The sequence below is a fragment of the Bidens hawaiensis genome, unplaced genomic scaffold (genome assembly GCF_021521415.1).
Source record: "Bidens hawaiensis isolate Kalapana, Puna unplaced genomic scaffold, B.hawaiensis_p1.1 tig00033893_1, whole genome shotgun sequence".
In the NCBI taxonomy this organism is placed as follows: Eukaryota; Viridiplantae; Streptophyta; class Magnoliopsida; order Asterales; family Asteraceae; genus Bidens; species Bidens hawaiensis.
Genome location: NW_027495847.1, coordinates 47,450 through 119,538, shown reverse-complemented (window position 1 = coordinate 119,538; position 72,089 = coordinate 47,450). Strand labels below are relative to the sequence as shown.

Here is a 72,089-nt window from a genome sequence, read left to right as displayed (position 1 = left end):
CAAATTTTTTGTTATTACAATTCACATACTTATGTTTTTTAAATAAAGCAATTTTTCTCTATTTGTATCAACTAGTCTTTTACTACCTGGCTTGTTGTGTTGGGGCAGCTGGCAAAACTCTAGTGTTGAAACTGGGCGTTGGTAATAATAGCCGAGCGTGACGACGGTAAGTCGACACGAATTTGGTCGGTATTGGTTAAGTTCGATACGGTATAGACACCGTGGTAAAATTTGAGCGTTAAAAACCAAAAATTAATTCATCAAATTAATATACAAAAATGTTAACATATAAAAATAAAATATTTAAAATGATGTTTATTTAGTCAGTAAACCCGAGCGCTGTTAAAATCCAAGCGTTATCATTCCGGGCATTGAGGCGATACCTCGACACGAATTCGGTCAATTCCGATTATGTTCGTTACCGTACTAGACCTAACAAACAAAAAAAAATCTAAAACTTGAGGTGGACCAATGGCCAATGGGGGTGAGGTCGGTCGGTAAACTTGGGTGTTGATAAAACCTGAGAGTTGTCGGTCACCGACGTTGAGGTGGTGAGTATTCACGAAAATTGTAGGCTTTCGTCAGCTTCGTTATGGTACCGACACTAAAACAAAAAATGGTGTCATGTCGGTTTCTATTACGTTTGTTATGGTAAAGCCCAACCGTTGAGGCAGTAAGTTGACGTAAATTTGGTTAGTTTCAATTACGTGCGTTATTGTACCTGAACTAAAACTAAAAATAAATTAAAAAAGATTATAAAAATCGACTTGGACTAATGGGGTGGCGTCTGTCGGTAAAATTCGAGCGTTGGTAAAACTCGACAGTTGTCGATCCTTAGCGTTGAAGCAGCCATTCTACGCAAATTCAGTCGGTTTCTATCACATTCGTTATAGTTACAAAATTAAAACAAATAAAAAATAAAATTGGCTTTCGGATGGTTTCGTTACGGTACTGAAAGTCTGGAACTAAAACAAATCGTTGTGAGTCTATGCGAATTTGGCCGGTTTCTGTCACGTTGTTACGGTACCGGTATTTAAATAAAACAAAATTGACATTTAGTCGGTTTTCATTGCATTCGTTACATACCGAAACTAAAAAAAATAAACGCTTCGCACCAATACGGTGCTGCCAAGTTGCCCAATGGGCTACTTGCGGCACCAAAACTCTTATTTATTACTATTCGAATGACGTGCAGTCAAAATGGCTCACCTTTGGGTATTTTGCATCATGTGGTGTCGAGTCAGCTTTTCCACTTTTTGCAAAAATGGAGTGTAGTAGTAACTTTCCTCGTAACTATGCAACAATCATTACTTAATCATTTTTTTTTTACTTTTTCGCATTTCTATTTTTATTTAATTAAAACTAACCAAATATATTTCGTTACATAAATAAATAATCATTACATGAAAATAATAAAAAAAACTACTCGGCTCCACTGTCCTCGTCTTCGTCTTAATTAGCATCGTCTTCGTCTCCATCTCTGTCTTCATCATCGAACTTGTCTCGTCTTCATCATTGCCCTCGTCCTCGACTTCATTTTCACCCGGACGGCGCCTAGACAACCAAACATGTTGGACCAAATCCGCCATAAGAGATTTATGTATTTCTTTTGAACCCACAAAATACGTGTTTTCTAGTCTCTACTCTAAAGTTGTTGGCGCTGGTGGTGGATCATCAACCAATATATAAGTTGGACATATTGCTCGACCGTCCGATGATCATGTTATGCAATATGATACACATATACATAGTGCTTTTCATTATTTTTCCATGACCATAGACGGCATTGGATTTTTAACAAAATGCAAACGTTGTTGAAGAACCCCAAAATTCCTCTCGGTGTCCTTGTTTAAAATATTCTCTTTTTTCATTGATCGGGTCTCCAAATGTTTTCAAAATAATTGCATACTCAGGATATATCCCATCATCCAAATAGTAACCATGTCGGTAGTAGTTATCGTTATCCCAAAACGAAGTGGCGAGAATGGTATGAGAGATGTAACCCTCCGTTACGGGCGAATGTTCCAAGACGTTTATGTCATTGTTGGAACCGGCGACACCAAAGAACGCCGACCAAATCCAAATGCCATATGTAGCAATCACGCGAAGACTGACTGTTGGTCCTTTTTGGTCAACTCATGTGCATTGAACTCGCCATGCGGTTGGACGGTTAGCCAATTCCCAATGCATATGATCCATACTACCGATCATGCAGGGTAAACCGCGCACCTTTGAATGCAACTCATAAATCTGTTCTAGATCTTGACAACTTGGTGTTCTAATATAGTGTGGAGCATACATTTTTTTATTACTATATAAAATAATTAATTAAAATCAATTTAAAAAAACTACAAGTGATATATGTATATATATTTTAAAAAAATGAAATATACCGTAGCAGAAATACTCCAAGGTTTCTCGAGTTGTTTTATCGACCATCTTTAAGTACTCATCATTGATTTCGGTCGTGTGTTCGTAGGCGAGCACGCATTTAGCCGAAGTAACCTTTAGGATTGTAGTGAATCCTAGTGTCCCTCGACCATCCGGTTTTTAGCTTAAAGTAATCAAACTCATGATCCAAACCTTCGGCAATGCGCAGAAATAAACGTTTAGAGATCCGAAATCGAAGTCTAAAAGTCTTCGGGTTTTTGTACCTCGGCGACTTATCAAAGTAATCTTGCATCAAACGAGCGTTCGCGGTCAAACGGTCTCATTCAATATATTCTCTTTTCATAAACGGGCGTGGAGGATAACCAAGAGAACTCATATAATTGTCATGAGCAAAACCACACTCGTAATCGCCTCTTCCCCGCGTCGTCGTTGGCTTGTTGGTCGGGGAAAAAATGGTTGTATATAGTAGTGGGAGAATCCATAGGTTTGATTTTTTAGAGAGTTGGTTATGTGTAGAGTTTGAGAAGTATGAGTTTTGATTGAAGAGTGGACGAGTTATATAGGAAAAAATAGTCGTTGGTTTCAAAATTCAAGCCATTGCAACGTTACCTACAAAACGCTTGGGTAAAAAACCTCGAACGCGCGGGGGAGGGGGCGGTGTACCCTCGGAATTTTGGCCCAAAACGCCGCGAAATTTATCCGAATGCAGAAGGTCTTAGTAACATGATTTGAGTCCTTGACAACTTAAAAGGTAGTCTTAACCAACATTTTGATATCACCAGGTCAAAGGTTCTTTACTGATTGTTAATAGTATAGTTACCCAATTCATTTTAGGACACGTGAACCCCGTATTGGATCGTGATGTACCTAATCAAAATTCGTTCTTTCCGAATTTGCTCTGGTACCCGCTCCAATCGACCTGTGTTCCAAACAAGTCGTTCTGATCGTTGTTGGTTTGGTGAATTAGGTCGAGTAATTCAAGTAAGTGGTATGGTGTGCCCATCGTTCATCGGCGTTTCGGTTGGCGTTTAAATCTATTATTGTGCCGTTGTTCCAACTAGGTCAAGTAACTCGGTTATAAATTAATAAACTATCTTATCTACAAATGGTATGTTTTAAAGATGAATCCACATTGACGCGTAGTTATCATGCTTATTAAATACCATTTAATACTTGAACTTTTGTTTTGATTTGAAATTTGGCAAGTATTAAATTTTATTTGAACTTATGTTAACCGAGCTACATGGTACACGGTACTTATTCATATAGAAATGAACCCACGCCTCTCAATACTAAATACGTTACTTTTAGCGAATTGTGTGCTCAAACCAAGTACCCATAGCAAAGGGAACTGCAAATTAGGTAACTATTGTTAATGGTTCAACTCGTGAAAACTATACTATTATAACATGTACCTTTTATTTATCATGATAGATAAAGGTTTTTTTTTGTTATCGCCCTACCTCTCACCTAGCCACCCGTTCATTACTTCTTCCATCCTTGCCGGTGTGGATCCTTGCCGTTGAATCCACACCTTCCTAATAGTTTTGTAACATCCCAAAATTTCCCGGAATAATATTAAAATGCTAATTACGTCGGAAGAACTAATTGAATTAATAGAATAACAATAATAATAATATAATAATAAAGATAAAAGGATGGTGGGATAGAATAGATGTAATTAATTATGGACTTAAGATGAAGATTAGCCTAAGGTCCATGGGTTTTGGGTTTAGGGAGTAAAATACTCCCTAAACCCTAAATCCTTTCCATCTCCATCTTTCTACACTTTAGCCTACACCATTAAAAACACAAACGTAAGCCAATCACTCTCTACACTATTCTATTCAACGGTCCAAGACCGACCGAATGTAAGAAATCATTTATCTCAGCTGACCCAACAATTTAGAACTCGACACTGCAGCCCCAGGATGCCGAATGAGCCGTTTGAATCTAGATCTAGCTTTATTCGGGTATTTAATCAACCAAAAACGAGCTTAAGGTCCACCTTAGCTTATATCGGGACACCCCGAAGCTATCTGGATTATAAACAATCAAAATACGGCCAACCATGGTGGTTAACGGCGGCTGACAGCGCCGGAATCGAAGAAAAAACCTTAAAAACGCGAAGTAAAAAGCTAGTCTGCACATATAGGCCGTATATGTATGTATGTATGTATGTATGCTGTGTATGTGTATGACGTATATGTATGAATGTGTGTCATGTATGTCGTATATGTATATAAAGTATATGTATGTATGTCGTGTATGTGCATGTCGTATATGTATGAATGTATGTCGTGTATGTGTATGCCGTATATGTATATATGCGTATGTATGTCGTGTATGTGTATGCATATAACGTATATGTATGTATGTATGTATGCATATCGTGTACGTATGTATGACATGTATGTATGTATAACATATACTTATACAAGCAAAGAATATGGAATTATACGGTATATACGCTCAGAGCAAGAAACTAATTGTCACACCCCGACCAAAGGCGGAACATGCCGGGGCGTAACGTATTGATTGGATAGTGGCTCAAAAGACACTAATTAAAACAACAATAATTATTTAATTTCATTAACATTAAAATAAGTACACAAATTCAATATACATAATACATCATACTTTTTGGGTTTAGATTAAATATCCTAAGTTAAAAAAACTAATATCTTCAATCTTGATCAATGTAAATTACTTGTACCTGTAGCATGAATAAAAATAGAGTTTGTCAACACGAATGCTGGTGAGAATACATAAGTTTTAGATATATATATATATATATCACAATTCATATGTAAATGATGAGTATTACAATTCATATGAAAATGTAAACAAACTAAATAGATGTGAACCCGTTCTTATTAATACGAAATCAAAGTACTTGAGTAAATGTATGATCATATTAGATGAGGATAGATGAGGATGAGATACCAACCACCAAACATAAAATAAACAATTAAGCACATAGAGCATTATCATAGAGCATGCAATAATCACACATAAACATATATTGAATTGTGTTATGAATAGATAAATAAATAAAAATGAGTAATTTAAATAGGGTATACATGCCACCCCCAAAATTTAAAAGATGTAAAATGGGGGATATGTAAACTCACCTTAGAGAATATGCAAATGAATAAATACGTTAAGATTTGTAGGAGAATAAGCGTCGCGCCCGAGAGGTAGCAAAGTCAAATCCTAACAAATGTAATAACAGGAAATACTACAAATTAATAAATGGACTAAGAGAGAAACGAGATATGAACGAGTATTGAGCGTATAGCATATTTTATTTAAAGTTTATGATTAATAAAGATTACTTATAAATTAATATTGCATAAAATTATAATTGTTTATAAAATATTCGTACTTATATTATTAAAGCGGTAACAATATATATTTATAAAAATGCCATTTTTTTATAAATTAAATACCAAATTATTATGTAAAATAATATTATAAACCTTAATTTACGTATTCTAAATAAACAAAATCTTTTTAAATATTCATTACAAAAACCCTTATAAACTTTATTAACTATTATACATATATTTATATATACATAGATATATGTATATATATCTAGTTTTAATGGAGATTCGGAAAACAACGAGTTAATATGTTGGTTTTAATAAGATATAAATTATTCATCATTTATTAAGGTTTTAAATCATTGGAATTGATTAGTTTAACAAAAATACCAAAAAAAAGAAGGCAAAACGGGGTGGCAGGGGGTCAACCCCGCGACCTCCACCCCAGGATTCAAGTGACATAACCAGTTGAACAATCCAACAGCTTGCAACAATACCCAGAACCAAAATAATATAAACATAAGCAAACATCAACAGATTGGCTAAGAACCCTAACAGATTCAATTGACCCAAATCTGTTAATGTTTATCCGATTAGCCTTAGGGCTTTTATTCAACACAGCATCGCGATTATAAACATGTATTCAATTACCTCAAACAAAGATCAGGAGAGGGGAAACGAGATCAAAACATGGCCGGCTATAAGGAGGTGATGAACGAGCCGTTAGCGAGTAAAATGATTCAATTAAATAAGGGGGTTTAGGTCGCGATAGCTTGAGTGAGCTGTGGACGAGTTTAATCGAATTATATGTACGTATTTATAGCATTACGAGTCTAGGTCAGCCATGATTTACAATTGATTGATTTGGCTGTTAATTACGTGATTATGATATGATTTAGACGTGTTTTGACCAATTAACGACTTCGCAATAACATTTCTATGATTCCCGGCGTGGATTTCGGGTCAAGAAAGCAAGGGTGTTGGCCGTCGGTGGGAGGGAAGAAGAGAAAAAAAAATATTTATAATTTGCATATTGATCCTTGATGTTTGAGTGTGGAGACATAAGTGATAATAACAAATGTTAGAGGGTGGTTTTCGGGTTTTAAATTTGACGAATGTTACGCTAATTAAAAATGAAAGGTAGCGTTTAAAATGAGAAAGACCTAGAAAGAAGGACCAAGTACGCAAACGAGCACTAGAGTAGTAGTTAACTTATGTGCCTTATTACAGTCAGTCGTGCACAACTAAGGAAGGGAATTACGATTAGCTCTGAACGTAACAGACTCCAGGTGAGTTTCTAGCCCCATTTCCTTGTTATGTTTCGGGGTTGTGTGCATACTTGATGTGATAGTTAATACACTTACCTTAAGTGGTAAGTGTATGATATGTGATTATGTTATGAATATGTATGAATGACATATGAATGATATGTATGAAAGTATATATATATATATATATATATATATATATATATATATATATATATATATATATATAACGAAGGAAATGTATGGTTGTATGGTTGCATGTTTAAAGGGTTGCAGACCCTAATAATATATGTGAAGGCTATAGGGCGAAATGCTCTTAAAACATAAATAAGTATGTAAGTATGAAAGTATGAAAGAATGTATGTATGTATGAATGAATGTATGCACGAAAGAAAGGTAAGCATGTAAAGTATATAGTTTGTATATTCGGATGCGTATATATAAGTGTGTGAATGGTATGTTGCCTGATTAACTATAACTCACTCAGCGTAGCTGAATTTTAGTATGCACGCAGGTAAATAGGTTAAAAGATCTAGCATAAGGATGGCACATGACATGGATTGAATGGCTGACATCTAAAGATGGAAGACATGATGTATTATTTTATGTTTTATGTTGAGATAATTTATGATGTTTTAAGACAAGTATTCTATGGTTTGTAAGAAACAGTTGACTTTTATTATTCTGCGAAAAGTTCAATTAACTGTGATATTTAGAACTGTGTTTATGAATACATCTAACGCCAAAGTAGGGCACCGAGACCGGGGCCTTACAAGTTTCTATAGAATCCTGTTAAAAGTAGAGCTCGAGTTATATGAAGGTTCCCCAATTCAACCATTTCTTGTTTAAGTTTTAAACAATTCAAAAAAGGATTACAATCTTATCTTAACCATGCAATTTAAACAATCATTGTATCCTAACATATTATCATAAACTTCACATTTTTAAGAGAAATTTGATTACCTTACATGAATTTTCCTTCACATGTAACCTTTAATCTCCTCTTTATAAAAAAATAATTGGCAATTTTTATTTCAAATCTTAATAGGGTTGTTCTAGAAATTCAAATGCAACGATGACTTTTGGAAAGAGACCATTCACCTCAAATGTGATAAATGAAGGAAATATAGTTCCGCTTTTCGATTTTTGGGCTCTTGCTAGCTGCAATGAGTGAAGACTAAAAACCTCGAGCAAATCCCTTTTTTTTTTCATTACTCTATGTGTTATAAATACCATTCACCATTTTGCACACCACTGGCACCTCATCATATCCTCCACCACTCAACTTATGTTATACCCATCATTCTTCATTCCTCTTATTTTAATAAAAATCTAATACTTAAATTATAAATTTAATATTAACAATTTAATTTATAACTAATAACTAAATTTAATGCTAAGAATAGGAAATAAATTTATAACAATTAATATTTCATGCTACTAACAACTAAATTTATAACAATTAATATTTCACGCTACTAACAACTAGATTAATACTATTAATTAAAATAAAGAAAAATTACTAGATTAATACTATTAATTACAACAACAAAAAAACTAGAGAAATTAAAACTAAAAAAACATGGCCCATATCATCATTCTTTTTCCTTTTGCTTTTGCCATTTAATCTAAAATTAGCTACCACTAAGAAACACTATCTTCAACCCCCACCATCGCCAGGGAGAGAGAAAGAGAGAGATTCTTCAACATCATACCCTGTTATTTTGATGTCATATCTGGTATTCACACACACACAGAAAGAGATTACTTTGAGAAAGAATGTGTTTGTTGCCACTTTATTAGTAAGTTTGTCTTAAGAAAGGCAAAATCAGATCTCGATCCTTTTTGGACCGAGTAAAGCAAAGGAACTGAAAGTAGACAGGAGTACTGTCACACCCTAACCTACGAAGAAAATGCCGGGGCGTAAGCTAGTTATCCACAGCTCTCAAGTACTATCACGCAACATTGGAAATTTCAATATCTATTTAATAGATTCAAATAAAACAAATATTCAATACAATATCCAAACAAAAACAAATAGTGCAACAAACAAACATAAATCATAATACAAATGTCTCGTTTATTTATCTATCTTGATTCTTAAGTTTTCTTTCCAATCATGAACTAACTTCACATCAAACGATGACCTGCATATGCATTAAAAATAAAGTAGTTTTGTCAACACAAGGTTGATTGAGCAACCCACCAGATTTGATGTATATATATAATAGATAATAAATGCGCAAAAAGTCAAATGAGTTAAGCAATTCAACCAGTGAGTAAATAAATGAGCTGTCGAAAAGCACAAAGCTATTGCGACTGTCGTATGATTATATTATTATGAGATTATGTTAGACCTCTCCGAATGCAGTTCACATAAAGCAAATAAGCACATAACAAGTAATGTACAAATCGTTAAGCACAAGTGACGATAGTTGCAATTTGTGTATTAAATAGTAGGGAAATAAATATTACGCATATGTCCCCAAAACAGTATAAAATGAATTTTAATTGGGGGAATGTGGTACTCACCTCAATAGATAAACAAAAGTGAAAATGGAATATTAATATTGATGATTGCAGATCACGCGTTAACGATAAAACCTAATAAGGAAAATATAATACAAAGATACTAAGTTAATGAATCGAATATGAGAGTCGATAGTTATAATATTTATTAAGTTACATTATATTATTAGTTCGCAAAAATCCTTTTATATATTATAATATTTTATTATACATAAAAACATCATATAAGTAAGATACAGCTTTTAGAAATGTTATTAGTTTGTCAAATTATATAAACACCTTTATATATAAAGTTTTACTTGATTTTTATATATGTATATATATATATATCAAAACATTAGTTTTTAAGTTATTATACATTTATATATATATATATGCTTTTACATATACAGGGGTGGATACAGCTTGTAACTAGGGTTGGCCGATGCCCACTGTCCGGCCGCCGGAATGCCGCGTTTGTAGGCGCGCATTAATATATTATGACTCAACAATCAGTCTATGCCCACCGTCCTACAGCCGTCTGTGCCCACCGTCGCTTACCGTCATCGTCAAATTTACAAGGAATTTTTGAGTTACGGTGGTCCGGCAGAAGGTACGTAATGGGGAAGATGAAGACTTAAATGTCTTTAATAATATATTATTTAATTAATTAAAGGACCCAACATTATTTTTCCCGTTTAACGTCTTTATGACTTTATTATTGTGAACTTAATTGTTTGCTTTTGTTATTTTATTAATTTTTTAATATAATTTTAATTTGTTAAAAAAATAACATTATTATATATAAAATATTATATGTAAAAAGTTCTTTTTGAAAATATAATTTGTTACCTTCCTATTATCATCAATTACTTTAGTAAGTTCATGAAACACATATAAACAAAAAGTATATTGTGGCCTTTCGATTAAAAGTTTTCGATTTCATCACTGAAGGTCATAAGAGATGGGTCCAAATGGCCACTTAATTCTTATATGTTTATATTATATAAAATATAGAATGTGTTTTAATTTTTAAAAATGGTGTATAAAAAGTCCAAATTTATCCTCACGTGCTGCAAAAGTTCATTCCACTTTTTGCCTCCAAAATGGTTGACCGACCTTGTCCTCATCGAGCCGACCCACTTTTAACACAATCAGTCTTGTGCCCCTCGTAGCAAAAAATCCTGGATCCGCCACTGTACATATACATACTTACACGAACGAAAATGTGAGAAAAACAAGTATTATAAAGTGGGTTTTCGCTAAAATAGTTTTTAATTAGTTATTATAGTAATAATATATTTATTAAATGTTTTTAAAAAGAAAATAAACAAAAAACCTAAAAATACGGGGTGGCAAGGGTCGAACCCGCGACCTCCTCTCGTGATTCATGATGTTTAACCAACTGGGCTACCAGTGACGTTCATTCATAAACATTGTCCATTATTTATAAACAATAGCAGTATCAAATCAGTTTTATAATATAAACCCTAACAATTGATTTGATCAAATCCGATACGTTTGATCAAATCAACCATGAGGTTATTGATAAGCATGAACTTGCGATCCTAACCATGTATTAAATTACCTCGATCGATGTCCAGACAAGTTCTAATTGAACAGAACAGAGACGGCCAGAAACGTTTATGAATGAGCAATTAAACGAAGATCAAAACACAATTATTTATAGGGATTTGAAAGGTTAGGGTTAGGGGATCGTATCAGTATAATTTATTGGTTTATTACTGAGGATTTCGTGTTCATCAAGATCAAGATACGTCGGCTAGGTTATTAAGGAAAAACGGATCAAGTTTGATATAATTAACATGTTTATATTGTTTATTAGGCCGAAATTAACATAATTATCATATTCACAAGATCAATTTATCAATAAAACGAACATTATGGTCCTAGAAATCAAATATTGAATTCGGGTACAAGAAAAGGAATGTGGGTACACGTCTGGGTAAGGATATCCAGATTGGTGATATGGGTTATAAAGGTATTTACAATTTAAGTCCCACGGTGTTTGAGGATGGTACAAAAATGGATAAAAGGTTTTATTTTGGGTTATTCTTGCCAAAGTAAGAAAGTTATAGTTATTCTTATATAATTAAACAATATATAAATAGTTAATCTTTTCAATACACGCTATGTTTTTATAAAATGACCCGAACATCGAAACGGGTCGTGTTTATAAGTTCCGAAAAATCAGAGTTGTTACAAGTACAAGGACATTTCAAACGAAAAGTGCATTTTCTCATTTAATTGAAGAAAAAGTGCAGCCCAACACTACGGCTTAGTTAGGGGGCTAAGAGTCATGGCTGACTTATAAGGAGAGTCTACGGTAAGCAAGAGTGTCCATGACTGTAAGTGTAACACCCCGTAACCGCAGCGGAAACGTACACGGGATGCAACAGACACATCTGATATCAACAGCATTGCTTATAAAGAAAATACCACTACATTAATTTATAACATATTACATTGTTGCGAGTTTCATTACTGTCTAGGTGTTACACACATATTTTACCGATAAGACATTAATAAATTCATTACAAAACATAGAGCAGCAAGCTTCCAACAGGTAGCACAGATAGTTAAGCACATATCAATCATTCCAACTTGGGCATACCTAGAAAACATGTAAAGAAAACGGGTCAACTACGAATAGTTGGTGAGTTTCACTAATTTAAATAAACACTGACAAATCATTTTAATAATCATTTATTAACAATATAATCATGCTGGGAACTATGTTACCCCAGAACATTTCCATTAACTTCCTGGGAACTATGTTACCCCAGAACAATAATAACCCCTGGGAACTATGTTACCCCAGAACAATAAATACCCCTGGGAACTATGTTACCCCAGAACAATAACAACCCCTGGGAACTAAGTTACCCCAGAACAATAACAACCCCTGGGAACTATGTTACCCCAGAACAATAATAACCCCTGGGAACTATGTTACCCCAGAACAATAATAACCCCTGGGAACTATGTTACCCCAGAACAACAATAACCACTGGGAACTATGTTACCCCAGAACAATAATAACCCCTGGGAACTATGTTACCCCAGAACAACAATAACCCCTGGGAACTATGTTACCCCAGAACAATAATAACCCCTGGGAACTATGTTACCCCAGAACAATAACACATGATAAACATTTTATATATTCTGTGCATCAGACCATATATATATAAATGTACAAGTATTTCCATACGATCGGTATGTACTTAAATACTTTAAATAAGACATGTTTTCCGCCCCGGGAAAATATAATTAAAACAATTCATTAAAAGGGGCTCGTGAAAACTCACCTTTTTGTGAGTCGGTGAGTAATATAAGAAACAGCTACGTGCCTGGATCTGTAATATAATATCTAGTCGTTACTATATAATTCCCATAACTTAAATACGTATCAATCGGTACATCTGGGAACATTGTTAACCCAGTACTGTACTCGATTCGGGGACTATGTTAACCCCGTCACACTTCTAAGGACTCAGATTGTGACATTGCTTAGAGTTTGACAGTCAATTTAGTTAAGGTGATGAAATTATAGCTCGGTTTGACACCCCGTTTGGCCGTGGGGCCCGTTTCCGGTATTTCGGTGCCGGAAACGGTAAAATCGGGTAAAATTACCCAAATCATCCGAATTATTTTCGGATGATTTATTTTTACTTAATTTACTTAGATTTATGAAATAGTCCATTTTTAGAGTTTTCATGTACCAGTCAGCTCGCTTATGCGAACTTTGCCGGTTTACACGTTTTAAGCTTTAAAAACTTGTTTTTATGTTCTTTTTAGCACAAATAATTACCCGATTAGTCTCGGGTCTTGAAATTTTGCACAAAACTTATTTTGACAGAAAGAAAATTTTACAAAATTTTTCCAGATTTATTTTCTTATATTTACATTTATTTATCTATTTTTAAATCTTATTAAAACACTAAATATGTCAAAAATACCAAAACACTTTAGAAAAATCCCAAATTTTTCTGAGATGATCTCTGTCATCCTCATAACTTCCTGGAATTTTTCCAGATTTATTTTCCTATATTTACATTTATTTATCTATTTTTAAATCTTATTAAAACACTAAATATGTCAAAAATACCAAAACTCTTTAGAAAAATCACAAATTTTTCTGAGATGATCTCTGTCATCCTCATAACTTCCTGGAATTTTTCCAGAATTTAAAACTTATTTTTCAAGCCATTTTCACCCAAAACCGAGCTAGAAAGCCCTAGAACTCGTTTCACCGAAAAGCCTCCTTAGACTTTTCCAACTGAGCTCAAATTTTGTGGGTGACTTTTATATGTTATAAAAAGCTTATCTAAAATTTTCCGGAATTTTTCATCATGTTTTGCTATTTTTCACTATTTTTGGCCAAAACCGAGCATTAAATTCACCAAATATTCATCTTTCATCCAAAAATTACCAAAAATTCACAGATCTCATATTTTCATGTGTAGATCATCTCTGTGAAATTTCGTGACCCAACTCTAAGCACACAACAATCTGTCCATTTTTCATAAACACACGACAACCGAACTATTTTGTGTTTTCTAGCTTTAGATCGCAAGGATCTCGGTTTCTAGCCTTTGCTAGCCGCTAGATACAACACTTTCAAGCACATCAACACCACACCAAGCAAGTTATACCCACAATCAAGCCATTTCTTTCCTAGTGTCGGTTAAAACATCAAAACAACGATTTTGACCGTAAAAAAATCCGTTCTCGACTCTTTTTACTCATTTCTTGGACCAAGATCCCTTGTATAACTTGTATACATCTCTTGGTCATGCAAGAGTCGGTTTCATCTCGGGTTTTCACCCGTCTTTCACATGGAAAATTCATTTGACAAGATTTCAACCGTAAAAATTCATTCTAACCACTTTTAACTAATTACTTGGATCAAGATCCTTTGTATAACTTGTATACATCCCTTGATCACACGAGAATCGGTTCCATCTCGGGTTTTCACCCATCTTTCACATGAAACTTCCTTTTCTCAAGATTATAGATTTAGAAACAAGATTCAAGTATTAAAACATGTTTTATACCTTCAAATCCTTAGTTGGAGATCAAGGAATTGGATGGAGGTTTGAAGATTTGAGAGAGTTTGAGAGAGTTTTGTTGTTTAAAAAAAAGAAAATGGAATGATAATAATAATAATATGGTCCGATCGGTCCATAAGGTGGATGGGGGTGGGCCCCACAAATCCATTCTAAGCCACATATTCGGATTACGCAATCCGGATAATGTTGTGGATAATCTGGCTCAGTTCGTTTCTCGTTTAAACTCGTAATTCGGCTTGAAACGAAATTAAAATGGTCGTTTTTTCGGGTTAAAGTAAAATTTACATAAAACTGATTTAAAAATTTTAAAAAACTTAACCCATGACATTAAAACATTATATTATTAATAATTACGCATCTTTTTCGGCTTGATTGATCATCTCTTGCTTGGTTTGATGTTAAAGGTTTCGTTTATCGTACCGACGTACCAATAAATCGAAATCCTTTTTCTGTGCTATAATTCACTTATCCCGAAGCATTAATACTTCGTATACATCACTAAACATTATATACTTCGTCTATGATGAAATTCCCGATTCGTTCGGGTTTCAATAATCGTTCATTGGTTAATTGTAATTCCAATATGATTCACTATATAATTGAGTATGATTCATATTGTGAACCATATATATTCGTATAAACGTGCTATAACTCATATAATCAATATTAAATAACACGTAAATAGTATATTCCGGCTAGGGTATACCTGAATTTGCCGGAATCGTTACATTCTCCCCCCGTTATAAAAATTTCGTCCTCGAAATTTTATGCGTTAACTACTTCCTTTTGAGGAAATAGGTGGGGGTATTTCTTCCGAAATTCATCCTTTCGTTCCCAAGTAAATTCTGGGCCTCGTTGCGAATTCCATCTAACTTTGACCAACGAGATCTTATTGTGTCTAAGTTGCTTGATCTTACCGTCCACTATTTCGATGGGCTCCTCTACGAAGTTGAGCCTATCACTTATTTGAACACCCTCTAAGGGTAACACCGATGTCTCATCCGCCAGACATCTTTTCAAATTCGACACATGAAACACGTTATGAACTGCACTTAGTTCCTCAGGCAGTTCTAGTCGGTAAGCTACCGGACCGATCTTTGCAGTGATGTTGAATGGTCCAATGTATCTAGGGGCCAACTTCCCCGCCTTTCCAAACCTGACCACTCCTTTCCAGGGTGATACTTTCAAATATACCTTTTCACCCTTCTCAAATGACAACGGTTTTTCGACGGGTATCAGCATAACTCTTCTGCCGATCCCGCGCGGCTTTCAGGTTGTTCTTAATTTCAAGAATCTTGCTGGTCGTCTCCTGGACCAGATCCGATCTAATGACCTGCGAGTCACCCACTTCAGACCAGCAAAGTGGTGATCGGCACTTCCGCCCATACAATGCTTCATAAGGTGCTGCCTTTATACTGCTGTGATAACTGTTATTATAGGAAAATTCAACGAGTGGGAGATGTTGATCCCAATTTCCCTTAAAGTCCAGTACGCAAGCACGAAGCAAATCCTCCAAAGTTTGAATGGTCCTCTCAGACTGACCATCGGTCTGAGGGTGGTAAGCTGTGCTTAGGTCAATACGTGTTCCCAATGCTTCTTGGACAGCTTGCCAAAGTTTGGAGGTGAAATGGCTATCCCTATCGGAGATGATCGAGATGGGGATGCCATGACGAGACACTATTTCATTTATATAAATTTGCGCAAGTCTCTCAGTGTTAAAAGTATTCCTAATTGGAATAAAATGTGCCGATTTGGTTAATCGATCCACGATTACCCAAATCGCATCATGACCTCGGGGTGTCTTGGGGAGGTGTGTCACAAAATCCATTGTGATCTGCTCCCACTTCCATTCGGGAATTTCCGGCTGTTGTAGCATTCCCGAGGGTTTCTGGTGTTCCGCCTTAACTCTCGCACACGTCGTACACTTGCCGACGTATGTGGCTATATCCTTTTTCATACCTGGCCACCAGTAAAATTCTTTCACATCCTTGTACATTTTATCTGATCCCGGATGTATGGAATATTTCGATTTATGAGCTTCATCCATGATCAAATCACGAAGGTCATGGAGGGTCGGGATCCAAATCCGATTTTTGAAATAAAGAATTTCGTCCACACGCTGTTCAAAATTCTTCTCATTCCCGTAAAGTCCTTCTTTATCCAATTGGCCCTCTTTCAACGCCTCGCGTTGAGCGACTCGAATCAAATCTGAAAGGTTCGACTGGACTATCATCCCCAACGCTCGCACACGTAGTGGCTAGACTCGATCCTTTCTACTTAAGGCATCGGCTACGACGTTAGCCTTGCCGGGGTGATATCGTATGTCACAGTCATAGTCACTCAGCAACTCGACCCACCTTCGTTGCCTCATATTCAGTTCTTTCTGATCGAATATGTGTTGCAAACTTTTATGATCAGTGAATATGGTGCACTTTGTACCGTAGAGATAGTGTCTCCAGATTTTAAGTGCAAAGATGACTGCTCCCAGTTCCAAGTCATGAGTAGTGTAGTTTTTCTCATGAACTTTTAACTGTCGAGACGCATAGGCTATGACCTTTTTATTTTGCATTAACACGCATCCTAACCCTTTACGGGATGCGTCACAATATACAACAAATCCATCGTCTCCGTCGGGGAGACTTAAGATTGGCGCTTGGCACAATCTTTGTTTTAGCGTTTGAAACGCCGTTTCCTGCTCTTCACCCCATTCATACTTCCGATCCTTTTGAGTCAGGAGGGTTAAAGGTTGGGCGATGCTGGAAAAGTTCTCTATAAATCGACGATAGTATCCAGCTAAGCCTAAGAATTGGCGGATTTCCTTCGGAGATTTAGGCGCTTGCCAATTCTTAATAGCTTCAACCTTACTCGGATCAACGTGTATTCCTTGGTGGTTTATAACATGACCGAGGAATTGCACCTCTTGTAACCAGAAGTTACACTTGGAGAATTTTGCATATAACTTCTCCTGATCCAGGAGCTCTAAAACTAACTTTAAGTGTTGCTCGTGCTCCTCTTTACTCTTCGAGTATATCAAAATATCGTCAATAAATACAATGACGAACTTGTCGAGATAGGGTTTACAGACTCGGTTCATGAGATCCATGAACACCGCTGGCGCATTTGTTAGCCCAAAAGGCATAACTAAAAATTCGTAGTGGCCGTAGCGAGTCCGAAACGCGGTTTTTGGGATATCCTCCTCTTGAATTCTAACTTGGTGGTATCCCGATCTAAGATCAATTTTTGAGAAATAGCTCGCACCTTGTAGTTGGTCGAACAAATCATCGATTCGGGGAAGAGGATATCTATTTTTGATGGTTAATTTGTTCAATTCCCTGTAGTCAATGCACATTCGAAGGCTTCCGTCCTTCTTTTTCACAAATAGTACAGGTGCACCCCACGGGGAATAACTGGGACGTATAAACCCCTTATCCAACAATTCCTGCAACTGGTTGGATAGTTCTTGCATCTCGGACGGTGCAAGTCTGTAAGGGGCCTTAGCAACAGGGCCGGCTTGAGGTAATAAGTCGATTCTGAATTCGACTTGTCGGGTTGGCGGTAATCCAGGAAGTTCCTCTGGAAAAACTTGTGGAAATTCGCGTACCACGGGAATATCGTCCACCCGTTTTTCCTCAGAATCAGCGGCCGTCAGGCTCGCTAGATACGCCACACATCCCTGACGTATATATTTCAACACCTTGAGGTGGGATACAAATGGTATCATGGTGCCGGATTTTTCTCCCTGCACTAATACCTCCTCGTCATCCGACACCCGGATCTTGACGGTTTTCTTTTCACAGTTTATTTCTACCCTATTACGTGCCAACCAATCCATTCCCACTATCACGTCAAAACTACCCAATTCTACCGGTAACAAGTCAATCAGGAAGGATTGTTCGCTTAGAATAAAAGGGCAATTCCGAACAATCCGATTAACTATCATGGTTTTACCGTTAGCGACCTCTACGGTGTAGGGTTCTATGGTTTCACCAATAGGAAGGTTTGCTATCGAAAGGAATCTAACAGAGACAAAACTTCTATCGGCGCCTGTATCAAATAATACAGAAGCGTAATGATCAGAGACGAGGAAGGTACCTGTCACTACGCTGGGGTCCTGGCGCGCCTCGTTTGCTCCCATCACAAATGCCCGGCCTCGCGCCGGATTGGACGCCGATGGCTGACCCGCGAGTTGTCTCCCGTTTCCTCCCTGATTCAGTTCGGGCAGTTCCTTTTGAAGTGATCCGTGCTGCCGCATTCGTAGCAAGCACGGCTAGTGGTCACCATCTGGTTTCCTTGCGGGTTCTGCTGTCGGGCTGGTTGAGTTCTAAATGGTTGCGCCCGAATAGGTTGCGGTTGACGGTTCAGGTTGTTCAGATTTGTCTTACAATTTGGTGCGTAGTGTCCAACCCTGCCACACCGGTGGCACACCACCTCCTTGCACATGCCACTATGGTGGTAACCACATTTCCCACATTTAGGAAACGTTCCCCTCTGCGGTTCTTGCCTTCCGCCCGAACTAGTCATGGCATAGCTCTGGGCAGCGGGCCTAGCTCGTTTACCTTGCTGTTTCTCTCGGATCCTATTGTCATACGTACCTCGCTTTCCCCCAGCCGACTCTCCCGTCGTCTTTATCGATCCGCTCCTTAAGAAATCATACGTGACAATACCAGCCTGTGTCACTGCACCCTCATACGTCTGGTGCCCTCCCGCGTTAACTATACTCCTCACTACTGGAGTAAGTCCCCAAATATAACGTTCCACCCTCTTTGACTCTGGGGTGACCAACCACGGCACTAATCGTGACAGTTCATTAAACCGGTTGGTATATCCCAAGTGGTCCGCCCCATGCATCTCTAGGTTCCACAACTCATGTTCCAGTTTCTGCAATTCATTCTTTGGGCAGAAATGTTTCAAAACAAGATCCTTAAGCTCTGCCCAGGTCATGCGGTTTGTCGCCGCCTGACCTCGAGTCTGTACTATGGTGTTCCACCATGTCAAGGCATGGTCTGTGAACGTACAGGTGGCGTACTTAACGACACAATCCTCGGGACAGTTGCTGATATTTACCACTGACTCTATTTTCTCTAACCATTTCACTAACCCATTCGGTCCTTCCGACCCGTTAAACTCTAAAGGCTTGCATAACATAAAGTCCTTGATTGAACAACCCCTGGATGGTCCAGTGCGGTTGGTCTCTACAGTAGGGATAGGGCCATTACTGTCGGTAGCGACCACCGTAGGCGGTGCGTCATTACTCGGCATAGTGTTGTCATTCCTTGGAGGATTAGCATTTTGTTCCCCGTCATTATTTATGGGCGTTTGATTGCTCGGAGGGGTTGGATTGGTCGAGTTATTAATACTGGCGGCGATGCGCGATACTATATCCGGTATCGCCGCCTCCAACTGTTGAGCAATCAAACGGCTCACATCTACTTCCGATATTTTCGTTGATCGTTTCGGTGCCATTCTACACAACATCAAGGAAACACATATAATTAATACCATTCCAAATTATGAAACACAAAACACATTCCATACATTAATAAACATTAGTACATATTACACAAACATCCATTTACATACTTCCCAGTCATCATTACATAACTAAGTTTTAATACAAAGGGCCTATGTTGGTATCATCCTCGACATAACCCGCAATGGGTCAGTGCTTGAATGATACCCAAAAGTATCGATAATGATATGCCCTACAAGAGACCCCCTATGGGCCAGTGGTTGTACTATAACTAAACAAGATTCACTCCGTGTTAGTATCACCACTAACTACTTACACGGAGTATCAAAAAGCGGTTCAAGATTCTACCATCCAACACATCTACACATGGTGGTAAACTAACCCCACCAACACCGCCACCAGCGCCACCAACACCGCCACCATAACCCGCATTCGGGTTTCCATCTGGTCGATCAACCAGTGGGAGTATGAGCACTCCCTTTTTAACTGGTTAATAGCATACTGGTGGTCCAGTATGCTGTCCCCGAGGTACGCCCGCCTCTGTACCCCCACGACCAGGGCGGCAGAGTGCTCGTTCACCTGCTCGGTGAGAACACGTAGCCAAGCCGCCAAGTCCCGCTCCTGCCTTGGCAGACCCCACACAGGTAGGGTTGCAGGCTCGGGTTGGGGGCGGGAAGACTCGCCCCGGTGGTATGTGGATCTGGGTGGGGTAACAGTGGGCGGAACATACGGGGCACTGATCCGCGCCGTGAGGCGGGGACCGTGTCTGGGGGGAATCGGGGCGGTCTGTGGTGCGGGCGGGGTAGGAGACCTGGTAACCCTAGCAGGGGAGGGTAAACTAGCACTCCTAGCTGGGGTGGTCTGTCTAGAAGTACTATGACTAGCCTCCGAAGGCTCGGAGCTGGGTGCTACACTTGGGCTTCCAGAGGCCCCGGAACTAGCCTCTTCCGGGTCCTCTTCCGTCGACACACTAGGTGTTCTTGCCATTATACCTGCACACAAGTTAACAAACATATAGTCCTTTTCGTAGTGTAATTCATAATTAAATTAACACATACTTATTTATACAACTTTACTACATAATAATATTATCATATATTTACACATATGTTGCCAATTTTACCTATTTAAGTCCCCCATGACTTCCCCTGAATTCCCTCGTGCAGACAAGTCTGTTATTATGTTCCGGACCATAATAACCCACTTGTCCATCCAAGTTCATCCCGATCTCGTCACAATATATTATTAGTTGATATTCAGATCCTATAATACTTGAGCTATGTTTTTATAAAATGACCCGAACATCGAAACGGGTCGTGTTTATAAGTTCCGAAAAATCAGAGTTGTTACAAGTACAAGGACATTTCAAACGAAAAGTGCATTTTCTCATTTAATTGAAGAAAAAGTGCAGCCCAACACTACGGCTTAGTTAGGGGGCTAAGAGTCATGGCTGACTTATAAGGAGAGTCTACGGTAAGCAAGAGTGTCCATGACTGTAAGTCCCGAATCTGGATCACTACAGTATGATATCAACTCGTACACGATATTAGTGCGGAATCCTAACAACGTGATGATTCAAGAACAATAATATGAACAATATGAATATAATAAACACGATGTAATACTCCAAATGCACACGATTATATTATAAAATCGCCTAGTACATGAGATTACCCAAATCGGTATTTGCTTTCTAGAATTATGGTGGCTCTCAATGTTCTCAACAACTGTTGAACTAGCAACCAAAACCCTATACAACATGTTCTATATATAGGGTATCCAACACACTAGCCCAACTATAGCCCAAAGCCCATCGAGATCCATAATGGATCTCAGTTTACATACATAGCCCAAGCCCAACCGAAATCCACAGGGATTTCGGTACTACATCATCATAACCATAATGCAATTCTTCAACTCGTCTTCGTTTATGTCACTTTAGTCTTGATCATGTCATGGCCTTTTGATATGTGTCAGTCTAACCAAATTATGGCCCAACAATCTCCCCCTTAGACTGATGCTTTCAAAACCTTCAGAATATTTACTTGAACATGATCAGGAACTTCAACATCTGCATCCAATACTCTACCATCTCCCCCTTTTTGATAGCATCATCCAATTTGAATCTCAGATACTTCATATGCTTCCGTTGCAAGAAATCAGTCTTGAAAGAACAGTCAACTTTGATAGAAAGATCAACCAAAATATTTGAAAACAATTAAATAAAACAAAATAAGACATGCATAATTTTTAATTTTTATTTTTCTGTTTTTTTTTTTAATTTTCTTGAAAAGACTTGAAATGAGATCATACTAGCTAAACCAACTATAACGCAATAACCGATATCAGATTTCATGAGCTGAAAACTTCTAAACAATTTCTTAACATATTTGTTTCGACAAGAGTAATCATGAAGTAAAATTAAAAAAATTAAATAAAACAAAACCAAAAACAACAAATAAAACAAATTTAATCACCCGGTCTTCTTGTAATTTAGCAAAAAATTGGGATCAAATTTTAGTTTTTGATAAAACTGTCGCCTTTATGAAAAGATCCGAACATGGAATCATATTGTTTAAGGTGTTGTCACAAGTATTCATGTTCAGCGTTATTATGACATGAAGAGACAGGTTGATAGCAGGTATAATGAACTTAGCATGATTTTCATTGCATCAGTGATATGAATTAGGTTCAGTTCGGCAAAAAGCTTAGATGGACATCACTCATGGACCTGTGATGCCTCCTATCTCTTCTCAAAGCGTATTTGGCTTTCCCCAGATCACCCCAATTTGACTCCAACCCCCTAGTGCTTGATCAAAGATTTTTATAGATAATTAAAATTTTTAAGCTTTAAGGTTGAACGTTAGACTTACAAGCCATCCGGACTTGCAGGCCTTTCATTCGAGACATGAGAGGACTTACTCGCGTGTCTCAATCTCTGTAGTTCTAGTTTGACCCTCTAAGCTTTTAAACCATATATATTAATAGGATAAAATGAACTCTTTTGTAATTTTTTTTAAAACTAGATAATATATTATTTTTGGTGATCAAGACACTAACGGGCTCGTGTATGACTGGGTAATTTGCTTTTCTGCCTATCATTCGGAGAGATGTGTCTGGAGACATGCACATTTCTTCAAAATGACTCTCCACAGTAAGTTTAGCATATTTAGTTTATATCACTTTAACTTTTACGCATCATGGAAAGCTACCAAACAAATCAATGACTATTCTAGAACCTTTTAAGCTTAATAACTTCACCCGTTATGCACACAAAAACAATTTATCTATCATTTTCCAAAGGTTTGATCAATTTTCATTTTAAATATTTTGAAGCTATTAACTGAATAGTAATATCATTTCCCAAAAAATTACAGAAGACACACATGTTAAGAACTCAGTCACCCCGGTCACTCTTCAGTTTTCAGGTAAATGGCTATCCCGTATGACCACTAGTGGTTAACAGGACCAAAACACATATGAGAATACGTGTCCCTCCAACTTGGAATTACCGACATAATTTTAAGTGAAAGGTATCAAAACACAAAAACACATCATAATCACCCAGATGCTTTCAGTCTTTAGATAAATGGCTATCCTGTAAATCTACAAGTAGATCACCGGACTAAACATATACAAGTATATGTCCTTCAAACTTGAGCAACCGACATAATTCTAAGCGAGAGTGAATAAGTAACCCTTTAGAGAAATTTAATAGTAAAAACACACACACACTCTTTTTGATTTTTTTTTAATTTTCATACACAAACACACATACACACTCTTTTTGAATTTTTTAATTTTCTCCCCCTAAATTTGTGCAAAAATTTTGACAGAAAGGAATACTTTTATGTACAAATTTAACCTCAAAAATACTCAATTATCGAAATGTAGTATTTAATAAAAACTTTTATGAAGTGTGATAGTCAGCCAACTGATGTACTATCATTTCTCATGCACGTTCAAGTCATTTTCTCAATTTTGGGAAACAAAATACACTATACTTGAAAAACTATACGTGAACATATTTTTTTATTTTTTATAAAAATTTAAAATTTTAAAAACTTTTTGTGATCAATCTGTCATACCAAAGTGATACGGTTACCTTTTATCTTCAAGACATCATCTTTCCATTTGTGAGAATCTCCCCTAGGAATAAGCTTGTTTTGAGATTTTGCATCCTTGCGAGTTGAATGTCTAGAACAAACCTTTTAATATGCAATGTATTCACTGATTTGTTCCTACACACTTAGAGAGCTTATTAAAAACATTCTATCACCCTAAATCCCGTCCAGGCAACAAATAATCCATTTTATGGTTTAAAGATTTAAAAACAATGGATATTTGCCATGTCATGTGCCTGGAACAACCCATTTAATAAACAATGAAATTTGTGGTTGTTCCTACACGCATAGCGGGATCAGTTGGACATAGGAACCCAAGTCATAAATGTTTTGGGGTTCCCTTGAGCATCAACATATGTGACCTCTTGCCAACTCATATCTTTCCCATCTTTAACAGAATCATTTGTTAATACAAATTCTGTTTGCTGAGTTTTAAGTCTCCAAGTCTGTCTTGGTTTAGTAAATTTGATAGAGCAGACTTTGGAGTGGAGCAATTCGAATTCGAATTCTTAGAACTCTCAACACTCTTTGATTTTTGAAAGTTTAATTTTCTTTTAATAGTTTCTAAATCATGTGAGTGCAAACCTGTCATATTAACTTTGAATCCTTGAGTATCTGTGACCCGTTGTACAGATACACGTGGTTTTGTAAAATAAGCATTTTGTTTAACCACTGGATTCGGTTGAAACCTATTACCTTTCACTTGAGGAGCTTTCCTATTAGCAGGATGGTAGTGATAATCCTTTGCCAAATGCCCGTCGTTCCCGCAGACAAAACACGCCTTCATCCTTCTTCTAATGTCAACGTAAGCACTTGCCTCATGCTGGAATTCCTTCTTAGGAAAGGTTTTTCCATTCTTCCTGCCCCATGTTGCAGCCTTCGGATTTTGCTTGTTATAGGGAGCATATAGACGATAAACACAATTTCTGGCTATATGTCCTGGCGTGCCACAGTGGTAACATGTTTGCCTCTTAATATAAATATCACCCACTGATTTATCAACACATGGAGATCCGGAGGATCTATGAGGACGAGACTGTCCTTGTTGTGCTGGTTTCTTATGTGCCTTCCCTTTGTTGCCACAACTCTGTGTATTATTGTTAGTACAATTTTGAGTTGTGGTGTCATCTGAGTTTGATGACACGTTAGAATAAGATTCATTTTTACTAGCCTGAACCCATTTACTATCAGAAGCAATATCATTTACTATATTTGCACATGAAGTAGAAGCATCAAAATTGTTCACACATTTAAAAGCAGGCTTGATTTCCTCTAGGGAACAATTTCAGATTGAACCTGTTTACCATACTTCATATCTTTAACCTTTTCTTCCTGCTCTTTGGTAAGAGGAAGACCAGTATAGTTGTCATTGCATGGTGGGGGCACTTGACTATATCTTATACCCTCACCTTCGTTTTCTTTCCACCATAATTGATTGTCAATCATTGAACTAACTACTTTACTGGAACCCTCGAATTTTTTGAAATCAAGTTCAGCTCTCTCAAATTTAGCATTTAAAGTTAAAATTTCTAACTTGGAGGCTTCCAGTTTAGCGGTTAGTTCAGCAATTTCCTGCTAGGCATCTAGGTGGTGACAACATTTTATACTGAAATCAGATTTAAGCTTAGAGATATCCTATTTCTGTGCTTCTATTTTATCTAGGAAAGCTTTTTCATTTTTCTTTAGTTTAAAGTTTTTAGATTTTATTCTTTTTATGTCTCTAATTAAGTTATCATTATGGAGCTTATATAATTCTGTCTTATCAATACAATCAAGAGAACATGGTTGAAAACTTACCTCTGTAGACGAACTCTGAAATACTACTTGTGAGGGAGCAGACTGATTAAAAGTACTTCTAAACATTGAGATGGGTTGTGGAGAATCTATTGAGTAATTAAAGAAATTAATATGTTTTTCCCGCCAAAATTTTTTGAAAAAATATGATTGCCAAAATTCTCAAGAAAGATGTCCCACTTAAAAGAAGCGTCTAGGAAAAATTTCGTTGAAGAAAAATTTTTCAATTTTCCAGCCAAAAATTTCACCGAAATTCACCCAAAAAAAATGATTTCGCCAAAAATTTCACCGAAATTCACCCAAAAAAATGATTTCGCCAAAATTTTCAAGAATGAATTCTCGCCTATAAGGTGTACTCTGGAAAAATTTCGTTCAAGAAAAATTTTCCCGCCAAAAAACTCAAAAGTTGGCCGAGAAAAGAAAAGCTTGACCGAGAACGAGCTTTGACCGAGAACACAGTTGACCGAGAACAACCTCTGACCGAGAACAGCCTCTGACCGAAAACAAGGGTTAACCGAAAACCCAAGATGACCGAGAACTCCTTTGACCGAAAACAAGGGTTGACCGAAAACCCAAGATGACCGAGAACTGTTTACTTTGGCCGAGAACACGCTAGAATTTGGCCGAAAACTCTTATACTGAGCCGTGAACGATCAAAAGTTGGCCGAAAACACTTGTTTTTGGCCGAAATCTATTAAACTGGGCAGAGAAATTATGCTAGTTGGCAAAAAAATTAAGGAATGCAGCCGAGAACTCCCAAAACCGTGTTTTATGATCTTCTTTTGGTAACAACTAAATCCCTGATTTTATAGGATTCAAATTGTTTCCAAATATAATAAAATCTTTGACCAAAGCACCTTTACTTTCTTCTCCGAATGTAAACTGGCCGGAAATCAACAACACCACCAAACCTTTATATTTTGAATCCGTTGATATCATAATAACGAGCCTGAATAGGTCTAAGGCTCTGATATCAATTGTAAGTCCCGATTCTGGATCACTACAGTATGATATCAACTTGTACACGATGTTAGTGCGGAATCCTAACAACATGATAATTCAAGAACAATAATATGAACAATATGAATATAATAAACACGATATAATACTCCAAATGCACACGATTATATTATAAAATCGCCTAGTACATGAGATTACCCAAATCGGTATTTGCTTTCTAGAATTATGGTGGCTCTCAATGTTCTCAACAACTGCTGAACTAGCAACCAAAACCCTATACAACATGTTCTATATATAGGGTATCCAACACACTAGCCCAACTATAGCCCAAAGCCCACCGAGATCCATAATGGATCTCGGTTTACATACATAGCCCAGCCCAACCGAAATCCATAGGGATTTCGGTACTACATCATCATAACCATAATGCAATTCTTCAACTCGTCTTCGTTTATGTCACTTTAGTCTTGATCATGTCATGGCCTTTTGATATGCGTCAGTCTAACCAAATTATGGCCCAACAATGACACCTAAGCTATTCACATGTTAGGATTGTTTAGTAGTATTTGATTACAAGACTAGGTGACGTGAGGGTCTTCGACACTCTGAATGGGAGCCTCCATTCACTTCTTCCCCTAATATCCTCCCTTTACCACGTCATGGGGGTTTACAAGAGATCCCAGAGTTTCACTCAGAAAGGCTTTTATGGCATACCTTCTGACTTAACTCTACTATCGTCCGACTGCTAAGTGTTTGATTGGGTCACATCTTGTAACAATATGAGATGTGAAGGACATGAAGTAGTGAGACAACTTTTAAGTAAAATAGGGGTGAGAGAGAAGGGGGAGGCTCACATGGTCTAGACCATGCAATGTGTGGATCGCGACTCCTCCCACCCCAACCCATATCGCACACCTTAAATACTTGACAACGCCATCTATTCATTAAGGAAACCACATGGTAATTGTTGTCCATATGTTTTAAAATTAAGTGTCTAAAATAATTAAACTATAAGAGTATACAAAATGGAGTTCATTGGAAGCTAGGGTAAGGTGGGGGAAAAACAAGGTTGGCTGGGAATACCCATATTTATTAAATGCGATAGGCGCACTTAAGACGAACATGCCTCCCTCAGGTGCTAGACCCAAAAAAAGTGTGGGCCTAAGAGAAAAAAAGTGCACTTAAATTAAAAATTCCACAACCAATATTTGTAATGGCAAACAAAACTTTATTCAAATACCAAGCATATTCCTCAACCATAGTTTCTATAATCATATAAAAATTCAAAAAAAAACCAAATTGTTTATACTCAAAAGCAAAAAAAAATAAAAAATCATAAAGTAATAAATATAAAAATGATTGTATTGTTCTTCAGTTATAAAAACAAACAAAAAACCATTAACACAGTGGACTAAATTAACAAAACAAATATTACTAATCTGATAATCGAAAACAAAAATTAATATATATATATATATATATAGGGGAGGGTTATCCTAAAAATAAGTAGTTTCCTAGGAAGACTAGGAATAAATCATAGCCATTGGATCATGTTGATCAATGGTTGAGATTTAAAACTACCAAAAACTGACATAGTTTCTTAGAATTACTCTTTCACTATTATAACCGACATAGTTTCATAGATTTATTCTTTCACCATAATTTGTAATGCCAAATTTTAAAAATTTGTTGGTTCTTACCATTCCTAGAAAACTCTTTATTTTTCTTTGAACCCTTTTCTATATATATATATATATATATATATATATATATTGCTAACCTTTTTTTTTCTAGTAGGCTCTGTAATTCTTGTTATGTGATAAGAATAACCAAAATGCTGTTCATTATAAAGAGAGATTAAAAGTTAATTATGTTAATCCCATGAATTTTAGGTAAGTTGTACAAGGAATTAATTAAATAAAATCAAGGTAAATAAAAAAATCAAAAAAATATAAACTTTCCGATTTTTCTCATATAATTTTGATTAAGTCAACAAAGTCGTTATTACTACGCCTTTCCCTAAAATATCGCCTAGGGGCCTGGGCAATGCGTTTTTAATAACCATCCCAAGGTTTGTCCCGTGTATTTTCCATGGAATCTAAGATGTACAACCCAGTTTCTCCCGGTTTAAGTTTTGACTATTTTTGGCCTTTAGGAATATATGACAGAAAATGGGACGATACCATAATGTTTGGGAAAAAAGGAAAGAAATTTAGTAAAACAAATTGAGGTGATGCGAGATAAAATGGGAAAAATGGGATGAAATGACTCCCCAAGCCCCATGCTCTAAAGAGTAGAACATATTTGTTTGAGAATACTAATGATACACTATGTCACCACGAACTTGGTACTCCATGATACGTTTTGAAATACCATTTAATGGAGATATAAGTTATTGTATAATGTCTTTATATATTAAAAAAAACACGGTGTAGAAAGCTAGAAAGGGAGGGGGCGTGAATAGGTTTTTCTTATCTTTAAATCTGATTTTAGCGAGCTAATGACTTTGTTAATTTTTTTTGCACAACTTATAAAAACAAACACAAATAAGTAAAGAGTTAAGGGTTAGAAATAACACAATCAGATTTATAGAGGTTCAAGTGAATGTTAACTAATTCACTTTACGTTCTTTTCCTGATCTCTGATTAAGATTTTCTTTACTAGTTGTCTCCCTAATATGGTAGCGATCATCAATACAATCGACTCACTCTTCCAAAGAAGTGACCACCTTCTTCAAAGAAAGGGAAAAGAACAGTCCAGAAAGGTGCAAAAAATGCTAAGGGAAAGGCAAAGAAAGCAAGAGTGCAATCTAGTCAACTAACCTTGGAGGGCAGTCAACAAACTCAAAAGTCAAAGGCAAAGGGAAGGCTACGTGATTCAGTATCACTTTATGGATGTTTTGGTTTAAGTATGTTAGTTTGTCTAATTCCAAGATATGTCAGTAAAACTATACATCTTTTGATGTATTTTGAAAAATGTGTGTTGCTAAACTTAATTATGTTGCAGACTTTGGCCTTTTGGTTTTCATTATGTAATGGTCATGGAGACTAGTTTATTATGCAACATTTAATGCAACAATGAATGCATAGTTTTTTGTATATAGGTATTTCTTGTATTATTGTAGTTTTTATGCATATCAAGTGGTCAAAATAGTGCAGAAATTGTGTGGTGTATTGCTTTCAAAATATTGCAGTTTTATGCGTATTGAATTGTTAAAAAGTGTGTAGAATTATGAGATTTATTTGCTGTTAAAAAGTGCAGTTTTTCTTCACATCGAGCTTTCAAATAGCTATTAAAATAGCACAATTTTTATTCATACCGAACTGTCAAAATAGTGCAGAATTGTACTATTTATTGCTGTCAAACTATTACAGTTTTTATGTATACCGAATTGTCAAAATAGAGCAAATAAGTGTAGATTTATGCGGTTTATTTACTGAAAAAAAGTGAAATTTTTCTTCACATAGAGCTGTCAAATAAGTGTAGATTTATGTGGTTTTTCTGCTGTTAAAATAGTGTGGTTTTTCTTATGATAAGCGTATTGATTTATCTAACAAACTTTTGAGTTTCGATTACGGTATAGATGCATACTTTCTATTCTCTTTAAATAGTTTGCATAAAAAGATGCAAGGATTAGAAAGCATCAACTTCAAGATAAACGAAGGAACCTCACCCAACTTCATCATTGTTACTACAACACAAATATCCATACATGCAAACAAAAATAACAATAATGGGTTGTTTGGAATTAACAACAATAAACAATAGCTTGACATTAAGAACTTAAATTAACATTATAACCATAGTTTTACAACTAAACACTAGTACTTAAACAACTAAAAACCACCATATAGCCAAGACAACAATTAGTAAGCCTAAAACATATTGTTTGTTCAAATTGGACTTTGACAACAAGAGTTGCTCCTTCAATTTTTTGTTCTCCTTCATCAGCAGTTTGTTCATCAACTTCAAATTTTCAGTCTTCAAATCTTGATACCTACTTGAACTTTCTCCCATATCATTGTACTTGTAATTGCCTTTCTCTCTTAGCACCTTGTCAACATCTACCTCTACCTATTCTATTAAAGTAAAATAATTGTGGACACTTGTCATCTTTTGGTTAATTTTCATAATTATTTTCCCTCCAAAACTAATATCTTAATTAACCCTAACTGGTGTAAGAGCTCGCGCGTTACGGTGGGACACAATAAGGATTCGATAAGTAACGGTTTGGTTCATTATTTGAGCTAATGAGTTTGTAAAAGATAAAAGCAGTGATGACGATGACTGATGGCGGTCAACAAATGAACTTTAAATGTGAGTGTTGACCGAAGGAAAATAAAAAAAAAACATTGATATGAATATGAGAGATACGGAAAATCATTAATTCTACTGTATACTTTGTAAACAAAAAGACTATATCAATATTATTATTACATGGTAATAAGTGAACCTTAAGTAGTTATTCATCAAAATCACTTTTCATATGACTTTTAAATGTAATTCTTAATTAAGAGCATCATAATAAGATAATGAATTTTCGGTTTTCGGTTTTAACAAACCTTTTACATTGTGCCAAATTAAAATTCTTAATAAAAAACAATATAAATATATAAACATTCGTTACACCTAACTACAACCTAAAAATCTATGCAAAATTCGACCAAATTCGTAACATTTTCATTAAATTACTCCAAAACTTTGAATCAAGACATTACAATTTCCTCATAAAAATATTTAACATGGCACTGCAGAAATTAGTGACATATAAAACTGTTTAGAGCAAGCACCAAATATAAGAAATAACCTGGAAGACTTATGCCTTTAGAAATATGTTAACCTTAATCCTACGCCTTCAAGAACTATCGCTATCGATCACGCCTCGACGGATACAAGTCTAAAAGCGGGTTCTATCAAAAGTCAAAACAGATCAAATCATTACATAATAATAATAATAACAATAATAATAATAATTGTTACAAAATTCTATCTACCTTCTAAACAATTGCTATAGAATGAATGAGAATAGCCATATACTCAGTTCGTTATCACAATTTCATATCATTGCTACTTTTAAGCTTAGAAAAGGATAGTTAAGAGTAAGTTCGTGTTTAGACCCGTTTCAGGTTTTCAAGTTCGTCTTGGGTTCCCGCGAGTGCGGACCATTTAACACCCCGACTATTAGCATATAAAAGAAACTCTACAGGTCGAAGGTGTGGTGTTCGGGTCTGCTTACGAATGTATGGTTCCCCTTAATATATCTGTATAAATTGAACATAACAATAAAATATTTTATGTCTATAGCATTTCTTTATGTTCATATTTAGTTAGCGTTAATCAAGAATCAAAATTTAAAAACCAATATCCAAGTTTTCCGGACTCAATATTCTATTTATTGTGGTTCCATTCAAAGTTATACCTACATGATAGCATTCGATGGCGAATCTAGAACATTATTTCATGGATAGCACAACTTTTTTAAACAATACATTTTTTTACCCGTTTTGTGAGTACGAGCGCCCGTTTTCGTGTTTCGCGCTTACCTGGGCTAGGTAACGTGTTTCATGCGACCCGGGCATGGTTTCGTGTTTAGAGCATACCGGCGGCGGGTTACCAGTTTCGTGTGTACCGGCACCCAATTACCAGTTTCGAGTGTACCGACGCCCGTTTTACTCGTACATGCGGCCGGTTAAGCATGCGTCCCAGGCTCGGTTTCGTGAATTTGCATACCGACGCCGGGTAACCCGTTCGACATGTATCGGCAACTAACTATCCGTTTGGCGTGTGCTGCCGTATGGTTGCCCGTTTCACACGAAGTTTAATTAAATAGTAGGCTTTTAATTATTTTGGGGCTTGAAATAAAACTTTGAAAGGTGAAGTTTTGGGTGTTAAAATTTTTTTAGGGGTAGTGTAATTTCCGGGGTAACCTAATACATAAAATGTTAAAAAAAATTTTAAAAATCCACTTCACCAGATAAGTTGAGGGGTAGCGGGTGCTCCTCATATTAATGCACATCCGCCCCTGATATCATTTTATTTCAATGGTAGATGTTAAACTACCTAAATACCCTTAGCCTTAAAGAATCTCTATATTACCTGATTTGAGGATCTTGTGGTTCATCTCCACCTTTTCTACCTCATAACGCAACCTGTATTCAACCAACCTGTTCCACCGAATAACCCACTGTTAGGTGGTTCAGAGTTCAGACTTTGGGTTAGATTCCATTAAAAGTTATATGAAAAATTGAAGTTTGAGCATGTGAAACAAATGGTAATATAAAATATAAACCTTCTCTCCTTCTTGATTAAAAGATGGATAGTTGTTGCCACAGTAGCTTCAGTTTGAAGAGAGATCTATCTGCAACTTCTATGGTTTCATGTCTCACCACTTCTATTCTTTTCTCTAACAGTTCATTCGATAACCTTTGTGAATGTGATCATTTGCAAGCAATGAAATATAATGTACTATAGAATAGTAGCACATTGCTTATAGTACAATTACCTGAATCTGCATGTAACCCAAAACAACCCCGACCAAAAACTAAAATAACCCGAAACTGTGCACAATACCTAAAGAGCCCCCGGATACAATTAAACAATCAATTAATTAATTAATTAATTATAAGCCAAATTGTCTTGGTAGACAAATCTGACCTGTTAGCAAATTGACCGAAACAACTTTTAAGTTTCCAAAGGCCAAAGGCCCAAAACAACCCGTAAACCCATTTCAGTTTATATTTCTTTCAACTATAAAAATCTTTAAAAACATAGATAAGCCAACCAAAACACTAAACTCTTAAACGATCAAAGTGGTCAAAACGCAGGTGTAGTCAATTTGTGTTACAGCCTCTTGTAATGTTTTTATTTAACAAATGTTATGGTTTTAAAAACATTTTTTTAGAGGCAGTTTCATACATTAACTTAGTAATGATAAAAGAAGTAAAGAAAAAAAGTTAGTAGCCAAGTAGTTATCTATGGGCTTGTTCTAGTTATGTTTAATGCAATCGGATGAAACCTTAACACTTATAGCCCGTTTGACTCACCTCTAATGCGGAAGGTTTTATATTTTACCTCAGGCTTTTGCAGCACCTAACATTGCTGCTGGACCACCCATGTCAAACTTATCAGCTGTGTAGAACAACCAAGGCATGTTGTGATGTTGTAGCACTGCAAACAAATAAGATTTAAACTAAATATGTTATACCATAATGAAGTAAGATTAGTATTTCAAAACAAATTAAACTTGTAGTTCCAAAATTGAGTAACCGCCAACAAAAAATCTTATGAAGATGACGATATCAAACAACTCAAATTTGAATTTGATTCAATAAAAATTAAATCATACCTATTAACAATCAAACTTAGAGGATGCGTGAAGAAGTTTCAGAGAGAAGAAATTGATTTGTGGCTTTTTATGAAAACTGATAATAAAGCCACAAAACAATTGAAGGATGGAAGGGTAAGTGAGCGAGTGTTCAGAGAGACCTTTAACATCAGTTTCATTTTTGTTTATGATTGCAGTTAATTAATGTCGTCGGAGAGCACTTTAATGTAGCCTGAAGTTGAAGTGTAATGTTTGCAGACGAGGCTGGACATTAAATTCAACGGCGTCTCGTCGGAATGTGTATAATTACCATATTGGACATCCAATATGTTTTATAGGTAAAATAGATATATGTAATAAATCAATAACTATTCACTTTTCTTTTACACTCTATTTACTTTATATCTATGCATTTTTATAAAAACAAATATTAAGATGTTTTTTACTATATATTTCAAAATACTTGGTGAAATCCAAAAATATTTCAAAGATCGAAGTGAATATAGCTTCAAATGTATTTATTAACATATAATTTAGTAAACTATATGTATGTTAAAATGTAATGATATTATATATAAATTTCTTTTAGACATAACAAAGTTTATCATATTTAATTTCTTAGTTTTATCAAGATTGTTTCGGGTTTTTTATGGAACTTAAATTTGATTTTTATGGGTCAAAAATTGATAAATAGATTGTTTGGTACAAGCTAACTACATTTATGTCAAAATTTGTTACGGGTTAAAAATGAGAAATCTGAGTATTTTTAAAAGTTCGAGATTGCAAATAGATTTACCGTCAAATTTGTTATGGGTTCAAAGTGTTGACTTGAAAATGACAAACAAGTGAAAGTTAGAATTTTAAACATGATTCGAGTTTCAGATTTATTTTCAAGGGCAATTTTGGAAATAATCAAAAAGTTTGAAATTTGACAAATTGACTATTCTTCCCTCGACTATTAAAATTGAAGAAAAGATTGCGAATACTTTCGACATGCCACCTTCAGGTCTATCAGTGTTTCTAACTTTTATCAAATTTGAAATATTTGTGTCAGTATTAAATTTTCTTTTTCAATTGTGATAAGAACGTTGTATGGAAATCATGTCATGCAAAACTATGCTCAAATGAAACAAAATATTCACAAAATTGAATGGGTTAACATGTAATTTTTTATGTTGCCATTATGACAAAGTCGAGAAGCCCCTTGAAATTTATCAACATATTTTTCATGATGGAGCTAAGAAAAAAATAGTTCTTGAAGAACATCTATCTTTACAATTTAATTCCCTCTCCTTCTATGGGTTATAAATTGATAAATATACCAAAAAAGTTAACGTTATATTTATTTAGGCTGAGTGGCTAAAACTACTATTATATAAGATAAATTGATAAATATACCAATATATTTTCTCCTATAGTTATTTGCTTTACTTGTAATTTTATAATTTAGACTAATCTATGTCTAAAAGCAGTAATAACATAACAAAATAAAGTAGAATAAAGAGTGTAGGGAGCGCGTGAGATAATGACAAAACAAATGTAGGCAGTAGTAGTAAGGGGAAACGGCAGTACGATCATGAGTGACGGCCGCTGCCACTTTTCTTCTTTTCATTTACTAACGTCCATTCACCGCCGTTTACTCCTCTCTCCGCCATTAACATACTCTACTTACTCTATAATAATAACACATCCTCATGACAGTTCACGCCAAACGTCTGCTCTCTCTAAATTCTTAACTCTCTCTCCCACCTTCACACGCACGCATACAGTGTGACTCTTACACTCATTATTATTACTCTTCTTGTCCAAGCTTTCCTTCTTTCATCAACTATGGTGGTGAAAAAGGAGTTTGTTGTTTGTGCTCTTTTTACGGTGGTTCTCCTGCCTCTGTTTCCGTCTTCCATCTCTATCACTGACGAAGGTATGTGTGTTTTCACCATTTTTATAGAATCAGTTTTATCATCAATAAACGTAACATTTTTGGTGAAAACACACATACCAACAGCTGACAACATTTTTAAACTTTTTTTTTAAAAATTTTTGAATTTTGTGTTGCAGGGAAAGCGTTAATGGCGATTAAGGCGTCGTTTAGCAACGTCGTGAATGCGTTGTTGGATTGGGATGAAGATCATATGTGCTCATGGAGAGGGGTTTTGTGTAATAATATCAGCACCACTGTTGTTGCTTTGTATGTTACTTCATAATGTTTCATTTCATTTCATTTCATAAATTATTATTTTTTGTTTTTCTCTTACTTTGGGTTACATTTTGTCTTGTTTGAATTTAGGAATCTGTCAAATCTGAACCTAGGTGGTGAAATTTCACCAGCAATTGGGGATTTGAGGAATTTACTCTCTCTGTACGTTTCTATCCTTTTTTATTTATTTATTATATAATATATAATAGTAATGTGTATAACTCACTGTATTCATGGTTTCATTTGAATGATGAACAGGGATTTGCAAGGGAACAAGCTCACCGGACAAATCCCAGATGAAATCGGCAGCTGTGTTAACCTCGTGCTGCTGTAACCCGACACACCTTCTTTATTTAGAGTTTAACTAAACATTCATTATTAAACCTGTTATTGTTTTGAATCTGCAGTGACTTATCGGATAATATGCTTTACGGGGACATACCCTTCTCCATATCGAAGCTCAAACGCCTCGAATTATTGTGAGTTTATCCTGTCTAGTCACAGTTAAAAGATGAACATTGAAAACACACCCTTGTTGGCTCGGTTACAAACATAGCTCAGCAGGATTAACTCGTTTATCTTACCAAGCTGAAATGTCAACCTCATTAAAAGCTTGAGCCAGCTTGTTAATTTTATATTTTTACACACGTTGAGTACTTGAGATATACAAAAACCGACTTAATATTTTTATGATTTTACCATACACATAATGATTTATTTACTGAATTTTGGGTTATACTTTTGGATTATAATTTATTTAAAATAATATAAAAAATTGGGCTTTTATAAGACAGCCAAGTGTGCAAGTCTACGAGCCAAGCTTACCTTGGCTTGGGCTAGGCTTGTTTACAAACCCTCGTTTCGTTCAAAAAGGGGCCACTTATGATAATCAGAATCTCCATGAAAACAGGAATCTGAAGAACAATCAAATCACAGGCCCCATTCCTTCAACACTGACTCAAATTCCCAACCTTAAGACGCTGTAAGCCGTATTCGTCCTTTTTGTTGTCCTTTTCAAGGGTGTCTTCTTCCCAATAATCCGAAGACCTATATTAAAGGTTCGGTTTTGCTTTTGTTAATTTTATTTTTGTAGTGATTTGGCACAAAACCAGCTGACTGGTGAGATTCCAAGGTTAATATACTGGAATGAAGTATTGCAGTATCTGTGAGTATTATTATTTAAACGCGGTTTAATAGGACACACTTTTTAACGGTTTAATCTTAAGTGTCATGTGGACATTGTATGTGTAGTGGTTTGCGAGGCAATTCATTATCCGGGACTCTGTCTGCTGATATGTGCCAGTTAACGGGCCTTTGGTATTTGTATGTATTCCCAACTTATGAAATGCGCTTTAAATTCTTGGCTTGTTTATTTAAAATTACATAGTTATGGTTTTATATAGTGATGTTCGCGGTAACAACTTGACTGGCACAATCCCAGATAGCATCGGTAACTGTACCAGTTTTGAGATACTGTAAGTCTCATATTTGCTGATGTGTAAGTTGTTTATATATGTATGTATATGCATATCCATACTAAAATTGTTTGATCTGCAGAGATATATCTTATAATCAGATTACCGGTGAAATTCCATACAATATCGGGTTTCTTCAAGTGGCAACCTTGTAAATATCTGTCTTTTTGTGGTCATTATTAAAATGTTACATATTTATACTTTGTCTAATTTTACCTTGTTATGATTTAGGTCACTTCAAGGTAACAAGTTGACTGGAAAAATCCCAGAAGTCATTGGCCTTATGCAAGCACTTGCTGTTTTGTAAGGATTTCCATTATTATTTAAAGAATGACATTTTTTTACTTTATCATGTGACTAATACTTCAATCTTTGACGATTTACTTACTTTTTAGGGATCTAAGTGAAAATGAATTAGTCGGACCAATCCCGCCAATCTTTGGCAACTTATCATTCACAGGCAAATTGTAAGTATTGCCTTAAGTGTCTCATACTTGATTACCCGTTCCGCATGTTCGGTTTCTTTGTTTACATGTTTGTGCATACTTACAGGTATCTTCATGGGAACCACCTCACAGGACCAATTCCACCCGAGCTAGGGAACATGACAAAGCTTAGTTATCTGTAAATATAAATTCAAAATCCTCCGTCTTAATATTTTAAAGAGAACTACACAAACGGACCCTAAGGTTTGATCATATTGCATGTGGGTCTCCATATTTTAAAGAACTGCAAACCTAGTCAAACATTTGTGAGATGGTTGAACATTTAGTCCTCACCATTAGTTCCAGTTATTTTTTAACAGAATAGTGATGTCATGTGCCGGTTTGTAAAATGTTTGGACCATGATAACAAGATTACAATTTTTAAAAATCTGAGGGACCAAACTCGGATATATGGTCGTTCAAACCACAGGGGCCATTTGTGCAATATGGTCAAAAACCTTACATACCATATGAATAAAACTGGACGAATGTTTTTTTTTTCAGGCAGTTGAACAATAATCAGTTGACGGGTGGGATTCCTGCTGAACTCGGGAATCTGGATCAACTTTTTGAATTGTGAGTTCACAATCCAGAATATTTTTTCATACTGTTTAAAAAATAAAAAGTTGTTTGATAATTGATTCATTTTTTCCTAGGAATCTTGCACTCAACAACCTTGAAGGGCCCATTCCGGAGCAGATTAGTTCTTGCACCGCTTTAAATCAACTGTAAGTTTAATTATGTTTATTATTATTGTCTTATATTGTTTTCCTTTTGTTATTTTACTCATTCAATCATTTTCTTTGCAGCAATGTGCATGGAAACTTTCTTAATGGCTCTATTCCTTCGGGATTTCGCAATCTAGAGAGCTTAACTTACTTGTATGCCATATTTTTTATTATAAGCGATATTAGTTATCGTCATGGGTTTATACACTAACGTATTTACTTCAGGAATCTTTCATCAAACAAATTTAAGGGAAGTATACCATTTCAGCTCGGAAGAATAATCAATCTAGATACATTGTATGCTCATATATAAACCTTTAAACCACGCCATGTTTAGATTTTTTTATATATTGTAGTCTTATGAATAAAAATTTTTATTTTTTGAAGGGATCTTTCAAGCAATGAGTTCTCGGGATCTGTTTCCGCATCTATCGGGGATTTGGAGCATCTGTTAACCCTGTAAGTCATCTGTTATATCGTAATAAAATTCATAATCAAGTTTTCCTGAATTTAATTTAATTTCTATTTAATTAATAGGAATTTAAGCCGAAATCACCTTGAGGGTCCAATACCTCAAGAATTTGGAGATCTAAGAAGTGTTCAAATCATGTAAGTTTCCTTGATCACTTTCCTTCCCAGTTTGACTTCCTTTGACCATACTGTAATCTCTAACTAACTTTTGTTTTTTAGTGACATGTCATTTAACAAACTCCATGGCGCCATACCAATCGAAATGGGCCAGTTACAAAATGTTCTCTCTCTGTAAGTTGCTTTTCTTCATGTTTTCCGCATTTAACAGTTCATTATTATTATTAATTTTTATAATTTATAATGTTACTTGCAGAATCTTGAACAATAATGGCCTTAACGGGGAAATTCCAAACCAATTATCCAACTGTTTCAGTTTAGTTAGCCTGTAAGTTTTTACTTCTTATCCTTTTAAACCTGTACTTTTTTAATTATTCTAATTCTGTACATTAAATGATAATCAATGTCGCTTGCATCAGAAATGTTTCTTACAACAACATTTCCGGGGTCGTGCCGCCTGCTAAAATCTTTTCTCGGTTTCCACCCGATAGGTACCGTTTTATAATTTTTTATTTTTTTCATATTTGAATTTACTTTATTTAGTTATTCTAATGCTGTTTGTTATAAATGGCTCTTTTCCAGCTTTCTTGGAAATCCATTATTATGTGGGAACTGGTTAGGTTCCATATGCGACCCGTATTCACCGAAACAAAGAGGTATTATTTAAATCTTAATATAATCTTAAACCTATCTTAATAACGTGAATTAAAACTGCAACAGTTAATTACTTAATTGCATTACAACTGTTAATTTTTTTACTGCTGCAGTTATAATCTTAATTTAATTTTCAACCAACGATTACAAAATGAATTAAAGCTAACTATTGCAGCTATATTTATATCTTAATTTTGAATCTCAATCTAACCTTAACAAATAAAGTGAATCAAGTATTAGTATTTTTTTCTGCTGCAGCTATATATTAAATTTTAATTTAATCTGAAATTAACCTTAATGACTTTTTTTATTGCTGCAGCTATATTTAAATCTAAATCTAATCTTAACCCAACCTTAATTATGTTAATTGAAGCTGTTATTTTTTTATTATTGCTGAAACTATATTTAAATCTTAATAATCTGAAGACCCTTAATTAGGCATGTAAGGTTGTAATTTTCTTACTGCTGCAGCTATGTTTAAATCTTAATAATCTGAAATTAGCCTATGTTTAAATCATAATGATTTGAAATATACCTTAATTAAGTGATTAAAGCTGTAATGCTTTTTTACTGCTGCAGATATATAATAATTTGTTCTGAAATTAAATTAACCTAGATTAAATTAACTTTAAAATTAAGTGATCTAAGACTATAACTTTTTTACCGCTGCAGCTATATTTACTCGTAATTTAATTTAAAACAACCTTAAAATAGTTGATGAAAGCTGTATATTTTTTTTGCTGCTGCAGCTATAGTGCTATGCTTAAATCTTTAGTTAATATTAAACCAACCTTAATATATTGAATTAAAGATCTAATAACTTTATTCTGTTGTAGCTATATTTTCAAAAACGGCAGTTGTTTGCATGACGTTAGGCTTCGTAGTCCTCGTTGCCATGGTGGCGTTAACAATATTAAGATCGAGCAAACCGAAACAATATACGAAAGAACCAAGCAAGGGATTACAAGGTTTCCATTCAAATCTCTTAACTAACATTATAATTAACTTTTAAAAATATCTAACATTCATGTAGGCCCACCGAAACTTGTGGTTCTTCACATGGACATGGCGATTCACACATACGATGATATTTTGAGAATAACCGAGAATTTCAATGAAAGATATATAATTGGATATGGTTCTTCGAGCACGGTTTACAAATGTGCGTTAAAGAATTCCCGACCTATTGTGATTAAGCGGCTTTACACACAATACCAGCATAACTTTCAAGAGTTTGAAACTGAGCTTGAAACGGTTGGAAGCATTAGGCATAGAAATCTTGTGAGTCTGCATGGTTATTCACTTTCACCGACTGGAAACTTGCTGTTTTATGATTACATGCCAAATGGGTCTCTTTGGGATCTTCTTCATGGTGAGTTAAACGGGCTTGAATTTAGTTGGGCTGGGTAACGGGCCAAAAAGTTTATGTGATAGTTATGGCAACTTTTGACATGTCTTGAACACATGAAAATGATCAGGTTTTGGGTTAGCATATGCCGTATCTAGCCCATTTAAGGAACGAGTCGTGTCCGTGTTGCCTGTTTTAACCTGTTTAGTTAAACAGGTCTACCTGTTAACTCGTTAATGACCAGTTTAGCCACACGGGTCTTTGGGTTGACTACTTTAACTGGTTTAACCTGTTTTAACCCATATATTTTCCTTTTACAACCATAGGCTTACAACTTGATTATTAGCGTTATACATTTAGATAAATGTGTTAAACAAGTAGTGTTTGGGTTATAAGATTTTAAGTGTATGAGAGTTAGGGTTGATACGTATGCAGGTTCATGAATAAAAACAGGTTTAGCTAAACGGGGTGTCCTCGGGCTGACCTGCCTAACCCGTTCAGTTAGCAGCTCGACCTCCGTTTAGCCCAAAATCTTTAAAAACTACCATACCAATTAACATGTTTCCGCCGTTTAGCACAAAATTTTTAAAAACTACCATACCAGTTACATGTTTACAACTTGATTATTACAGGTTGTGTTTGGTTGACTTGTTTAGCTCGTTTAGATAAACAGCTCGACCCACAACCCGCCAACCCAAAACGACATCGGTGTAATGTGATTCATGTTTATGGCAGGACCATCAAAGAAGGTTAAACTTGATTGGGAATCCCGTCACAAGATCGCGGTGGGGGCCGCACAAGGACTTGCTTATCTTCACCATGATTGCAACCCGAGAATCATTCACCGAGATGTCAAATCATCAAATATTTTGCTAGATGAGAATTTTGAAGCTCATCTTTCTGATTTTGGCATTGCGAAGTTCCTCCCAGTCACTAAAACATATGCATCGACTTATGTTCTCGGGACCATCGGTTACATTGACCCAGAATATGCCCGGACGTCTCGGCTTACTGAAAAATCAGATGTCTATAGTTTTGGTATCGTTCTGTTGGAGCTATTAACGGGAAGAAAGGCGGTTGATAACGAGTCCAACTTGCATCAACTGGTACCAACTAAATTCTTTCTGCTTTTGTTTTTAATTGAGGTTGCTGCTTACCGCAACCCGTTTGACATGTGTAAATAAATGGGTTAAACTGGTTGTCTTCGGCTTAGGTTTGATCTTTTTTTGTCAAAAAGATTAACCCTAACTTGAATTCATTGAAAATCGCATAACTCGAATACAACTCGTTTAATCCAGTTAACTAAACACGTCAATCGGTTTGGCCGGTACTAAGCAAGTTGTAAGCGTGTAAATCAAGTTGATGGATTCTAAAAGAAATGGATTAAACAGGTCATAAAGGGGGTTATCGTGACCCGTTTTTTAAACGGGTTAGATACGCAACCCAAAATATGTTTATTTTCGTGTTGTGTTTTGGGTAGTGTTGGAAATTGACATTCTCTAATTTAAAATCCAAAATCTATTTTTATGGCTTGACCTATCCTTTTTAGACAAATAAAAACCTAGTTCTCAACTGAGTCCGTTTTGACTAGTTACCAATCATGCAGATATTATCAAAGGCGGATGATAATACTATAATGGAAGCGGTTGATCCGGAAGTTTCCGTTACATGCATGGATTTATCTCGCGTTAAAAATACGTTCCAACTAGCGTTATTATGCACAAGGCGTCACCCTTCTGAAAGACCCACAATGCATGAAGTTGCAGGGATTCTACAGTCGTTGCTGCCAGCTGGTAAAACACCGGGTGTGGGTGGTGAGATGACGGGATATACAGAATATGTGACAGGAAAGGAGCTTCATTCTCAGCCGCCACATCAGCAGCGACACAACGATAATGAGAATTCATCTGATGCTCAGTGGTTTTTCAGGTTCCGTGAACTTGGTTCCAATAACACGTTTTAGGATACGGTTCCAATAACACGTTTTAGGATAGCTTTGGAGAAACTTAGCGTAGTTTGAGATTAGGATTGAATGTTTGTTTGTCTTAATATTAATATATTTATGTAGTTAGACCTTTTGTATGGCATCCCATGAATCTAGGGTCTTAGTACTTTTGAACAATATGTGTTTTGTTTGGTTTGTTTTGGCCCGTTGGGGTTTTGTTCAAGTCTAACAATGCTGCATCCCATGAGTCTAGGGACGCTTGTTTGCAGTTGAATGAAAACCCGCATATGGCTGTTATCATGTAACATATCATCTCAACCATCATGTCTATCTAGTTTGTTTATATAGGATGGATTGGAACCTTTTTATCTATAACTAGAGGTGCACAAATCAGGTTTTTCAAATACGTTTTTCAAATACCTGGGTTAGGGTATGGAACCGGGTATTGGTAAAAACCGGGTCTCTAGAAACCATACCCTATGCATCGGGTTCTGGTTGGGTTTAAAACCGGGTATTTGAATACCCTATTTGTTGGTTTATTTCGGGCTTTTTTCCGGTATAGGTTGGATTTTTTTGAAAAGTTGCACTTTTTATCGGTATTTTTCGGGTACTTTTAATGTATTTTTTCGGATTTATATCGGGTATTTGAAATACCTGGTTGCGGGTATTGGAAAAACCCGGTTCCGGGTATGGACCTGGTTCGGGTTTTTGGGTATTACCGGGTACAAATCGGGTCCGGTTCGGGTTTTAGTACCGAAATGCATACCCTATCCGTACCCTACGGGTAGGGTCGGGTATTAAAAACCAGGGTATTAAAAAAGCCGGTTTCAAGTTTTTATTTCGGGTCCGGTTCCGGGTTCGGGTTTTTTGTGCACCTCTTATCTATATCTGGTTAAATCACATTCACCGTCTATTTGCGAGTTTCAATCGTTGTTCTTTGATTGTGTTTTCGAGTGTGCGTTTGATTATCAATATGGTATGCAAGAAAATTAACATGAATCAGAAAGCATAGGGCCATCACAAAACACAAACACTTAATTAAACACAAAAGATCATGTGTAAGAGCATCTAATTTGGCTTTGGTAATCAAGCTTTCCTATATATGACAATGACCTAATGCCAAAGATTCCATCTTACGTGGAAGTCCAAATAAAAGAATTTGTGCACATTGCGTGTCTATCTTCATTTCGAATAATTTTCAAACAACCTTCGTTGCAACCTCGATTATACAAGCTCTTGCGCCAGTAACTAATAGCAAAAAACAACTCAAAAAAATCATTTAAACAACCAGATAATAAATAGAGTTTGTTCCTTGGCGTGAGTTAACAAAAAAATGTTACCTTTTAAAAAAAGTTCTTTCGGCAGCAAGCGAGAATTGTGTTTTGCATTCAGTGTAAACCGGCCACATATATAAGTGAACTTTGTGAAGTCGTTTGCAACTTGTCAGTAGTGCGGGCTTTTACATATTCAGTTGGTGAATTGAGTTAGATTTATTCTGGGACCTAAATTTCAACAAAATAGCAGTTACTTAACGTAAGTAGCAAAAATATATATACCTTTGAGTTCTCTCTTGTGTTACCAATGCAGTTTTTTTTAGGAATACTAGCTTTAAGTCTTTTAACTCTAAAATTTGAGCTTCGTTCATACTTTGTAGCCTGTGAAAAAAAAAGCATTTATTTCGTTGAATATATGCACGAGTTTTGTTTTTAAAATTCTATTATGACAGGTAAACATAAGTTTTGCCTTCTTGGCAATCTTGTGCAAAAACAAAGCCCTGTGCTTCAATCGTGCAACCTAATTACAATATATATATATATATATATATATATATATAAGCGTTGTTTAAATATACTCAACGAAAATTCATAAATGGATGATTTGAAGCATGCACACCTTACTCAAATAACCGAATTCTAGCTTCTGCCTTTTGGTGGTTTGGTTTCGACTTCGGATAGGAGACCGTAACTTCTCACCTGCAATAACTAATGGCTTCTGCAGCCTAAGAGTTTATAAATGGAAAACATAATACATGAAATGAAATGAAAGATTACAGAAATGAACCTAGTTTAACAACCTTCCACAACCACCGCCCGAATGTATGTCAGACCGTCTGTTTTGCTTGGCCAAATGGCTAGCCGTAGGTTTCATGAACGATAAGTTGACCGAAGACTTTGACTTAGTTTTCATTTTATCTTGTGGAATTTGACTTTGATGCTTCTCACCTAATGAACACGGAAAACCAAAACAAAACCAGAAATAATCATGCATGCCTCATAAAATTGTATCTTCAATCATTGAAGCGCCAAAAAAAATTTAAACTTAATAAAGAGCTAAACAAACACCACTGAAACACTGTCTGCACACTTATCGTATGGGCGTATGACAGATAAAAAATGATCACATGACCATATATTAGTCATGTCATATAGTGCGTATGATGTGACAACTCTAGTTTGTACGGTTAATTTGACAATCATACAATCAGTATGGTGTGACATACACACTGGTATACACTTTTAGGGTGATGTTTGTATAACACCCCCTTTTAATATAGAAATTTAGAAACCCATACACATGGGTGGTCTCACCTATTAAACACTGTGTCACTTGACACATGTATATAACTTTTTAGCGTGTTATTTAAGTCTCTGATATTCGATTGATACTACAGGAAAAATATTGCTGGATCTGCTAGTGTCATACCTTTGACTTCTCTTGAGGTAGCTTTATAATCATTGTCACAATCTGAATTGCTAGATGTGCTAATAGCTTCTTTTTTTAAGGATCTGCTTTTGTAAGGTTTCCTAGGAATGGATTTGGCTGCCTTCATCAACTTCATCTTCAAAATAAAAGCTGAGATAAAATAAATGGGCATGTTAGAGCAAATCAACAAGTGTCACTTTGCTTGTTAGATAAAATTAATAAACATATTAATGTCATAATCATTTTTCGAAACAAATATAACAAAATAGGGATGTGCATGGTCGGTTTTGGGCTCAACTGAACCTATATTAAATATATCTTTTTGGGCTAAAAAACTATGATTCGGTTTTTAGGCTTAAATATTTAAGTTTTGGGCTTAAAACATACTTTGTTTTTCTAAAATCTATATTAAATTTTACGTAAAACTTCGAAAAAAGAAAGAAATTTAGTTTGCTTTTTTCGGTTTAGTTACATGCAAATCCAAGACGGAACCAAAAGTTTGGTTTTTACGAACACATAAGCCAAACTGTAAATTTTTGTTTCGGTTTATTACAAACGCGCCCAAAAATCAACTATTTTCAATTTGCATAAGTTCTTTCATGATTTATGAATGAAACCATTAGCAATCAAATCCGTTTATCAATCAAAAATCACAATTGAAACACCAAAAAAAAAAAGCGACAACATTCGAATAATCAAACGGCTTACGTGACGGTGGATATTCACTAGCGTATCGGAACCAGTTTTCTGCTTCTTCGGCCTCCGACTCCGTTTCTTCTTTATAAAAGTCATAATAATGAGAAGCATCAAACTCGTATCCTGAATCGATATCTTCTGAGAACGAGGGGTCGCCTCCGACCAACTCCTCCGTGATTCCCATTTCGGGTTCAGAAGGGAATCAACGGCGGACGGACGGACGGGCAGAAGGTTGAGTTTGAGAGAGAACTCCGATTGATTTGAAACCACCGAGTGTGGAATTACAGAGAGGTGGATATGCATGCATATTCATATTATTAGATAATAATAATAATAATAATATGAACCGCGAATTATTAGCGACGGTTGAAAATTAGCGACCACAATCATCTCCTTTGCTAACGGAATTTTGAAATAATGTGGCGCGGTTCCAACCGTATTAAAATATACTATACATTCATTTATATATTAATAATTATTTATAACTCGTTAAATTGAACATGTTGGGTACAAAATGATATGTTTTTCCGTTTAATTAAATATGTTCGCAAGTACAATAAGATGAAAAAAAAGTATACATTTTTGAATTAGTTATAGCTTTCGTTCTTGTGATTTGGCGAAAATCTATGTTCCGGTTCATAGATTTGTTTTGCCAACAATCTTATTTGGTTTTCATTCCTTGTCATTTTAGTAATTGAGACTAACATCATTACATTCTATGGTTAAATGGAAAAACATAATTTCCGTTACTATCGGTACAACTCTGGAAATGAGGTTTTGTCAAATTATGTGAACGAAAATCGTAATTTAATCAATATAGTATAAAGTTAACCGTTTGACCCATTTATTAGATCTTTTTTATTCAATGACTACTTGATTACAATCCAATTTACAGCCAGTCACTGAACAGTTGACTCATTGAGATAGATGAGTTGATGTATTTAAGTGTGTTTAGGCATGATTGATATATTTAATACAAATAGATATATGAGTCAGATTCTAGTTGATCAGTTTAACCCGTTAACACGATACAATTGTTGTCCCCGTTAAAAACGATTTAGATAAGAAACTCTAAATGGACTTTTAAAATGAGATTAATTGTATCGTGTTGACGGAGACTACTGTAAAGGTAGGGTACAATTGACGGAGATTAATTGCTGGCGGGTCAAGCCAAACAATTATTCGTGTCAAAGACATTATGCCTGTAAAGGTAGGGTACTAGATACACCATGTAAATAAGTCCTCCGCAAGGTTTCCACCCGCAGAGATTCACCCGCATGAAGAATACTCACTGCAGTAAGACACGTATCTGCTTTGGAGGAAAGAGTTGTCAAGTTATGAGAAAATAAACATAGCGGAAAACTCGTCGTGACAAGGCATAAACGAACACGTGGCAAGGAAAAGACCAACCATTGGTTAAGTATCATGGCACTGTGTACGAACGCACGTTGAACCAATGAGGAAAGGCGAGCGCGGTACCTGCCCATGACAAAGAATCCTATACGCCAGACTGTCCAACCAATCAGGAACCATTATCATGCACAACCAGAGAATAGAAGGTTCTATTGAGTGGGACAGCTTGCCCAATCCTTCTCCTTCCATTCAGCTATAAATACAATGAGAGGATTAACGGTAAAATGATCCACTCTCTCACGTTCAGATAAGAATATTCACTACTTACCATACCGATTCTCACGCCGGAGGGTGGTTACGAGAAGACCCGGATTCCCCTTCTCGTAATGAGCTCAGGGTGTTCGGTTTTGCAGGTCACCACAATCGGAGTTCTAAACCATTGTTAACAAGTAACACAGGGAAATACTAAGCCGAACCTATCCAGGATTGGTCTTGGTATTAATCCACCTTCAGTCGAGATATTAGGTTAAGCATACCAAGAGTTAACTTATTGTTTCTTCATTGACGCCATCCGTACCAGCTAGAACTGAACAACTTCGTAAAAAAAGCGTTATGAGTTCCGATAGACCTCTTCCTACGACGCCTCAGTCTTCCAACCGCGCAGGACCCATCCAAGATGGGTCCCCGGAAGGAAACATGAGGCAACGAGAAGATTATTTTGATATTGAACGACCACAACAAAACGCGTACTTCTGATTCGCATAAACCCGTTTTCCTCGTCAGATAAGTCCATTGTGACGGAAGACGAAGAAGAAGACCTAGTAACGTGGTTTAAGAAAAAATAAGAAAGAATCAGCATGGAGTTTGAGAAGAAGTTGGAGCAGCAAATGAGAAAACAAGCAAAAAGTATAACCCCACGGGCCATTGTTTTCTTAGAAAATGATCAAGAATCATCATATGATGATAGACATCTCCGACGCCGCGGGAGTGAAAGACCAGAGCCACAAAGACCAGTCAAAAAAACAAGGCAAAAGCCAGGAACAGTCTCCTAACCTGAGCCGGGTAGCTAGGTCAAGAAACACTTGAGCATCGAGAAAGAAGCATTGAGGACATAAGCGTAAGTGATGGAGAAAGCCCCAGACCAAGAGATCAAGCTCGGGGAAAAAAACACTTAAACTACTACCCGGACACTGGCGTATATTTCTCCAAACCTTATAAGCCAAAATAATTCGCTGAAAAATCAAAGTTCATTCAAAAGATTGCGGAAGCTCCACTACCTTCAAAGTCGAAGCTGCCATCCACGGTAGGGAAAAACGACGGGATGTCGGATCCAAGTGACCACCTGCAAAGCTTTATAGCATCCGAAGGGGTGTCGGACTAGACACTACCCATTTGGTGCCACATGTTTGCCCTATCCCTTCACCGTGCATCCATAGAATGGTTTTAAAGACTCCCGGAAGGTCCAATCACAAGCTTCGAAGACTTGATCGCAAAGTTTTCCCAACACTTTAGCCAACAGTGGAGACATGTGCGTGGCCCCGCTGATATATTAACCGTATTCCACCGAGACAACGAATCCATCGAGGATTTCATTACACAGTATAACATAGAAGGTCTCAAGATAGCAGGAGTAGGCAAAGACATGATGAGGGCCCCGCTTCCACCAATGAGTGCGAAATGACGACCTTAACCGATGCTTATCAGGAAGAAACGACATGACAAAGTTATGGGACTCCCTCATGTCAGCAGCCAAAGTCTACGCGGATACCGAAAAATCCTTAGGTGGACGGGGATACTTCCGGAATGACACCAAGAGTGAACCCAAAGGATATAAAGGTAACAAAAGAGACAAGGGGTCAATATGGTCTAGTTACCAACCCTCGATGGAACTGTCAGCACCAAGCCACGAGGCCACTGGTAGGGGAAAGACAAAATGACCAAAATCACGGGTTCAAGAATAGGGAGTGGACCCCATTTTCAAAACCCCAACACGAATCTTGGCGATAGAAAATGTCGACTTCCGGACGCCTAAACTAATCTTTAAAAGGAAAAATTTGGATAAATCAAAGTATTGTAAGTTTCATGAAGACATTGGGCATAACATTGACGACTACACAAACTTAAAAAACGAAAATGAAAACGCAGTAAAGTCCAGGAAGCTCGAACATTTGATCCTGGAGGCCAGGAAACACGCTAGGAATCAAGGGATAGGAAAGGACGAAGGTCCTCCAAGGAAACAGATAAAGAATCTACATAACCACATGATACAAGGCGGAAAACCCAAAGGGGAGAAAAGGCAAACACCAAGTAGTGAAGAATAGAAAGAAGAGCTTGCCATTTTTCCGCGAATCAAGGGAGGTCCATACTTGAAACAACCATCGATAAATAACCGCGTTGATCAGGCATTATCTAAGTACTTACATCTTCACAGACCAAGGCATTACTTCAGACATAATGTACCAACAATGTTTTGATCAACTAGACGTGGAAGATAAAGCAAGGTTAGAACCGGTCAACGCACCTGTGTCTGCGTTATCGAACGAAGTCACACATCCGCTAGGGCAAATGAAGTTCCTAGTAACGTTAAGCAACGAGAAAAATTCGAGGACCTAAGATGTAGAATTTCTAGTGTTGCCAGTTAAACCCAAGCACGATGTGATCATAGGAAGAGATGCAATAGGGGATTTTAATGCAAACCCATCCACCACACATGACATAATGGGCGTTCCCACACCAACAGGGATAACATTAATAAAACCAAATAAAGATTTCCTGGTCGCGGAAGGATCAAAACCCCAAAAGCACAGAAAACGGCCAGCAACATGGAACCCAAAATGGATGCTAAATGCTAAATTTTCAGATCAAACGATCACCATCGGAACTACGCTATCCAGCAATGTGAATTCGCCCATGAAACAATTATTGTTAAAGAACATAGATGTGTTTTCATGGCAGTTGGCCGACATGGTAAGAGTTCCGCGACGAATAGCGGAACACACCTTGAAAGTCAACCCAATGTTCACATGATTTGTTCATAAGAGACAAAAAAATGGGCCCGAGCAAACGAAGATAATGAACGATCAAGTTCATGAGTTGTTGAAGGCAGATATTATAAGGGAAATACGGTATCAAACATAGGTGGCAAACCCGGTGATGGTACCCAAAAGCAAATGGGCATGGAGAATGTTTATCGATTACAAAGACTTAAACAAGGCTTGCCCCAAAGATTGCTACCCACTGCCTAAATAGACTTAAAAGTGGACGCGGTTGCTCAATATCGTTTCAAATGTTTTTTTGGATGCATACAAGTGATACCATGAGATCCATGATGACCGTCGTTTTAGTCATTCAAAAACCCAATTAAACTAAATAGTTAGAGTAAGTAGGGTATCGTATCCACGAGGAGCATGTAGTCAGTATTACAAAGTTTGGTTGATTTTTAATATAAAATTAATTAACTAAGATGGACAAACGATGTCAAGCGAAAAGTAAAAGATTTTAAAAAACAATTTAATAAAAACAATATTATAAAAACGCAACCTCCTCCAGATTCCAGGTTCCAAGTTTCACACAAAACTAGTTTAATTAATTGGACACCACATAGACATGGTGTTGGAAAATCGGTTAATTTAAGTAATCAAAAACAGATCTTTGTCATCGGATCTTTTATAGCTTAATTACCCTATTACTAGTGTGAATCAACCTACTCTATGTCACCCAACAAGCTACTAGGTTTTGTCAATAACCGAACAAGTTGTAAAGCAAGGATTACTAACACACGTAAATATTTTAAATAAACCAACACATCAATTTGTTTATACAACATTGTCAATGTCAAAAACAAATCCAAACATGACTAAAACTGAGAAAAGTGTTAAAACCCTATGAACCGTTCACCTGGAGGAAACCACATTGAGTTTAGCCTTGCATCTTAATAGTGAATAGATGCTATTTTCATTCTTGGTTTCCGTAGCCAAGCAGGCTGCTGCTTGCCTCTGGTTCTTTGTCCGCCGCCAAAAAAAACCCTTCCGATTCCCCCATAATCAAACTTAGTCTGCCCTCTTTAGGGTCCACCTTGTAGTCTTTTTTTTCAAAGCCCATGCACGACCCACAAGAACGTATGTTGAAGTCCAATTGAATGTATGATTTAAAATTATGTTGAAGTCCAACCCTTATTATTTAGTGCATGAGAGAATAATATTCTCTTTTTCTTGATCTACACGTGCACACACAAAACACACTTCAAAGTTCCTTTATTCCTTGTATTTTTTTTATTATTATTATTAAATAATGCGCGCATCAAACCCAATCTTCCTGAGACTATAAAGCAAGCTCATAAATGTCACCAATTTGTATCTTTAACGCTTAATGACCTGAAATACAAGTAAAGCTTGAAGTACCAAAGTTCACATAATATTTAAACTAAAAGTAAACAAATAACATAATATAATACATGACTTTTACCGAACCATCACATCCCCAAACTTATCTTTCGCTTGCCCTCAAGCAATCTATCATGAAACACATACACCTCGATCGATGGTTCATCAATTATTATTATTAATACTAGTGAGGTAAAAGGGCATACCCAATTTCCAAGAACTGACACTGTCAAGGTTGATAACCCACCAAATAATTTAATGATACGTTTTTAAACTATGGAATCGCCTTAACGAGTGTACTTTGTTTCGGTTAAGGCACACATGGTCATACCCCTCATAATATAATATCCCTCCTCTCGGTTCAATATCTGGACCAGCAAAAGATGTGAATCAATAACCCTATTACTAGTGTGAATCAACCTACTCTATGTCACCCAACAAGCTACTAGGTTTTGTCAATAACCGAACAAGTTGTAAAGCAAGGATTACTAACACACGTAAATATTTTAAATAAACCAACACATCAATTTGTTTATACAACATTGTCAATGTCAAAAACAAATCCAAACATGACTAAAACTGAGAAAAGTGTTAAAACCCTATGAACCGTTCACCTGGAGGAAACCACATTGAGTTTAGCCTTGCATCTTAATAGTGAATAGATGCTATTTTCATTCTTGGTTTCCGTAGCCAAGCAGGCTGCTGCTTGCCTCTGGTTCTTTGTCCGCCGCCAAAAAAACCCTTCCGATTCCCCCATAATCAAACTTAGTCTGCCCTCTTTAGGGTCCACCTTGTAGTCTTTTTTTTCAAAGCCCATGCACGACCCACAAGAACGTATGTTGAAGTCCAATTGAATGTATGATTTAAAATTATGTTGAAGTCCAACCCTTATTATTTAGTGCATGAGAGAATAATATTCTCTTTTTCTTGATCTACACGTGCACACACAAAACACACTTCAAAGTTCCTTTATTCCTTGTATTTTTTTTATTATTATTATTAAATAATGCGCGCATCAAACCCAATCTTCCTGAGACTATAAAGCAAGCTCATAAATGTCACCAATTTGTATCTTTAACGCTTAATGACCTGAAATACAAATAAAGCTTGAAGTACCAAAGTTCAAATAATATTTAAACTAAAAGTAAACAAATAACATAATATAATACATGACTTTTACCGAACCATCACATCCCCAAACTTATCTTTCGCTTGCCCTCAAGCAATCTATCATGAAACACATACACCTCGATCGATGGTTCATCAATTATTATTATTAATACTAGTGAGGTAAAAGGGCATACCCAATTTCCAAGAACTGACACTGTCAAGGTTGATAACCCACCAAATAATTTAATGATACGTTTTTAAACTATGGAATCGCCTTAACGAGTGTACTTTGTTTCGGTTAAGGCACACATGGTCATACCCCTCATAATATAATATCCCTCCTCTCGGTTCAATATCTGGACCAGCAAAAGATGTGCTAGTATCTCTCTGCCCTCAATACCAAGTATGAACACAATGTAATAAGCTTGGGAGCAAGTCATATCTCCACCCATATAAATGCTTTGACACAAATGCAAATCAAGAGGGCTTAAAACGGGTTGTAGCGGGGCTAAGTGTAAGGGTATGGAAGGGAATTTTTAAAGTAGCTCAAACGATCCGATCCGACTTATTACAAAACAACTAAATAAAACTGACATAAATAACTGACCAATTTATTCCAACGACTAAACAACTAAACAAACTCACTGACTTTCATTTACAACCAATACTGACTAGAACATTGACTCTTTTTGAGCTTTTCATCATTTTTTTATTTTTTTTTTCTCTTTTTTTTGTTTTTTTTATTTTTTTTTTCTTTTTGAAGCATAATAAACACAATACTTAATACATCTTATTGATTAATAACAAAGAAACCTATTAAGCCGGATCGTCTCGTAATATAACATTGGGATTTATTGAATGAAAGAATAGGTCCATCAATGTTTTCTAAGGGAACCAACCCCCCGCCCCTCTCATTATCCACGCTCATATATATAACGCATGAGGCCCAACCCCCAATACCCACACTCGCACTCATCCAGACGAGGCTTAACCTAATTGCCTCTATCACTTTTGCATTCATGCCAAGCTAAGATCTTGAAATGCATGAGACAACCAAGTTCTAGATATTATGGGCATGCTGGTTACTCTCTATAATGACACTCAAATAACATGTGTATATACTATATATTATATGTGTATTATATATAAAGCAAATCTCACACACGTACCGGAGGAATTAGGTTGCCAATATGAAACATGTGTACCTGTCCCCATGACTCGTTATCCTCATCTAAACGGTCCATTTTAATTTTCTATTTTTGAAAAACATTTGCACGGGAAGACTTTCGAGAAGCTTAAAAACTTACAATGACCAAAGACCTCTACTTGGCATTAATAATAACAATTAACAAGTTACAATTTTGACTTTTGCGCACAATCAAGGTACTCTAAGGCAAAAAAATTTAATTTTACCCCCATCCCCGCACTTGAGGTTGTCATTGTTCTCAATGTTTCAAATTTAGCAATTAAAATATATTATTGAGGATAGGGTTAAAATAGACTGATCATAAATTTTAAAACCGGGCTTAATGTGATGGTCCTAAAAATTATAAAACTATACAATTACACTTTTAACAATAAAACTAATAAAATAAAAAGAATTATGAAAGCAAAATCACCTAATAAGAAAAATAAGCCACTCAAATATACTCGTACTTGCGCTCAACGAACCTGGCTCCTCGTATCACTCAACAGAACCTACAAACTCTCACACGTGTAGAAGCACACTTCTCACAACTGTTAGGATAGGTCTTTTAAACCATTTGCAAAACCGTTAATTTTAATTACCAACCCAAATTAATTAAATTTCATAATTAAATTTGTTAAACTAGTAAAATTGTTAAAAGACCTAACTCACTTTCGTAGAAATCACGATTGCATTTAGCGTATGCAATAAGCCCTTTAAACCCCCCGGTAGCCCGGGTGGACGAGTGAGGTCTCGTGAGGGTTTATAGGAAACTACACCCACAAAGTTTTAAATACAACATAATATACACGTACCTGAATACAAGGTCGGGTTGCCTCTCGGTTAGCGCTAAATTTTTGTTAAGGTCTTCAGCCGGACCATACCTGATGTGCCATTCATGGTGGTCTCGTAGGGTGCTTGCCTCCTTCCGCTCCTATACTTGTTCTACTCTCGATTTTTCCCAGACCTGATCATAAAATTTACACATTTCTCTGTAACAATCAAACTCCACCTTTTTTCTTCTTCTCCTTCTTGACTTCTTCTTTACCTTCTTTTCATTTAACCTGTCAATCATAAAACATTATTTCTTTTCTGTTTGATTCTCCTTCTCAGGAGATCCACACATGTCAGTTTTATGATTAAACGAATTAGGAAACATCTTTAAACTCATTTTCTTTTCCCCAAACCTCATTCTAATCGTTCCCTCAGCACAATTAATAATAGCCTTTGTTGTAGCTAAGAACGGTCTACCCATAATAACAGTCGGTTGTATATTATTTACACAATCAAGCACGAGGAAATCCACAGGGTAATAAAATTCACCAACTTTTACAATCACATCCTTTACAATCCCCCTAGGACACTTAGGAGTTTGATCAGCCAACACCACCGCTGTTTTAACTTTTTGTAGTGGCCCAAAATCATACTGATCATACAAACTTCCCGGTAAAATACTTACACAAGCTCCAAGATCCAATAAAGCCCTATCTAATTTAAAATCACCTATTTGTATTGAAATAATAGGTGTTCCTGGATCTTGAAGTTTTGGGGGAAGGGTACCCATCAAAACAGCGTTCATATTAGCTGTTAAATCAAGTTGTTTAGGAAACATGTGACGTCACTTGTGGGTACTTAACTCTTCTAAACACTCAACATGATCAGGGCTCGCTTTAATTTGTTCAAGCAACGGTTTATTTTCACTTTTTCAAAATTTTCCCACTTTTCACTCTTAGGTTGTTCTCGTTTACTTAAATTTTTCGGTGCAAGTAAAGCCACTGGAAATGGAACTTTCACATTCAAATTACTAATTTCAGAAAAAATGTTATTTGAATCACTTTCAGACTTTGTAAAACTTTTAACTTCCTGATCATGTTCACTATCACCCTTAGACTCGGTTATATCATTCACCCCACCCTCAACACATTGTGGTGACTGAGTTTCAACAATAGAAATTTCAGAAAGAGGACGAGTACTTACCTCATTTATGTGGACACTCGTTGTGTTAGACGATTTGTGAGCTGGACATATCTGAGTGTCACCACAAAGCTTACCTTGATCTCTTCTGATAAGTGCCACTTCTTTAGTTAACTGTTCAACCTGCTGTGACAATGCCTTGATTTCCTTATCTCTGATCTCGTTGCCTTTTTGAATATCCATCATTAACTCAATAATTGTATCCAATTTTTCATTGATGGAGTTATCATCCGACCCATGCTGACCCGTTTGCCTATTCCCTTGATTCTGCAAGTTTCTTTGATAGTTACTTTGACTTCCTTCATAGCAATTATGAATTGGTGTCTAAAAAGATCTTGCATTCTGATGTGGTGGCTCGAACAGTGAGGCGTTCTTTGGTACTATAGGCACAAAATGACTGGCAACTCCTCTAACTGGGGCTCTGTGATTCGCCCTAGGCCACCCCATCCATGTACACATCCTGACCCTGCTGTCCTCCATAATGGTTCTTTTGATCACCATTATCCTTTTGCCGACCCAACTTGACACGATTCTGACCTCTTTGATTAAATTGTGGCACTCGAGGCACAAACTCATCATATTCATATTGGTTTTGGGTTTGAGAATGTGGCAGGTCAAAGTTTGAAAATTGTGGTTTTTGTGTGAATGGTGGGTATAATGGGCTGCATGGTGGACTTTGATTACTGTAATAACTCATAACCGAACTACACGTATGCCGCCGACACTATAATAAGTTCCTGCACAAGCAAAGACAAACAATACCAAGTGTAATACTGAACTTAAACAAATCGAAATAAAAAGAAAAATATTTTTGGATTTTTTTTAATATTTTTAGTTTAAAAAAAATTAATCAAACAAGCAACGCATCACTAAGCGCACTAGCTCCCCGGAAACGGCGCCATTTTGATGAACGTCGTTTTAGTCATTCAAAAACCCAATTAAACTAAATAGTTAGAGTAAGTAGGGTATCGTATCCACGAGGAGCATGTAGTCAGTATTACAAAGTTTGGTTGATTTTTAATATAAAATTAATTAACTAAGATGGACAAACGATGTCAAGCGAAAAGTAAAAGATTTTAAAAAACAATTTAATAAAAGCAATATTATAAAAACGCAACCTTCTCCAGATTCCAGGTTCCAGGTTTCACACAAAACTAGTTTGATTAATTGGACACCACATAGACATGGTGTTGGAAAATCGGTTAATTTAAGTAATCAAAAACAGATCTTTTTCATCGGATCTTTTATAGCTTAATTATTTTATTACTAGTGTGAATCGACCTACTCTATGTCACCCAACAAGCTACTAGGTTTTGTCAATTACCGAACAAGTTGTAAAGCAAGGATTACTAACACACGTAAATATTTTAAATAAACCAACACATCAATTTGTTTATACAACGCTGTCAATGTCAAAAACAAATCCAAACATGACTAAAACTGAGAGAAGTGTTAAAACCCTATGAACTGTTCACCTGGAGGAAACCACATTGAGTTTAGCCTTGCATCTTAATAGTGAATAGATGCTATTTTCATTCTTGGTTTCCGTAGCCAAGCAGGCTGCTGCTTGCCTCTGTTCTTTGTCCGCCGCCAAAAAAAACTCCCCCTTCCGATTCCCCCATAATCAAACTTAGTCTGCCCTCTATAGGGCCCACCTTGTAGTCTTTTTTTTCAAAGCCCATGCACGACCCACAAGAACGTATGTTGAAGTCCAACTGAATGTATGCTTTAAAATTATGTTGAAGTCCAACACTTATTATTTAGTGCATGAGAGAATAATATTCTCTTTTTCTTGATCTACACGTGCACACACAAAACACACTTCAAAGTTCCTTTATTCCTTGTATTATTATTATTATTAAATAATGCGCGCATCGAACCCAATCTTCTTGAGACTATAAAGCAAGCTCATAAATGTCACCAATTTGTATCTTTAACGCTTAATGACCTGAAATACAAATAAAGCTTGAAGTACCAAAGTTCACATAATATTTAAACTAAAAGTAAACAAATAACATAATATAATACATGACTTTTACCCAACCATCAATCCACACGGCGGAGAAAGATCAAGACAAACATCTTTTCGCACAGACAAAGGCACATTTTATTACAAAATGATGCCATGTTGATAGAAAAATGTGGGAGCCACATATCAACGCCTGATGGATGGACAGTTCGACGATCAGATTAGGAACAATCTCAAAGTATATATGGATGACCTAGTCATCAAAAGCCTGAAAGAGGATCAAACGCTTCGAGACATCGAAGACACTTTTCAAAAGCTACGGAAGATAACTATGAAGTTAAAACCAAGTAAATGCTCGTTCAGAATGGAAGAAGGCAAGTTCCTTGGAGTTATAGTAACGAAAGATGAGTTTAAAGCCAATCCTGAGAAAGTGCAAGCAGTCTCCCGCATGCCGTCACAAAAAAATCGCTGAAAGAACTCCAAACCCTGAACAGGAGGTTGGTAGCTATGAACAGGTTCTTAGCGAACCACATAACCAAATCATTCCCATTTATAGCAACATGAGAAATTGTCTAAAAAAGTCTCAATTCTGATGGACGCCAGAAGCTGAGCAAGCTTTCTAAGAGGTGAAGAAATGTTTGATAGAGTTACCAACGCTGACCGCCCCACGGAAGGGTGAAGAATTAACCATGTACTTATCCGAATAAGCCAGAGCAGTTGGAGCAGTACTACTAGTGGATCGAGAAAAAATTCAGTAATTTACTAGGTTAGCAGAACTCTGATAGACGCGGAAAGAAGGTACCCCATAATGTAAATAGTGGTTTTAGCATTGGTATACTGTTCAACATGCCTCTACAGATACTTCCATGGCCTTCCAATCAATGTGCTGACAAAGTATAAAATTCACAATGTGCTCCGCAAACCAGATTTCTCAGGCTGACTGGCAAAGTGGGTTATTGAGCTAGGAGAACACACTATTCAATACAAGCCTTGACCAACAATCAAAGATCAGTTGTTGGCAGATAACATTGCGGAAGTGCCATTCGAGAAAGAAGATGAGTGTAAAGCGGAAGAAGAGCCAACCACAATACTAGAAGAAAGTGAAGCTTGGATGTTGTTCACAAATGGAGCATCCAATGATGAAGAATCAGGGGTAGGCTTGAAACTGGTAAGCTTCGGGAAGCAAGAGTTCACGTACGCCATCCGCATGGACTTTAAAATTACCAATAACCAAGAGGAGTACGGAGCCTTCCTTGTCGGCCTACGCATAGCCAACAAATTTGGCTCACAACACGTCGAAGCACACGTCGACTCAATTCTCATAGCTAGTCAAGTCAATGGCTCATACGAAGCAAAAGATGAAGTCATGGCATCGTACCTAGAACAAGCCAAACAGTTGATCCAGAAATTTAAAACGTGCAGAGTGAAACACATCAAGCGGAGCGAGAACCAGCCCGCATACACAACCACGAGTTTCGAACACCTAGAAATTGAAGTGCGAGTGGAAACTCTATCGAAACTATCAGTATGAGCAAGACACGTGTGCATTACGCAAACCCTTGAAGATTCATAATCAAGGCATACCTATCAGAGGGAATCCGTCCGCGGTAGAGGGCGGAAGCCCAAAATGTAAGGCACAAAGCCTTACAGTACTAGCTGAGAGACGAAAGATGCCAATTATCTGATCCGGGAAATCCATGAAGGGATTTGTGGATCAAACGCGGGACCAAGAATGGTAGTGGTAAAGATCACTAATTCGGGCTACTACTGGCCCGACATAGACATGGATGCCGTGAAAGAGTTGCATAAGTGCGACTCGTGCCAACGGCATGCATCCAACACACTCCGACCCAAGAACAATCTGATCCCAGTCTCTTCCGCGTGACCATTTCAAAAGTGGGCCATCGGTATTATGGACCATTCCTTAGAAAAACTAGACGGGCCACCAATTCCGAGAACATGGAACGCGTCACAGTTGTGAAATGTTATCTTTAAAAAGTTAATGTGCTAAACGGGTCGAGGGCCATTGTACTTTTGAGTTAATAAAATCCTTTCTTATTATTAGTCTGTTCAAGCATATTTATATGACGTTTACAAACAAGCGCATAACAGAAAAGAAAATATGAAAAGATCAACAAAATAAACTATAAGGACTTATATAATGGGTCTTGTTATTCTATTTGGAGAGCACTGCTTAACAAGGATAAAGGTAATCCCGACATGAGAAAGTCCAAGATGACATTGTTGAAGAAAGAATTAGATATCTTTACGTTGGTTAAAGGTGAAACATTCGCTCAGCTGATTGAAAGATACCGTCATCTGGTGAATGAGATGAAAAGGATGGGTATTGATAGACTTGATTATGAATACATTGATAAGTTAGCTGATGCTTTTTCTGAAGAATGGGAGACATTCATAATGATTCAACAATCTAATCCCGTTGATTATGCACGTCTCACACTTGCTAGATTCATTGAGAAGCTGGAGGCACAAGAATTAGAGTTGAGGAAGAAACAGAAAATGAAAAGTTCGGCTGCTGTGCAAGATATTTGGCTTTACTATAAAAATCCTACTTCAAGTCTAAAGATTCAAACTGCTTTCTACACTGAAGGAACTGCATTTGTGGGAAATTCATTGGGTGGATCTCAAGCTACTCAAACTCCACAATATTCAAGTAGCTATTCTGAAACTTTGCCCACCGATCAGAACACTTCGCAAAAGAACCAAAATCTTGAGGTTTTACATTGTAATATTGCTGTAAATCTCAAGAATTCAAATGGTTTATCTGCTGATAATGTCAAAGAGCATATGACATTTTTTGGATGTGTCTTGGAGTCATATGAAGGTTTGGTTGCTGGTAGAATTGGCAAATACAACATGACAAAAGAAGATTATGAACAAATAAATCCTAAGGAGATGGAAATGCTTGACATAAAATGGTGCATGGCAAGTGTCATCTGAAGAGCTCAAAGGTTCAAAGAAATTACTTGGAAAATTGTCTTGATGGTACATCTTCAAAGTTAAGTTTTGAAAAATCCAAGGTGAGATGCTTTCGATGTAAGGAAAAAGGGCATTTCAAAAGGGAGTGTACAAAAAGAATGTTGGGGATAGTAATGCCAATCCATTTGAAAGAGATTACAATCGGCAAGCTATTTACCATCAAATTTTTCCTTACAAGTCTTCTGATGCTGGAAAGAAACCAATGGAAGCTGAAGCATCAACTTCAAAAGCATTATGCTACTCAAGTGGATGAGGGATTCAATTGGAACAACTATGTTCAACAAGCTAATGTTGCTGAATTCTTTGAAGATGATGAAAAATTGGAGCAGGTTAAAAAGGTGATAGCTGAGGTAGCCGAGGAGGTAGTTGAGGTAACCGAGGAGGTAGTAGCTGATGAGGTGGTTGCTGAAATCAAAGAAGAGATTTAGGATGTTGATTCATGCTCATATGACATGATTCATTTGTGACAATCGAGCTTTTTAAGACTAATACCGTGCTAATGTAATATGTGTTTATCGTGTAATATGATATTATGGAAAATAAACGAACAATATTTTAGTCTAAAGACTCCAAGAACATGAGCATTATATTTTATCGTGTTCAAGAATTTATATTTTTACACGTATCGGATACTACTCAAAACTGACACTGACAGCGACCCGGGTAAGGTTAAAAGTCCAAATAAATTCCTAAACATCGGGAATGAACAAAAATAATATAAATTCAGTAAATATATTAATATTAAGTCATAATCATAATTTTAGAATGTTCGATTCACGAAATTTAGAAAATAAGCGAGTAGAAGCCGGTACCGCTCACCGTAAGGACCCGAAACCAACCAACTCCAAAATTTTACATCTTTATATGGTTTCGAAGATAATTTTACAAGGAACCCAAATATGTAATTGGTTTTACATAAAGCTAATCCTAACTAGTTGTATTTTATAAAATAAGATCAAATGGGTAAATAAAAAACATGTTTATCAAATGAATAAAAAAAATATAACCACCCCACTACCTCCCTTAGCCGTCCACCTTCATCCTAAACCTAGATTGAGTGTGTTGTAAGCCTTTTGTTATTCCAAGTAAACACACAATGCATGCATAAAGACACATGTCCCTTGGAAATCTTATTATAACACACTTCATCTCCCAACACAAACCACCACCCCACTCCTTTCTCTCCCTCCCTCCTTCTCACGGCCGAAACCCACCCCCACCACTTTCTCTCTCCTTAATTTTCATATTATCATACATAATATACTCAAAAATCTCATATCAAATCAAGAAAGTGTTGGGAAAAACGACCACCTAGCCACGAACGATAAACAAAAAATTGCGGAATTAATCTTTGTTTGGCTAAACTTTTTCCCGACCCGAATGAACCAATGAGGATGAAAACAAATAGGGTAATTTAAAAGTAAAAGTGACACAATAATTTTAGCGTGGAAAACCTCTCAAGGCGAGAGTAAAAACCACGGGACTACTAGAGCCACTTCAAATCCACTATCACCAATAATGAGTAATACAAAGTTCTTCTCTAGGTAAAACTAGAGGCATACACAAAACATCATATACTTGGTACAAACAATCTTCAAGTATATGGAATCAAACTACAAAAGAGTAACGAGTAAGAGGTATCACCAACGAGAGAACGAGTCGATCTCTGGCACGTCCCTTATCTTCACAAAACACCAAAAAAATTGAGCACCAAAATTAATCTCTTGTCTTCGTCTCAGTTAGTTTGTTGACGGCAGAATAAATAATACTCCAAAGAGAAATAATGTTCTTTTCGTTGAGTGTTGGCAGAATTAATACACCACACACCAAAATAAAAACCCTTAACATATAATTTTGTTTCTTGAAGCCCACGTAGAGGGTTTGTGATCACAAGGCCCAAACAAAATCAATATGTGGTTGTGGCATATACTGACAAAAAAAAACGTAACATATATTTGTTTTTTTTCTTTTCTTTTAATAATAATAATAATAGAATCCATGAATAGGGCTGTCACTTTTACCCGAAACCCGACCCGAGAAAACACGTACCCGAACCCGAACTAACCCGACCCAAAAAACCCGAACCCAAGAAAAGACTAACACGAACCCGAACCGAAATAATTTGGGTTGATTCTCGGGTTTGATTTATAAGTTTCGGGTCAACCCGAATAACCTGAATAAACTTTTGGTTTTGAAATTAAATATATTTTTTGATATAATAGGCTAAGTCTTAGTCACTAACGTTATCAGAATCTGTACCTAATCGATTGTTATCATTACAACTAGTATATATCGATTGTTTATTGTTATTTATGTTTTTCGTTTATTACTAATAGCAACCGTAATCGAACTATCAAATAACATCCGATTGAAGACGATTATGGTTTGAGTTAGTACTCTTCTTTTGGATTGTTTTATCAAGTTATGTTGGTTTATTATTTGATTATTTGCTTATGACCAAAGAATAATATGTTATTTAAATTTTTGAATTGTAGTTTTTTAAACATGTATGTTTTTTGTTTGTTTTCTAGGATACTCGAAACCTGATTAACCCAACCCGAATAAACCCGAACCCGAAAAACCCGTGAGAGATTCGGGTTGGGTTTTGGGTCAAGATTTAAAACTTTGAAACCCGAAGAACCCGACCCGAAAAACCAGAAACCCGAAAAACGAACCCGAAAAACACCCCTACCCATGAAGGTAAAGATTGTTTTCGGGTTTTCTCATGGGCAAAAAATACCCCAACAGAAAGATGAGTTAGAAGCAAGGTTAAGAAGATTCAAGCTTGAGCAAACACTTAGAGACCATCAAGCTTACTCCCTTTTACCTCTCTCTCTCTAAAACCCTAAGGTAAAAATCCGAAACCCTAGTTTCATTCTTTAAGTTTTGGATGCAAAATACTTGTTCTTGCATCTTAAAAGGGTTCACACAAACAACCAAACCCTTAAAACTCATGTGAAAATGGAAGATAACAAAGTGAGTATCTATGCATGTATGACCCGTGGGTTGTTGTGTGTGTATGTGGAACCCGAATCCACATATGCATACATACACATATGTATATCACTTCCATATTCATATTTTTGAGCTTGGTTTGGTGATTTTAATATCTAAAAGATTAAAAATGAGTTTAAAAAGTGTGAATACAAAGATATATATGTATATATATATATATATAGAGAGAGAGAGAGAGAGAACCGTGAGTTAGAGAGAGAGTAAGAATATGTATACTTTCAAATGGTTAATGTTACATGAATGTGTGTATTTTGATGAGGTATACTTGAATATTGATATGTATGTTTAAAGACTGATAATACATATATGATTAAAATGAGATTTAATATGATAACATTACAAGATTGGTAATAATATTAACTTAGATATATGTTCTTGTTGATAGAAACATATAAACTATACATGCATGTAATCTACTTAAGATTGTTATGTGAAACTTGAATTGTTACTAGTAAACTTGTTAATATTATTTTGAAAATGGTTGACAAAGATTAATAAAATAATAATGATAGGTTGAAAAACAAGTAAGTAAAAAGTATACAAAAAAGTTGTCGTAAAAAGCTAGGGTAAATCTTGGAAAAGTAATATTTTGACATATACTAGTGAAAGTGCCCGCACTTTGCGGCAGGGACCCAACGAAGATTCGATCGGTATGGGTTCAATTAGTATGGTACCGGAATTTTCTATAGCAAACTTTATATTCATTATAATTTACGATACAAGAAATAAGTAATTTATATTACAACATTATCAAAATTTGGGGATTACTTAGCTGGTTGATGTACAACTACAAGTCAATGATATACAATTTGTTATGTATTGGCTTATTGGCATGGTTAATTTGTTATGTATTGGCTTATTGCCTATTTTCTTCTCATACTTTGTATTCTCTTTTTTATCTATCACGCAATGTGATATTGTTTTATAAAATTATATACACCTTTCGAAAATTGAAACAAACTCTCTCATTGGTTCTATGTCATCTAGTTAAGTACACTAAAGGTTATATGTTATACCAATAAGGCTATGCGTAGTGGAGAGACTACAAATGTGGGCAAATTATGACACGTGGCGTCCAGTCAGCAAAGGGTGTGAATTTATTTTTGGGGTGTAATGGTGTAGGGGCTTACAAGCTGGGCACACAGTATCTTTTTTTATTATTTTCTTTTATTATAACTAAACTAATCAAATAAAAACCAATTTATTTAAATAATTAAATAAAAATGCATTAAAATTAAAAGAAATACAAAAAAAAAAACATAACTAAAAATATAAAAAAACATAACTAAAGAAAAAAATAAAAAAAAAACATAACAAAAAACATACTAATATCCGTAATATTTGCGCATTTTTTCACGTCGTCGTTGAAACAATAATGTGGCTTCCTCGTGAAACCCCTCCGCTTTGAGGGATTCGTAGTATTCTTTCATTTGACGTAATTCCAACGTCTGGTTCAGCTTTTCTTGTTGTTTGTTGGATGCTCGAAGGCCGTTTCCTATTTCCGTGGCATTTGTTTCAAAACGACCGACCAACTCGTTTATTTCATCGGGCGCCGTATTGAATCGTGTTGACGACGAACCTTCCCCCGTATTTTTTCTCGATCTCCCCCGTGGTCGAGGAAACTCCTCTACTTCTTCGTCGTCGGCTATATTAACATCGTCGGCTAAATTAATCGTGTCGTCCAAGAAGAAGCTACGAGCGTCAGAGGGTGTGTTTGGTGTGCTCGGATTTGTCGACGACGATGTCTTCGACCATTTTGAAGGCCGGGATGAGCCGGTTCGTCGGGCGACCGGAACGGTTGGTGTCCCGTTCCATTTCTCGGGCCGCTCAACAGTTTGGCCCTGAGTGGGCGTGGGATCGGGCGAGAATTGGGCGCGAAGGGGCTAGAACACCGCCCCCTGGCGATAAGTGGGCGAAAAGGGGCGGGGATGGGTTGTATTTGTCGCCGGATGGTTTAGAAAATAATAATATTATATTTAAATGGCCGTTGACAACGGTCAAATGTAAAAAAAAATAAAAATTAATTAATATAAACATATATCATTCTTCTCTATTTTATGTCCATTTTATACACAATTCATACCCAAATTCTTACAAAAAAAATTAGCAAAATGAATCCTAAAACAACCCGAACAAACCGAACTTACAATGGAACTCGATGAACCTAAACCAACCGAGCTATCCGTTTCAATTTTCCGACCCGAACCTAAACATGTACGTTAACTATCTTAGCCCCCAAAACACAATGCCGGAGTTCGGGTCTACACCACCGGAGTCGGAGCCGGGTGACGGTGTGATGTGCTCAAAACAGTCAATTAAATATTAACTAAATTAAACAAGTAATAAAACTAGACCTAAGACTCAACTAAACAAAACACCGGCAAGTGAACCGGTCAATTGTACTAACCTAAGTAAGTCCGGAATATCGAACCCACAGGACTCTGTAAATTACGTAAATTAACTAATTAGACTCGACTTACGACACGACTATTTATTATTAATGTTTTAAGGGGGTTTTTAAACTAATATTAAACTAAGAAAGTAAATAAACAAGTAAACGAGAAACAAGTAACTAAACACAAGATCGAAACCAAATAAAGAAGGAATCTACCTATGTAAAAATCCCATGCATCAACTGTCATCAAGCAATGGACAAATAACATGATTATGAAAACTGATTTCTAGACATATTCATCTAATAAACCCTAAAGAACCATTGACCGAATCAAATGAAATTCCAAAGAACAATTATTAGATTATTAAGCAATCAGTATTATTGATTTCCGCAAAGTCATCAATTAGGGTTAATTAATAGTATCTTAGGCAAGCAATCTCACGAAACACTAAACCCTAGATAACTTGACAAGCTGAACATGACATCATGAAAAAAAATCAACACAATAAGCAAGAATATTGTCAATAACTATCCTAGCATGCAATTGACCAAGACACATGAACAACTCCTCACCTTACAGCTATTGGAATTTAGCAAAACATTCAAAATTCTAATCAACCATCAACAAGATTCTATGATCAAACGGACCCATTTAATCACAAAAATCAAAAAACCAAATAATGATTAAACATAAACCCTAAATCTAAAGAACACAATCAAAAGATAAAAGATCTATGTGAAGCAATAGTTAATAATCAACCAAGATAATAAATACTTATACGCATCATGAAAACAAAACCAGGTCTTTACTATTAATATAACGAAAACCATAATCAAAACATTATCCAAAGCAAGAATCAAATCTCAAACATGCTCATCAAACCCAGGTAGACATGAAGTCTAGCCTAGCATAGTCTTAATCAAAGATAAATAACTAAAACCAAGAACAAAGAAAAACATCATGAAATATAATGAACAAGAACAAAGATAAAGAACGAGAGAACCCGTCTTAATCGACCCTTGAACACTTGGATGAAAGCTTGATGATCTTCCTTGATTACTAGCTTCAAAACCTTCACAAACCCTTGGAATTTTCGTTTTTTTGCTTTTTATTTATTATTTATAAATCATGTTAGATCCCTTTCTTGAACTCCAAATAACAATGAGAAACTTCTAGAACTTTTTTTCTTGACTCCAAAGCCATTATCTACATGAAAACAAATTAAAACTCTAACATGTAGTCATTGACAAGTAAAACGAACATAAACTTCGCATGAAATGATAGAAATAATTAAGTAAAACATGCAAGACACCAAAAGAGTTAAAACATGATAAATATATAAAACTTGACTCAAAACCTTAAATTAATAAAAGATAAACGAAACATGAACTAAACCGAACTCAAAACATTAAATAAACAAAACTTTACACGGGATTCAAGATGTATAAATGCGTGTATATCACGGTGCCGGAGACGCAAACGGCACGGACCTCCGATTAAAGCAAAAAGGCGACCCGTAAACACAAAAAGAAACAACCGGGGGAGCCGATGACGCAACGTGATCCATACAAGCATTGGAACGAGGAGGAGGTGGTGGCCCTCGCAAGGGCTTGGATCGTCATTTTGGAGGATCCCAACGTCGGTATGTTTTTTAATTTTAAGTATTTATTAAAAATGTATTTAGTGTTTATTAAAATGTATACTAATTGTGACAAATAATTTTAATTTGTAGCTAACTTTCAAGCCACCGGGATGTTTTGAAAGAAAGTCTTTAAAGCTCGGCTCACGATAACCAATAAACCCCGAAGACTACCGGGGAAAAGTAGCGGTTCAAGCCCACTGGAAGGGGCTTAACGCCGATTGTCAAAAATTTGCCATGATAATTAACTGGTTGCAGGGGTCCGGCTGGCGTAGTGGGCATAACGACGGCGACATTATGGCCTTGAGCGACTTTCGAGCTCAGGGCCAAACTTTTGAGCGGCCCGGGAAACCGTTGAAGTATTTGAATTGTTGAGAAAAACTACGCCGTTGCGCGAAATGGAACAGGACACCAACCGTTCCGGTCGCCCGGCGAGCCGGCTTATCCAGGCCTTCAAAAAGGTCGAAGACATCGTCATCGACAAATCCGAGCACACCAAATACACCCTCCGATGCTCGTAGCTTCTTCCTGGACGACATGATTAATTTAGACGACGATGTTAATACAGGCGACGACGAAGAAGTAGAGGAGTTGCCTCGACCACGCGGGAGATCGAGAAAAAATACGGGGGAAGGTTCGTCGTCAACACGATTCAATACGGTGCCCGATGAAATAAACGAGTTGGTCGGTCGTTTGGAAACAAATGCCACGGAAATAGGAAACGACCTTCGAGCATCCAACAAACAAGAAAAGCTGAACCAGACGTTGGAATTACGTCAAATGAAAGAAGACTACGAATCCCTCAAAGCGAAGGGGTTTCACGAGGAAGCCACATTATTGTTTCAACGACGACGTGAAAAAATGCGCGAATATTACGGATATTAGTATGTTTTTTAGTTATGTTTTTTTTTTTAATTTTTTTCTTTAGTTATGTTTTTTTATATTTTAGTTATGTATTTTTTGTATTTCTTTTTAATTTTAATGTATTTTTATTTAATTATTTAAATAAATTGGTTTTTTTTACCCTTTGCTGACTGGGCGCCACGTGTCACCATTCGCCCCCATTTGTAGCCACTCCACTACGCATAGCGTAAGGCCATAAGCTGGTGTGGCAGACGCGTTAGCAGTTACATTTGGAAGGGGTTCCGATGAAGCTACACAAGTTAGAACAAATCCTGTAATAGGAGATGTTATAAGAATTTGAAAAATGAGATGACAATTTATCATATATTGTGGGCTTTTGTTGAATGCTAACCATCTGGATTTGGTGGGGAGTCAGTGGCGAGGTTGGAGTGTTGACTGAGGTGCGGAACCGATGTGTGTAGCATGCAGAAAGAGTTACTATTATTCTGGATGGTTTGCTCATCAAACCTTGGTTGCCGACCTGGACGACGCCATTGTAGCAGCGGCATCAGGGTAGTAATGGAGTGACCATACTTTCGGGGGTGGCCTGGGAGCCGCCTTTCTATGGTAGAAATTTGTCTCATTTTTAATTATAGTTGGGTGGGGGTCTGATTTGGCCGAGCACAAATCGTTGTTTGTTGTATTCTTTGCATGTGACATGTTGGTACTGGATTGCGGGTCCGCCTCCGTTGGCCGGATATTGGGTTTTGACGTTGTGGGAAAATTGTCATGGGCATAGCAGGTTGGTCTGTAACTGTAGGTGAGTTTCAGTTGTATGGGGTGTGCGAGGATGAAGACTGGTTGTTTGTATTATTTGTTGAGAAATTGTCAGCACGGGATGCTAGATGAGTGGACGTAGATCCATTACGTTTGTTGTTACATGGTGGTTCAGAAGCGCCATGATTTATGTTTTGTACAGCCACTTGACATTTTGCAAATAACATAACCTGCATTTTAGTTCTTATTGTGTAATTTAAATATATTGTCTATAGGGGGTGTTGGTGGAAAATGAATGTCATTGAATGCATACAATAGGTGTTAATTGTAGAGTTGATGTGGGTGTGAGTTTCATTTTTAATGAGTTATTATAGATAATGTCTTTAAGAGAAATAAATATTCATTAATGAATCAAAATATAATCTATAATTAACAAGAACCTCTATTTGTATAATCTGTTATAATCTTGCTATATAGAATAGGAATAGCAGGAGGATTTGCCAACTATTTCTTCACTAGTTTTATGACGTCACCAATCAAATGTAAAACCAGTAACCATGACCTAATATGTTAAAAACATGAGAAAAAATTAAAACTAACTTAACAGCAAAATAAAATGTATCATTAAATAAAAGAAAATTGAATTTTAATAATCAAAATTATTGCCTATTGGCCAATAATAATCCCAACTAACATTCTAACTACTAGCAATCCCAACTTTCAACTTTGTTACTAATAATAGTCCCACACTAACTGATCATTAACTCCGTTTATTTTTAATTACACAAATAGTCCTTGTCGTTTTCACATATTACGATTTGATACAATAACCGTTGAATCTTTATGGATATTAGCTGTTTCATTGTATTTCCGGCCACCACAACCACTGGCCGCAACCACCATCTTTGTTTTCTTTCTTTCCATCACCAACCAACGAAATCGACAAAATCTGATGGTGATAATTTACTAACTTATCAATTTACAGTAGGTTCATGTGATCTCTTATCAAACAAATGCTTTACACACAAATGTCTTGAATGTGAATAATCTCTAAACGCCACTAGTTAAACAAATATCCCCAATTTAAAACCACAAAGCCCCTGATAATTTCACACGCCGTGCAACCTTAATAAGCTCTCGCACTCGCTGTGAACCGCTCATCGTCGCCGTTGACGTCGGCGAAAGAATCCACTCTGGATCATCGATTTCTTTTGTTCCTGTTTCAAATTCATTAACGTCGGTGTTACTGTAGAAATCACGCATATCAGATTCAGATTTCCTCATGAGGAACAACTCCTCCGCCTCGTGATTTGAGTAGTAGCTGACTAAATTCAAAGATGGAGCTCAATGTTCAAGCGAAAA

General features: G+C 36.3%; 3 protein-coding genes and 1 long non-coding RNA gene across 4 annotated transcripts; 1 reads left to right on the top strand and 3 right to left on the bottom strand.

The window, feature by feature from the left end:
- Positions 1 to 31,536: 31,536 nt before the first annotated feature.
- On the bottom strand, positions 31,537 to 33,458 carry LOC143585588 (uncharacterized). Its single transcript, XR_013144565.1, has 3 exons — positions 33,230 to 33,458; positions 33,037 to 33,104; positions 31,537 to 31,850 (listed from the first exon to the last, which is right to left on the bottom strand). It is a non-coding gene; the product is annotated as an uncharacterized LOC143585588 (long non-coding RNA).
- Positions 33,459 to 36,080: 2,622 nt separating this feature from the next.
- Positions 36,081 to 43,702, top strand: LOC143585584 (uncharacterized). The gene is made up of 27 exons (XM_077067343.1): positions 36,081 to 36,185; positions 36,323 to 36,452; positions 36,552 to 36,623; positions 36,720 to 36,791; positions 36,869 to 36,940; positions 37,372 to 37,443; positions 37,555 to 37,626; positions 37,713 to 37,784; positions 37,865 to 37,936; positions 38,019 to 38,087; positions 38,168 to 38,239; positions 38,332 to 38,403; positions 38,489 to 38,560; positions 38,926 to 38,997; positions 39,078 to 39,149; positions 39,231 to 39,302; positions 39,375 to 39,446; positions 39,537 to 39,608; positions 39,687 to 39,758; positions 39,840 to 39,911; positions 39,994 to 40,065; positions 40,157 to 40,228; positions 40,320 to 40,393; positions 41,228 to 41,359; positions 41,425 to 41,763; positions 42,475 to 42,845; positions 43,346 to 43,702. The coding sequence occupies exons 1-27, from the start codon at positions 36,095 to 36,097 to the stop codon at positions 43,700 to 43,702; spliced, it is 2,931 nt and encodes a 976-aa protein (XP_076923458.1). The 5' UTR covers positions 36,081 to 36,094.
- A 1,472-nt stretch (positions 43,703 to 45,174) lies between these two features.
- On the bottom strand, positions 45,175 to 47,267 carry LOC143585586 (uncharacterized). The gene is made up of 6 exons (XM_077067345.1): positions 47,096 to 47,267; positions 46,388 to 46,537; positions 45,759 to 45,906; positions 45,578 to 45,683; positions 45,241 to 45,339; positions 45,175 to 45,186 (listed from the first exon to the last, which is right to left on the bottom strand). Exons 1-6 carry the CDS (start codon positions 47,265 to 47,267, stop codon positions 45,175 to 45,177), a joined length of 687 nt encoding a protein of 228 aa, XP_076923460.1.
- An 8,928-nt stretch (positions 47,268 to 56,195) lies between these two features.
- LOC143585585 (uncharacterized) lies at positions 56,196 to 56,693 on the bottom strand. Its single transcript, XM_077067344.1, has one exon. The coding sequence runs from the start codon at positions 56,691 to 56,693 to the stop codon at positions 56,196 to 56,198; it is 498 nt and encodes a 165-aa protein (XP_076923459.1).
- Between the last annotated feature and the right edge of the window lie 15,396 nt (positions 56,694 to 72,089).

What these genes read in the sequence shown, in the direction of transcription:
- LOC143585585 (XM_077067344.1), bottom strand. Translation starts at nt 56,693, where the DNA reads ATGAACGCTGTTTTGATGGGTACCCTTCCCCCAAAACTTCAAGATCCA.
- LOC143585584 (XM_077067343.1), top strand. Translation starts at nt 36,095, where the DNA reads ATGGTGGTGAAAAAGGAGTTTGTTGTTTGTGCTCTTTTTACGGTGGTT. An exon ending in TGTGTTAACCTCGTGCTGCT is followed by an intron (nt 36,792 to 36,868) that starts GTAACCCGACAC and finishes TTGAATCTGCAG; the next exon opens with TGACTTATCGGATAATATGC. An exon ending in TGCACCGCTTTAAATCAACT is followed by an intron (nt 39,150 to 39,230) that starts GTAAGTTTAATT and finishes TTTTCTTTGCAG; the next exon opens with CAATGTGCATGGAAACTTTC.
- LOC143585586 (XM_077067345.1), bottom strand. Translation starts at nt 47,267, where the DNA reads ATGGGAATCACGGAGGAGTTGGTCGGAGGCGACCCCTCGTTCTCAGAA. An exon ending in TAGTGAATATCCACCGTCAC is followed by an intron (nt 46,538 to 47,095) that starts GTAAGCCGTTTG and finishes ATTTTATCTCAG; the next exon opens with CTTTTATTTTGAAGATGAAG. An exon ending in AATTCGGTTATTTGAGTAAG is followed by an intron (nt 45,340 to 45,577) that starts GTGTGCATGCTT and finishes TTTTTTTCACAG; the next exon opens with GCTACAAAGTATGAACGAAG.